General features: G+C 45.6%; 3 protein-coding genes across 4 annotated transcripts in view; all 3 read right to left on the bottom strand.

The window, feature by feature from the left end:
• LOC146340586 (interleukin-36 alpha-like) overlaps nucleotides 1-1809 on the bottom strand; it is a 6919-nt gene extending 5110 nt beyond the window's left edge. The window contains exons 1-2 of the mRNA XM_084808165.1: nucleotides 1649-1809; nucleotides 332-454 (exon numbers count right to left, since the gene is read on the bottom strand). Coding sequence (XP_084664291.1) covers nucleotides 332-454; nucleotides 1649-1724 — 199 coding nt within the window. The 5' untranslated portion in view covers nucleotides 1725-1809. The remainder of the gene's footprint in view (nucleotides 1-331; nucleotides 455-1648) is intronic.
• A 23627-nt stretch (nucleotides 1810-25436) lies between these two features.
• LOC146340585 (uncharacterized) lies at nucleotides 25437-62953 on the bottom strand. The gene is made up of 9 exons (XM_084803887.1): nucleotides 62866-62953; nucleotides 51241-51396; nucleotides 48990-49112; nucleotides 41376-41515; nucleotides 40581-40695; nucleotides 31260-31415; nucleotides 29538-29660; nucleotides 27424-27563; nucleotides 25437-26066 (listed from the first exon to the last, which is right to left on the bottom strand). Exons 2-9 carry the CDS (start codon nucleotides 51389-51391, stop codon nucleotides 25821-25823), a joined length of 1194 nt encoding a protein of 397 aa, XP_084660013.1. The 5' UTR covers nucleotides 51392-51396; nucleotides 62866-62953; the 3' UTR covers nucleotides 25437-25820.
• A 5527-nt stretch (nucleotides 62954-68480) lies between these two features.
• The window catches only part of LOC146340584 (interleukin-36 alpha-like), an 8547-nt gene continuing 5494 nt past the window's right edge, over nucleotides 68481-71533 (bottom strand). Inside the window, exons 3-4 of one of the 2 annotated variants that reach the window (XM_084803888.1) lie at nucleotides 70807-70943; nucleotides 68481-69988 (exon numbers count right to left, since the gene is read on the bottom strand). In XM_084803888.1, the coding sequence (XP_084660014.1) occupies nucleotides 69773-69988; nucleotides 70807-70943 (353 nt within the window). In that variant the 3' untranslated portion in view covers nucleotides 68481-69772. The remainder of the gene's footprint in view (nucleotides 69989-70806; nucleotides 70944-71533) is intronic. The other variant, XM_084803889.1, reaches the window with a different exon arrangement.

The raw sequence follows: 71533 nt of genomic DNA, 5'->3' as shown, positions 1-71533 counted from the left end.
AACAGCCTATAGACAATAGGTCTATCTATTAAGAAACAATGGACGGAAAGGCCGGGTGTACGAGTTTCATAGAGGGCAGGTCTACCCAGCTTGGTAGAGCAGGTACGTCGGCCACTCAGGAACCAGATCAACCAGAACTGCTACACCTGTTACCTGGCATTAGTTATTACCAAACGGTAAAGTAGAGCAGCATTTCCAGTGTCTCCTGAAGAACATGTGGCTGACTCAGGTGCTTCCGAACACCTAGGTATCCACCTCCAGAACTTGCATGTGTTTAGTCAGTGACTGGGAATGAGGGGGAGGGGTGAGACATGAATATAAGAGGTGCTACCTGGTGAGTTGGAATTCCGTGGGGCTGCTACCAGCTCTTTGTTCAGCAGGAAGAGGAACTTCTGGTTAATATCCCAAATTCTGAAGAGGCGGGGAGTTGTTTCACTTAGGGTCTCAACTGTATCTGGAAAAGGCATTGGAGGGGATGGGTAGACAGATATAAATCTATTATAAACACCCACATGAGGGGAAAAGACTTCTATGAAAGAAGGAATGAATAACTTGTTTGGCACTGAACAGCAGCTTATGACTTTATCATTGGTTACGTTCTCCTTTCGTGCTTTGCATGCAGAGTTAGCATGCAGTAGCAAACACCTTGGTTGCCATGGCACACTCCATGCCATGATTTGTGCCTGTCTGAAATAGAAGTGTTTCTGGTGTCTGTCTGAAACAGAAGTGTTGAACCTTAGGGCTGTGGGCCCAATTTCACCCATTCAGGGTTCTCCAGATGGCCACACTCTTCCCTGGCCCACCCCCTTTTTCCTAACTGCCAATCATTTTGTTGTTTCCCAGAATGAAGTGAATTCATTGGGGGAAATAGCGTTTTCTTTCACTTTCTTTAAATAATTCTGCCTTCTTCCTGCTCTAAAAAAACTCTCTGAAAGTGCTGTCTAAAACCAAAGTGAAACTGGAGGGCCACAAGGTCATCTAAAGAACTCATAAACGGCCATGAGTAGGAATGACAAGAACACATTAAAAGCCTCATGTAGAAAAGCTCGAAATCACTCTGTAAAAGACATCATGTTTGGGGCATTACAGAAACTCCCCACAGACAGTGAAAACACCCTGCTAAGGAAAAAACTAGAATGGATTTTAAGGCTGAAAACTTTGACTCCTTATTGAAGAGCTGGATTTTCTTCCCTTCTTCTAAAGTACAGAGTTCTTTAGATACTTTCTAGGAGTGTGGTACACATCCAGAAATGAAAGACCTTGAGTTTAATCAGTGCAATTATGGGAACTTCTGAGATGGGTAAGCAAATGTACATAAACTGCTGCTCGCTAATCATGTCACCAGTCGCAGAATTTAATCTTAGAGACCAAAACATTTCAGAGATCTCTGCACATGATATTTTAAAAAATTAAGTATGCATAGGCGCAATTGCAATATGTATATGAAATTTCATAAGATATTTAAAATGTTGAGTTTATAAATGCAAACCAATGTGCTGTCCACTTTTTGAAGAAGGCCCAGAAATATATGGGCCAGGGCCAAAAGATATTGGGGCTACTCCAACGGGAAAAAACTCTATTTTTTACATCCTAGGACTTTGTCTCTCCTTTTCACCAACAAATAGAAAAGTAAGGAGTTGTTTTTTACCTGGTAATATCTTTGGAAATTCGTGGAATAAATCTTCCATTTCCTGGTCCACAGTCTTCTTGCGCAGTTTCATCATTGCAGCTTCTCCCACAGCCTCCTTTCCCCCCCCCCAAAGCTTTGATTAAAGTTCCAAGTATTGGTTGTTTCTACTGCAGTCACAGCTATTAAAAGAGAGGAACACCTTAGAAACTCTTGAGTGACAAGCATGTGAAGCCATCCAAACACAGACAGTAATGGAGGAGGTCCATGGTCTGTCCTATGCCCTATATTGCAGGCTCAGCACAAGCAACCAAGAGGGTTGGGGTATTACTCTAGGAATACAGAGCAAATGGCCTGATAGAGGCAGACGGAAATGGGGGACAGGGGAGGTTTTTTAAATAGTTGCCCTCACTTGGAGTTGAGCAAAGGCAAGGGTAATACACACACACCCATACACACTCGAGGAATTAAGAAGGTAGAATGAGGGGCAGTGCTAGAGGTGGACTTAGAAGGAGAAGAAGGGGAATTAAAGCTGCAGATTACGCCATCAATATTTTTCTTAGGCCAGGAAAATTGCCCAAGGTCAGCTCTGAATGATCTGACTGTCACTGAAGAACGAGAAAAGGCAATGAAGTCTGACTCCTGTGGTGAAGGAAGTTCTTGCCTGCAAAAACTCCTGTTTTTGTAAATTCATCTGATGACAATCTTTGTCTTCTGTGCCGTAATGGACTAATACAGCTGCTCCCCTGGAGCCTGCCCCAAGCCATACCAACTCCATCCTCATCATCTCTGTCCCTGCATTCCTCATGTCAAGTTCTGTGTCATCAGGTTCATACCTAGACTGGACACAGCTTCTTTCCTGATGGAAACACCTGTGCCTGTCACTTCTCCCAGAAATTCAACAAGCCCAGTTTTCTCCATTTCAGGGGAAAACGATGTCTGCTTGATAGTTTGTTTATTTATTTATTTCATTTCTATACCGCCCAGTAGCCGAAGCTCTCTGATAGTTCTCTGTTACACAGTCATTAAGAGGTATTTGAAATTAAAGGAGCCTTTTCTTCGGTGTCCCTCATCACACTGGAATAAGCAGTAGGCATTCATGGGGGGGGGCAGGTTCCCCAAGAACAAATCACAACATGGAAAAAATCCAGAAAAATCCAACCCAAAACAAAAACCAATACAACTCAAAACAATACATCTTCCATACAGTTACTTTCTCCACTCAATATATAGAAAACTTTGCCAATACAAGAGTGAAAACACACAAATAGATTGATTGTCAGGAGCACCCTAGCGGCCTCTTTCAGTAGACTCCAATAGCCAACTCAAGACACAGACAAAAAGATTCTTTTCAAGGCTTTAATCCTTTTACAACTTAATGACTCTTTCAGATGCTAATCACCAGTGACTAAGCAAGGAACAGCAGAGTAGCCTATGCTCCGAGTAGGCAGTTGATCCCCGTTTGAACGAGCGTCACTTGAAGACCCTGAACTAATGGGCTAGAGAGAGATCCTCCCTCTTTCCCTTGGGTCCACAGGAGGCGGCCGTTGCTTGTGCGCCAAATGGGCGCTACGCCTCCTTTCCGCGCCCTCCATCGCTCGTCACTCCCTGCATCTGCGTCGAGCGTCTAGCAAGCCCCGTTCCCGCACTTTCTAACTGCTAGGATCACTATCTATCTCAGGAATGCGAGCAGGAAGAATCTCTGCCAGCTGCTGTGCCTGTGAGGGATGAGCTGGCTCCTCTCCCATGGATTGCTGATCCTTCTCAGAATCAGAACTGCTCTGGGGTTCTATCGGCTCAGTTTCCACCCTGACATTGATACACCAGTGAAAATACACAATAGATATATTGGTGAACACAAAAGTAAGATTAGGACAAAGACTCATGATGCCTCATTAATATCACTGTTTCTTTGCGGGGGAATACAACCTTTCACCTGAGGATCTGTTTTTGCTATTGAACAGGTGCAATAGCCTGCTCAAAAAAAACACTGGCCGAAAATGATTTTAAAAACAGAAGCGGAACTGGAGGGTGACGCCGTCATCTAAAGAACCAGTAAACAACTGTGAGTGGCAATGACAAGCGCAAAATAAATGCCTCATGCAGAAAAGCTCAAAGACTCAGCATAGTTGAAACTGAACTTTACCAGTACTCCATAGGAACTGGAGTCAAGAGACATGAGTTTGTATTCTGTATTTTCATGTATGTATTGATGTAGTCTGGTAAGTAAATGCACTGTGTATTTTCACTCTTGTTTCAATATATGATTCTATAGATTGATTGGAGAAAGAAAGTCTGTTGTGTATGTATCTTGGGTCTTTGTTCTGGATTTAATTGTTTTTGACAGAAGAAAGCAATTCACTAGATGTAGAGAACCTCTCCTCAGCTTTGGTAGCACATATAGCACCCTTTCTGAAATCTGATAGGATGAATGGTAAAAATGTTGGAAGGTAAAAATGATGGATCGTAAAAAAAAAAAATGGATAGGTGGTTAAAGAAAATATATTTTAAATAAGTATGTGGGGGCTTTTTCATATCAGCGTCAACCCATAAGCCAAAGTTAGAATGGGGTGGAGGACCTAAGAATTGTATTGAGAAGGAATCGCCTAGGGAAAGTCAGCTAAGAAAGCACACTGAAAAAAACTGAATCAAATGCCAAAATAAACCCAGTATTTGGAGAACAGGCTGCAGTGTGCATTCCAAGAGAAGCTGGAGGTGGGGGCGAGGATCAACATGTATACTGATTAGCCGCATAATGAAACGATGTAAAGTAGAATGGCTGGCATTGGATCTCCAAATACTTTTAAAATAAGGCAGCAATGAGATTCTTTTGCAAGAAATTCCCTGTCCCCCAGTTATGTCAGGTAGCAACATTGTGCCTCCAATTTTTTCTTTTCCTGCTGCAGAACAAATACTAGTTTCGCAGAGGTTAGGAAGAACATTTATTAACACAGCAATTTTATGCATAGGGAATTGCACCCTTACACTATCGTTGTTAATAAAAATATCCGGGAAATACGACTGTCTCGGCCTGGCCCCCAAACGGCCATCCTGAAAGATGGAGAAATTGGGCAGGTGCAGGGCTCCTGCCTCACACATCTCCTGCCTCAGGTGGTTTGGCCCTGCAAGCAGGCAATCCAGCTCGAGGAACAAAGGTCAGAGAGGTAAGCGAAGAGACAGTACCTGTTCCGATGTGGGGAAGTCCTGTGCTTTGGGCAGGAGGTTCCTTCTCTGTGCTCTGCTCGGGAAATTACAGAACAATTTATGGCTGCTCAGTGACACGTGGGTGTGATTTACATGCTTGAATTCCAATACGGAACCCATGGGTGAGCTTTGTGGAAGAACGTGGTGCCTAGACACTGTGTGACACTTTAAAGGTTAACTTAAGGCAGCACCAGCTTTTTCAGCCAAGAGCCTCCTCTATCAGTTACACGAGAATCTCACAGCCCTCTTGGAGAATGCCTAGTTGTTGTTTTCCATCTCATATTCAAAAGAAACAGCTCTGAGCAAGGAGGAATTCACGCAACTCAGCTTTATATTTCAGTGGTACAAGAGCTCACTAGGAAGACCCAACGGCTGAGTGTTTTCACTAATTGGGCTTCACCAAGAAGCCTGATCCTTCACCTCACCTAGAAGTCGCTCTTCCCTCATCCCTGTCACTTCTTTGACCACCACCACCACCCAGCCTCTGCTCTTCACTGCGAACAGCCTGGCAACCAAACTGCAAGGCTCTTGTGTCTCATTTAACAGATGGTAATGATTTTGTCATCACAGCTCTTGGGTTCAAATGACTGCATCTTTTACACAAGAAACTCAGCATTAATGCTGGCTGCACCCAAAGCTCTTCTCACAAATGTGAGCCCAAATCCTACTTGGCATGTACGGAAAGACTAAATGGAAACCTCACCCTGAATGTCTTTAAGGCTCCTCCTTTGATTACTTCACTGTTTATTCATTTCCCCAACACCTGAATAATACATTGCGAGCGGAGATGGGGAAATAAAGAAGCTGACACATTTTCTTGGATTCAGATTGGGCCACATTTATTGATAAAATCTTCAAAGGGGAAAAAGGACGGGCAACTAAACTGGGGCAGCCCCTAGCTGCACCTGAAATCGGCAAAAGCGTTCAAAGCCTGTTTGGTGGTGTGTCATCTCACCACCCCACAGGGCTACCCCTTTGGGGGGAGGTAGGCCTTCCCCTGTCACCCCCGCCTGGGCTGCACAACACCAGGTACATGAGGTGAGTTGGCCTTCCAGGTAACCCTTATCCCCCCGATGGGCCGCGAAACCCAGAGTGGGAGGCCTCAGGTGTCACCTGTCACAATAACCATGCCTCTGAATGCACACCATCGCTATTCGCATCCCGAATACGTGTCCTAAGAGCACCAGCATGTGACCGTTGTTGTTGTTGTTGTTCAGTCGTTGAGTTGTGTCCGACTCTTCGTGACCCCATGGACCATAGCACGCCAGGCCTTCCTGTCCTGCGCTCTCTCCCGGAGCGTGCTCAAGTTCATATTCATTGCATCGGTGATGCTATCTAGCCATCTCATCCTCTGCCGTCCCCTTCTCCTTTTGCCTTCAGTCTTTCCCAGCATCAGGGTCTTTTCCAGAGAGTTTTCTCTTCGCATTAGGTGGCCAAAATATTTGAGCTTCAGCTTCAGTATCTGTCCTTCCAATGAGCAGCACTCAGGGTTGATTTCCTTTAGTATAGACTGATTTGACCTCCTTGCAGTCCAGGGGACTCGTAAGAGTCTTCTCCAGCACCACAGTTCGAAAGCATCAATTCTTCGGCGCTCAGCCTTCCTTATAGTCCAGCTCTCACAGCCATACATTACTACTGGGAAAACCATAGCTTTGATTAGACGGACCTTTGTTGGCAAGGTGATGTCTCTGCTTCTTACTATGCTGTCTAGGTTTGCCATAGCTTTCCTCCCAAGGAGCAAGCGTCTTTTAATTTCATGGCTACAGTCACCGTCCGCGGTGATCTTGGAGCCCAAGAAAGTAAAATCTGTCACTGCTTCCATTTCTTCCCCTTCTATATGCCAGGAAGTGATGGGGCCAGACGCCATGATCTTAGTTTTGTTAATGTTGAGTTTCAAACCAGCTTTTGCACTCTCCTCTTTCACCCTCAACAAGAGGCTCTTGAGATCCTCTTCACTTTCTGCCATTAGGGTGGTATCATCTGCAACAGATTAGCCTAAGGACGTACCCACCCTGCGCCACTCCTCCATGCCTCTGCAAAACGCGGCTCCCCCCTGCCCACCCTTATGCAGTGTGGGACTTTTTTGGTCATCCTTTTGGGGGCCATGTAGGAATTTTTGGCTCACAGTCTTATTGGCCTGGGCTGTGTGTCTTTCTGCTGACTTCACACTGTAAACTCAGGACTGCTTCAGGCGAGATATTATGGTATCCATGTACAAAACACATTTATTTATTTATTCATTTATTTGCAAGTTGCATACCTTGCCCTTCCTCCAAGAGGAGCTCAGAGCAGATGACAATATTACCAAAACAAGTATCAGTAAAGCAAACACAAAATTTGACTATTACAATAAAATGATTTAAAATACCACAATAATCATCTAACCCCGAAACACAAAACCAATGTGTGCTCAGGGGGCGCATAACATGCATTTATTTATTTATATTATTTATTTATAATGTATCACAATGAGGGTGCAATCCTATGCATGTTTAGATAGAAAACATAGATAGATTGCTCCATTCCGCCACAGACTCCAGGGGACCGGATTCTAAAGAATCTGGCCTCATTGGATTCCGTGGTGGAATTCTCTATCATCCCTAGTTGTGAGTGGGGCATTTTCGAGTGATTTGCAAACACAAATGAAATAATCATACGTGCCTTGTCCTGAAGACTGATCAGCAATAGAATTTTGATATGCTGCCATCTAGTGATGTTGTAGAAGATATACTAGTCTGAATTCAAACAATTTCGTTGTTTTTAATATATCTATAAAATCTCAATAAAATAAATCTTTTATCAAGAGGGGGTGTTACAAAGTATGAATGTAACATGCATCGGTGACAAGAATTTGGTGTATTTTATGTGAGATTCGTTATAATCCGTGTGTGCTAACAGTACATGCAAACCAATTAATTCTATATGAGCTAGCTTTAAGTGCAAAAATGTGTTCTTGGAACTCAGACAATGGAGCTTGTCGCAAGTGGATTGCTTAGTTCTTGGGAGGAAAAACCTCTTTATCTTAAGTGGGGAGGGACCTTTGTGAGGGCACTTCCGAAGTTAGCTGCAAACCTGGCTGTGTTGGGCAGCAGAACTCCTGAGGTTATGCACAGGCATTATGACTGAGTCTGAAGCTCCTGGTCAAGTCCAGCTGCAGAAAGTTTCCTTTAAAATAAGAAACTAGAGCTAATGTTGAATAGAATTAGGGATGTCAGAGAATTCCGCCACGGATCTCGGTGAGGCCGTATGCCAGTGCATTCAGCCCCCCGAACTCCATGGCGGAACGGCCTGCCACCCCCCCGCCACCCCCCGCGGATCCCCCCTGGGATGAGAATCACCTGGGGCGGATCTTCTGGGCGGCGGCAGCTCCGGCAGCGGCTCCGGCGGAGGCTTCGGCGGCGGTGGCGGCCAGTCTTCCGACCGGTTGCCGCCGCTGCCATTTCCAGGCTTGTGTAAAAAAAAAAAAAAAAGACGTGATAGGCTACATAAAGATTTATGTAGCCTATCATGGCTAGGTTTAAAAAAAAAGAAAAAGAAGACGTGATAGGCTACGTAAATCTTTACGTAGCCTATCATGGTTGGGTGGGTTTAAAAAAAAAAACGCGTACGCAAATGGCAGCAGCTACAGCCGCCACCATTTGCGTTCCTTCTTTTTGGCCGTCTTAATCTACGTAAATATTTACGTAGACTATGACGGCAAAAATAAAGGGGAATACAAATAGCATAGCGGGCGCTATTTGCGTCCCCTTTTGATTTGCCGTTTTAGCCTACGTAAAAATTTACGTAGGCTAAAACGGTGAATGAAAAAGGGACGCAAATAGCGCCCGCTATGCTATTTGCGTTCCCCTTTATTTTTGCCGTCATAGACTATGTAAATATTTACGTAGATTAAGACGGCCAAAAATAAGAAATGCAAATGGCGGCGGCCATGGCCGCCGCCATTTGCGTATGCAGTTTTTTTTCTTTCTTTTTTTTACCCAGAGCCCTCCGCGGCCGGAAATCCGGCTGCGGACGGCTCTGGCCTGGCCGGGCCGGGCCTGGCTGGCTGCTCCGTGGAGCTGCCGTGGAGCACAGCCGGCCGTTCGAGGATTCCGGGGGGAAGAACGGAACGCCTCCCCCCCCCCACCATCAACATAATCCGCGAAAGGTAAGTCACTTTCGTACATCCCTAGGTAGAATCTTATAAATAGTACAATTTTGGCTTGGTTGAGCAGAGAGATCCTGGGAGAACGAGAAGCCTACGAACCATGCCTGCCAACCATGCCTGCCAGACAGGTGAATATAAGATCTCAGTGATAAATTATTAATTTTAATAAGAAATGTGCTAGCCACTATTTCTATTGTGCTTTTAAATATCCTAACTGTATTATATGTGGTGATGTGTTTTGCTTGTTTCATCATTGCAAAGTTTTGTAATTGTCTAATACTATTGGAACTATAAAAAATGCAAAAAAAAATGTTGTTAACACAATAACTTTGTGTTATCTGGTTTGAAAGGTGCTTCAGGGACCTAAACCCATAAATTAATTTGTGGAGCCTAGAACACTAAGCTGGGTTTTATAAATCAGTTGCTGAGTGGGGTCCGTCCATATAGCCACAGTTTTTTATCTTGATCAGGTGAGTCACAGACAAACCTATTCAGGTAATATAAACAAGCTAGCTGGAAAAAGCAGGAATGATTCACCTGTCTCAGATTGAAAGAGGAAAGGTAGAGCAGATGCGGCCATGTGAATCACGGGTGGGGGCACTGTTCTCCATGACAATGGAAGGAGGCAGAAAGAGAAGCCAATTTGGCTTGCCCGGATTTTTCAAGAAGCCAGCTTTGGTCCACGCAGGGCTCCACAAGCAAGTGTATCGCACCAGTTAAAGTCACTTCACAGAACATACTTCGGGGGGGTGGAGTGAATGTCATCTGATGGGCAGGGGCTGCTCAACCAATAAGAGAGGCTCCCCCCCTCCAGGCTCTCTCCTCCTTTCTCCTTTAATAAAATCCTGTGAGGTTTCCTCCCCTGTATCCACAGGAATCACGCTCTTTCTCTTCCCAACCCCCCCCCCCGCACACACACACACCTGCATTAATTACTCCCTCACAGTGACAATCACTATAGGAACACAGTGTTCTCTCTGCTCTGCTGTGATCAATCAAGCTTCAAAGTATTGGCATTAAGACTCTCTAAATGCATTATTTTGAATCATGGAAATCTTAGTAACTTCAGGAGTGTACATTTCAGGAGCAAGCCTCATTGACCACAGTGGGAGTTACTTCTGAGTAGACACTAATTGGCTGGGAAACACAGGGATGGGAAACACACAGGAAACACCCCTTGACCAGGGTCATGGTGAAAGGCACACCCCTGGGCAGGGCTGGCATATCCAAGGCAAATGCAGGGGTTGGGGCATACAACTACACCGCAGAGAACCAGATTTAAGGAAAAGAATCAGACTATAAGCAGTCTCAGGAAATCTGGTTTTTCCCTGATGAGCTCCAGGGTGGCTACTGGATGACCACAACGTCATATATCCCCAATCACACCCAGCTCAGAGTAAATCGCTCATGGAGACACCCCCTGGGTATTGAGAAGAGCAGGACATATCTATGTTTTTCCACCTCTCTCTGTCTGTGTGTGCTTTTTTCCATCTGTACAGGGCTGGCTGTGTTTTATCCTGTGTGCGTGTGTGTGTGTATCCTGAGACAGAGAGAGAAACAGATGGGATAGCTATAAGTTGTCTGCAGACAGAAAGAGAGCAAGCCTGCCTTCTCTGAAATGGCTGCTCTGTTTGAGCAGGAAACTGGGTCCAAATGAGTAGCTTTGTGGTTTGGGGTCTCAGATCCCACCTCTGCTTGGAATAAGGTTCTTGGGCGAGTGACTCAGCTCTCAGCAGGGCCTGGTCAGCTCCTTGGTATACACCTGAGCTGAGGGCAATGACGCAAGAGGGGAGATGGCTAGAATGCAGGTGGAGGAAAACTCATGCTGAGTCTGACCAAACAGAGGTAAGAGCTTACTATCAAGCCTACTCTGTGGCGGTGAGGGTGGCAAAGAGACAGTTCTTTTCCACCAGCATTGCATCTTCTCAGTGTTGTCCAGCAGAGATTTTCTGAGTGGTTCGTGGCCTGTTACATTCTGGGCCAGGGAGAGAGATGCTGGAACCCTCAGTGGCATGCTGTGATGAATTTGCAAGGCACTTTGAAGATAAATTCGCAGATTCATCATGAATTGGACAATACAATTAATGCAGTTCCATTGGTAGAGGTGTTCAGAGCACCATCTGGTCCAGTTTTATTGGATGAGTTTCAGTTATTGAGGCCTGAGGATGCAGCTAAGGTGCTTGGCCAAGTCCGATCGACCACTTGTGTGCTTGACCCTTGCCCTTCATGGCTTATTAAATCAAACAAGGAGGGGTTGTCCAGCTGGGTCCAGGAGGTTGTAAATTCATCCTTGAGAGAGGGAGTGGTGCCGGCCGCTTTAAAAGAGGCGGTAATCAAACCAGTCCTAAAAAAGCCTAACCTGGACCCAGAGGATGTTAACAATTATAGGCCAGTTGCCAACATCCCCTTCCTGGGCAATGTGCTTGAGTGGGTGGTTGCAGGAGAGCTCCAGGCACTGTTGAATGAAACAGATTATCTAGATCCATTTCAATTGGGCTTCAGGCCTGGTTTTGGAAGAGAAACTGCCTTGGTCGCCCTGTGGGATGACCTCTGCCGGGAGAGGGACAGGGGGAGTGTGACCCTGTTGATTCTCCTAGACCTCTCAGCAGCTTTCAGTACCATCAACCATGGTATCCTTCTGGATAGGTTGTCTGGGTTGGGAGTTGGAGGCACTGCACTGCAGTGGTTCCACTCCTATTTGGATGGCCGATTCCAGAAGATGGTGCTGGGGGATTATTGTTCTGTGCCATGGCTATTGTGCCATGGGATTCCACAGGGCTCTATCCCCCATGCTGTTTAACATCTACATGAAACTGCTGGGGGAGGTTATCCGGAGGTGTGGGCTGAGGTGCCATCAATATGCGGATGACACCCAGCTCTACCTCTCTTTCTCATCAAACCCAGGTGAGGCCGTGGCTGTTCTGAATCAGTGCCTCGGCATGGTAATGGACTGGTTGAGGGCCAATAAACTGAAACTCAGTCAAGACAAGATGGAGGTACTGTTAGTGGGTGGTTCGTCTGCCCGGCTAGGTGATATTCAACCTGTTCTGGAGGGGGTTGCACTCCCCCTAAAGGTTCACGTTCATAGTTTGGGGGTGCTCTTGGATCCAGAACTGTCACTTGAGGCACAGGTGAACTCAGTGGCATGGAGCACTTTTTATCAGCTTAGGCTGGTATACCAACTACGTCCTTATCTGGACAGAGATAGCCTAGCTACAGTTATCCATGCTCTGATAACTTCTTGTCTGGATTACTGCAATGCATTATACGTGGGACTGCCTTTGAAAATGGTCAGATCACCCTCAGCGGCCCTTCTCCATGAGCTCCTGCCAAAGGTAGTGAGGCGGGTGGCTACCAGGAGGAGGGCTTTTTCTGCTGTGGCACCCTGGCTGTAGAATGAGCTCCCTAGTGAGGTTCACCTGGCACCTACATTGTATTCCTTTCGGTGCCAGGTGAAGACCTTTTCGGTGCCAGGTGAAGAGAATCACTTCAGCTCCAAGGAATTCAGATAGAGGCATCCCGGTGTAGAAGGGCAGTATACACAGATGATGTCACGATTTCAGTTGAGCAACCAGAAGTATCCATCCTGGCAGTCTCCCAGATTATAAGAAAACACAGTTTGTTTTACCGCTATACAATAAACAGACAGAAATCAGGGTGCATTACCAGCAATGATCCTCTATAATAATAAAAAAATCACATAACATCACTTTTGGCCTACTGCTATCTAACAAACTAGGTATATATTTGGGTGTAATTGTCAAATCTGATATAAAGGATCTCGCTAATGCTAATTATAGCCCTCTTATTCAAAAAATTAAGAAAGATCTAACTAATTCAAAAACACAGTTAGTACGAATATCAGCAGTCAAAATTACTATGCTCCCTAAATTTTATTTATTTATTTACCCCTTCCAGTTGGAACTAAAAGGCTGGCAAAGACTTAAAAGAAATGTTTGTTTATATGATCATTTAAAAAATATTTTAAAGGTTGGTGAAAACCTATTGAGAACATCATTTGGGCAGATTTACATCCAATGTAAAGGCTCAGTATTTATTTTATCTATTACATTTCTATACTACTACATAGCTGGAGCTCAGTATGCAATTGACTTTACAGACCAGAGGTCTAGCAGTCCCAACGCTGTAATTAAAGGGACAAGAATCTCTCCTTTTACCTAAAGCAAGTTGCCAAATAAAAACAGTTTTCAGTTATAAAATCCCATCGCTTATAAAAATTACACCTGTTAAGCTAATAATGTCAAGTATGATTTACATGATCTACTTGATGCGATCTACAAATGTGCCAAATTTCAAAGCAATCTGATAAAAATTGCCACAGGTACATCAAGTTAAATAGTGCTGAAAACACTTTTTACTCCCATTTTCTAACAGGCCTATCATATATGTCTTTCAAACTGAGTATACCATTAACAATCCAGAACAGCGATATGCTGGAAACGATACATCCCTTTGGAAGTGATGCCTTAGATTTCTTAGATTTCTTAGATTTCAAGGCATGATAGAGGGAATCGGAGTAATCTAAATCAATCCCAAATTAAATATTAAAAATATTGGATAAGTACAAATGGAAATTATGTCCTGGGATATCAAGATGAGGGTGCAATCCTATACATGTTTAGATGGAAAAACCCCACAACTCCCAGCATTGCCCACCTAACAATGAGCAAGACATTTAATATGACTGGGAGATCACAACAGATTGGAAATTGGGAAATAAGTAAAATGGACAAAATTCACTCATTGATTTATTGTTCAGTCGTTAAGTCGTGTCCGACTCTTCGTGACCCCATGGACCATTGCACGCCAGGCCTTCCTGTCCTCCGCTCTCTCCCAGAGTGTGCTCAGGTTCATATTCATTGTATCGGTGATGCTATCTAGCCATCTCATCCTCTGCCATCCCCTTCTCCTTTTGCCTTCAATCTTTCCCAGCATCAGGGTCTTTTCCAGTAAGTTTTCTCTCCGCATTAGGTGGCCAAAATATTTGAGCTTCAGCTTCAATATCTGTCCTTCCAATGAACAGTCAGGGTTCATTTCCTTTAGGATGGACTGATTTGACTTCCTTGCAGTCCAAGGGACTCATAAGAGTCTTCTCCAGCACCACAGTTCAAAAGCATCAATCCTTCAGCGCTCAGCCTTCCTTATAGTCCAGCTCTCGCGGCCACACGTTGCTACTGGGAAAACCATAGCTTTGATTATACGAACCTTTGTCAGCAAGGTGATTGCTTCTTACTATGCTGTCTAGGTTTGCCATAGCTTTCCTCCCAAGGAGCAAGCGTCTTTTAGTTTCATGGCTACAGTCACTGTCTGAGGTGATCTTGGAGCCCAAGAAAATAAAATCTGTCACTGCTTCCATTTCTTCCCCTTCTATATGCCAGGAAGTGATGGGGCTAGATGCCATGATCTTAGTTTTTTTAATGTTGAGTTTCAAGCCAGCTTTTGCCCTCTCCACTTTCACCCTCAACAAGAGGCTCTTTAGATCCTCTTTGCTTTCTGAGGTTGTTGATAATTCTCCCAACAATCTTAATTCCGACCTGTGATTCATCCAACCTGGCATTTCTCATGATGTACTCTGCATATAAGTTAAATAAGCAGGGCGACAATATACAGCCTTGTCGTACTCCTTTCCCAATTTTGAACCAATCGGTTGTTCCATGTCCGGTTCTTACTGTTGCTTCTTGACCTTCGTACAGGTTTCTCAGGAGACAGGTAAGGTGGTCTGGTACTCCCATCTCTTTAAGAATTTGCCACAGTTTGTCGTGATCCACACAATCAAAAGCTTTAGTCAATGAAGCAGAAATAGACGTTTTTCTGGAATTCTCTTGCTTTCTCCATGATCCAGCGAATGTTGGCAATTTGATCTCTAGTTCCTCTGCCTCTTCGAAACCCAGCTTGTACTTCCGGTAGTTCTCGGTTCACATACTGCTGAAGCCTAGCTTGTAGGATTTTGAGCATAACCTTGCTGGCATGTGAAATGAGCACAATTGTACGGTAGTTTCAACACTCTTTGGCATTGCCTTTCTTTGGAATTGGAATGTAAACTGACTTTTTCCAGTCTTGCGGCTACTGTTGAGTGTTCCAAATTTGTTGCCATATTGAGTGCAGCACTTTGCGAGTGAACAGGGGAAAAATGACGAGACAACACCAATCAATTTGGGATAAACAGGGCCACATTTATTGATAGATTACAATCTGTGAAGAAAGCATCGGCGGGCACACCACCAACAAACCAACATGACAGGTGTAGAGTGAGGCATTCGTTGTCTGTGACGAGGCATCTGCCCTCGCCCACCAATTGGACATACCCAGTTCTGGGCTGGGAGACCTTCCCCTGTCACCCCCCCTCGAGCCACAGAACCCGAGTGGGTGAGGAGGGTTGGCCTCAGAGGTAAGCCGTATCTCCCAACTGGGGCCACAAAACCCTGAGCCGGAAGCCTCGGGCCTTACCAGTCACCTGAAACGGTGCCTACGAATGCTCACCTGTTCACTCCCCCAGCGGAGAGCCCGCCCGGAGCTGCCACAAGAGGGCGACAAGCCTCTGCTTATTCTCTCTCCCTCCACCTGCACAGTAAACACTCCCAAATGCCCCTTCGCAGATCAGCCAAAAAGACATCATTGCCTAGTTCGGTGAGATGAACACTGTCCGCCCTGTAGAGTATCCCCCGAGCAGGAGAAATGTCGGGGTGGATGATGGTCCGGTTGCCCTGTTTGATCAGGAAGTTCCCGATCTCTCTGTTGACCTTTTTACGGGCCTTTTCCATGGCACGAGGATCCAAGCCATCCCTCCAGGCCACTCTAGGCAACAGGTTGGACCAAATAATGGTGATTCCCGGCCAGCGACGCCGAATCAGCCGCAAGTCCTCCCAAGCTTGAAGAATCAGGGCCTTGCCTTTCAGCAGGCCTAAATCGTTCCCCCCTAAGTGCAACACTAGAATCTGTGGGGGAACCTTCACCAGCCCTTGCTGAAATAACGTGGGCAGGAGGCGCTCCCAACGCATCCCGCGTCTGCCCAACCACTGAATGGTGGCATAGCGGCTGAGCCCTAGCTGGGATCTGCAGCTGGAGGAGGCCCAAAAAACCGGCCCAAAAAACCATACTGTGCCTGCAGATGAGCACCTTCGTTGGATCACTCGCACTCCAGTGATCTAGAAGAACAAGAAAAGTAATGAACGGAAATGTCCACACAAGCTAAGGGCCCGACAGTGGCCTCACGTATGCCCGATATGCCTTGGAGCACCACCGACCGACCGACTTCACCTTATCTGACGTGAACCCCAGAGACGCAGCGGTGGAGGCGGCCCCAATCCGGAAGGAATGTGTGCCGAAACGAAGAGCACCCAAACCCAGCGCCTTTAATGCTCGCTGTGTGACTGCCCAAAATTGATATTTGGTTAAAGGAGAAGAGTCAGTATGGCAAACAAGGGGGCCGGGCAGGTTTCCCCGAACCTTCAGAAAGTCCCTCAATGCCGTGACCGGGCAGAGGTCTGGAAACAGGGACACGCTGACGCCCCTTCCCCCCTGGTCAGTCTTGGAATAGACTGAATATAAGCTGAATATGGGCCCCCTCCTGAGAAAACTGTAAGTCATTAAACTGCAAGGCTCGTCCCGACAGGTCACCCGTAGTGGACACCACCAACTCCGATATCCTGAATGCCCCAAAGAATGCTGTAAGAGCTGCAGCATGAGACAACGAGGCTTCTTGGGGGGATTTGCACAAGGAAGGCCACAGATCCCACAAGCCCAGCAATATGTCTGGTGACAGAGGGCGTCTAGGGTCAGGAGGCACCGGGGACCCCCTGGACCAGCCCTGAAGCATCCGCCGGACCTGCAAGTCCATGGTGTTATCTGCTACACCCTTCATTTTAGACCAGAAGGCAAGTGCAGCAAGCCTACCCCCGATGGTCTGGGCCACTAGGCCCCGCCTGTGGGCATGCACGCAAAACTGCAGTAGGTGATCGACTGGTATTGGCCAGCACTGTGGAAGATGTGCAGCCACCCGGAATGAAAAGAACTCCCTACCTGACCTGGCGTAAGCCGCTCTCGTGCTGGGGGCTAAGAACTGCAGGATGGCCTGTTCCGCCTCTTCCAGCCAACTTCCCACAGAGTGGCTGGCATGGTGTCCGGAATAAACCGCGCCCAAGGGGCCAGTTCTCGGAAACGTTGCACCTGGTTTCGTGACAATGCATCAGCCAAGGCATTATCCATGCCAGGAATGTGTCGTGCACGGAATAAAATATTAAAACGCAGGCACTGCAGAGTGAAAGCCCGAAGCAAGGCCATGACCCTACTGTTGCGCGATGACAAAGAATTCATGACCTGGACAGTGGCTTGGTTGTCGCACCAGAAATGCACGACAGAATTAGCAAGCTGGGCTGCCCACAGGTGCACGGCAACATATATTGCAAAGAGCTCTAAGAAAGTAAGGTCTCTTCTGACGCCTAGGGCTAACCACTCAGCCGGCCAACATGCGTGGCACCATCGATCGCGAAACAAAACCCCAAAGCCTAGGGCCCCAGATGAATCGGAATGTATCTGAAGTTCTGCTTCCAATAGCAACTCCTTCCTCCAGAAGGAAACACCATTGAATGCATTAAGGAAATGCAGCCACACAAAAAGATCATCTTTCACACAAAAAGATCATCTTTCAAAAAGATGCCCAACAACTTCCTGCAATGCCAACAGCGTGACTTTCTTAGAATGGAGCATGTGCTGTATCCTGTCCTTTAGGGCCTGTAATTTGTCAGCCGGGAGCCTACACAACTGATTCATGGAGTCCAGTTCTATGCCAAAAATTTAATAGTGGGGGAAGGGCCCTCGGTTTTTTCCCCCGCCAAAGGTACACCCAGCTTATTTGTGAGGGCAGAAAATTCCTGCATTAGCCGTGCACACTGGGGGGTGCCAGATGGACCCGCAAATAGGAAATCGTCAAGGTAGTGCACGATGCTATGGGACCCGATTTTATCAATCAGAGCCCATTCCAAAAAGGAACTGAACTTCTCGAACAGCACAGGACTAGCACAGGACACGGAACATCCCATGGGTAGGGACCTGTCGACGTAGAACTCACCGGAAAAACTGAAAACTAAAAGGTCGAAATCGTCGGGGAAAATTGGCAAGAGGCGGAATGCGGATTTAATGTCGCATTTTCCCATGAGGGCCCCAGGGCCCAGTGCCTTCACCATAGATACTGCCGCATCAAACGGCATGTAGTGAACAGAGCACAGATGCTCAGGAATGGCATCATTCACAGACTCCCCCCTGGGGAAGAACAAGTTGTGGATCAACCAGTATTCACCTGCAGCCTTTTTAGGCACAATGCCCAAATGGGAGACCCTGAGGTTGGGGGAAGGAGGGGAATCAAATGGACCAATGATCCGCCCCGCGACCACTTCCTTATTTATCTTATCCAAGACTAGGTGTTCGAAACCTGCAATAGATTTCTGATTCCGGCAAATTTGGGCCTGGTGTTGGCCCTGAAATGGAATCCTAAAACCCAGAGAAAATCCCTCTTCCAAGTAGCGGGCGTCCTCCTGAAGCGGGTAGCGCTTCAAAAGACGCCGTAGGGGCTGCAGCTTAATTGGACTGGGTCCCTTTTGGCGGAGGTTGTGTGCTGCCCCCGGGCTTCCTACCACCCTGCCATTCCCGATTTGGGCCCCGCTGACCTTTGGCCTTTGGGCAGCCAATGAAGGCGTGTTGTCCCCCGCAAATGGAGCACGTGTGGTGAAATCTGCATGGGTTTTTAAAGCAGACGCCCTTGGAACCAAACTCCCAACAGAGAGCACGGTGTTGAACCAGCTGTCCCGCCCCAGCCTTAGGGGCTGAGGCGGGCGTCGGCTTAGCTAATATGTGCCCACTATCAGATAGCTCGCCAAAACCCGGCCTGGCAGGGGTCATAAACTGCAGCCAAAGATCCTGATCTTTGGCGTCCCAGCGCAACGTGGGGTCAAATGCCGCCTGCATACAGAAGGATTTGTCATAGGCCAGCCAGGCTCCACCCTCGTATTTGGTGTAGGCCCTATATATAATATCCAAATACTTAGTGAGGACCCAACCACGCTCTGGGTGCTTTTGCTGAATGACACCCATATATATTAAAAAGCCGGGCAGCGAATTTGCCCAAGTGCGTGAAATCTTCTTACGCCTGACCCTCTCCTGATCCCTATCGCCAGATTTCTCCCCTTCCTTTGTTTCAGACTCACGGAATAACAGGGAGAAGATGTCAACAAATTCTCCCCGGAGTATTTTCTCTTTTGTTGCCGGCAATAGGTGATATCCCAGGGGCGTGGATGTACCCCCGGTCAGGATTGCCCTATTCTCTACCTGGGCATAATGGTCATTGCTGCCCGCCCCGAGCTCCTCGGAGCTCTTGCCTATGGGGCCTTGCCACACAGCTGCGCAGGCAGCCATGGTGGATGAGGCATGCTGAGGAGCCACTTTGTCACCGGCCGAAGGAGGCTCAGCAGCCGGAGGGGCCGCGGGTGCTCCCCCCCGCCGTAAACCCCACCTGAGAGGTTTGGAGCAGGGACAGGGGCCCCCTGGGGTTGGGCAGATGCAGGGATGCCCATCGTAATGGCGGCCCCACCCGGTGTGGCATGGCTTAGTGCTGGGGGGGTGTAACCTGGGCTGAAGCAGTGGGGTGGTACACCTGGATGAGGGAACCCTGGGATGCCCCCTACTGGGGTGTGAAAAGGCCAACTCATCCCCGCTGAAAAGGGGAACCACCCGTATGGCGGGAACTAGTTACTGCCAGTCGTTGGCACGGACCCCCCCAGGGACCGAAACCTCACCTGAACCAAGGTTGTTTGCCATGTCAGGGATCTGGCTGCAGTCCAAAACTGCAGGAGCCAGTGAGACAGGTGCCGGCGAGGGGGCTGGTGCAGATGCTGTTTGCCCAGTGACAGTGACGACCTCCTTGGAAGCCTCGATTGCTGCCAGCCTCACTGAAATAGATATTATATTAATAGATCCTTGCGAGCTTGCCCTCTAGTAACCCTTGAAGTCTGGGGAGCCTGCCTGGCAGGGGTGATTAATGCAGGGATCCCTAAGTCCCGCTCAGCAGCCTCCAGTCTGGCCAGAATGCGGGCCATGTCTTGATCTTCATCGTCGGATGAGGAAGAGTCAGCCCTATGGAAGTGGTGCTTAGCTGGGGGGCAGGGGGCTTTAGCTGGGGGGCAAGCGGCTTTGCCCTTGCCTTTTTTTCCCCCCAAACCCTTCTTGGGTGGCATCACTGTGTGTTGGGAGATCTGCCAACCGGCTTTAAAATGGAACCCTGAATGAAATGTGCTTACCTATAGGGATGGCAGAGAATTCCGCCACAGATCACGGTGAGTCCGAATGCCAGCGCATTCGGCCCCCCAAACTCCGTGGAGGAATGGCCTGCCACCCCCCCGCGGATCCCCCCCCCCCGGGATGAGACTCACCTGGGGCAGATCTTCCGGGCGGCTCCGGCAGCGGCTCCGGCAGCGGCGGCAGTGGCTGGTCTTCTGACCGGCTGCCACCGCTGCCATTTCCACTCTTGTAAAAAAAAAAAGATGTGATAGGCCACGTAACGATTTACGTAGCCTATCATGGCTAGGTTTAAAAAAAAAAAAGCACAACGTGATAGGTTACGTAAATCTTTACATAGTCTATCATGGCTGGCTGGGTTTAAAAAGACAAACAAACCGTGTACGCAAATGGTGGCGGCTACGGCCGCCGCCATTTACATTCCTTATTTTTGCCCTCTTAATTTTTGCCCTCTTAATCTACGCTATTTGTGTTCCCCTTTATTTTCGCCGTCATAGCCTACGTAAGTATTTACATGGATTAAGAGGGCAAAAATAAGGAACGCAAATGGCGGCGGCCGTAGCCGCCGCCATTTGCGTACGCGTTTTTGGGGGGGGGTTTTACTCAGAGCCCTCCACGGCTGGAAATCCAGCTGCGGACGGCTCTTTCCTGGCCGGGCCTGGCCAGCTGCTCCGCGGAGCTGCTGCAGAGCACAGCTGGCCGCGGAGGATTCCGGGGGGGAGGCACGGAGTGCCTCTCCCCCACCACCATCAACATAATCCTCAAACAGGTAAGTGACTTTCGTACATCCCTACTTACCTATGGATATATTTGGTATGTTTCCAATTTCTCTTTCTATAAGTCTTATTTATTTATTTATTGGTAATATTATTATACTATTAATTGTGTGTAAATTAATTTGTTTATTTGTTTGCTTTGTCTTTAATTACTGTTATTACTATTTATATTAAATCGCACCCTATATTTTCCAGGCAAAGCCTTGTGCCTTACTTGTGCTCCCCTTAAACAACTACTCCCTTATTTTTATTATTATTATTATTATTATTATTATTATATAATTTATTTTCTCCTCCCTCCCCCTTTCTACCTTTATGAAGCAAAGGGGGTTGAAGGCACAACAGGCCACTAGGGGGCAGCAGAGCGCTAAAGAAAACCCAGGAAAATTAAATCTCAGTACTCTGGGGATGCAAGGAAAGAAGCTGCCGATAGCGCGCTGAAGGCAGCCGCAGATAAATGGCCTACGGAGGTGAAAAGGAGGAGGTAAGCCCAGGCACCAGACCCCTTTCCCTTCCCTCACCTTGATAACAGCTTCCCCAAAGCGCCGGGAAGCCAAACGGAAACCCCCCCAAGCCCACACAAACACGCAACTGGAAGATGTTATGGAGCGCGAAAGGGGCGAAAACAGAAGACTTTCCCCTCCTGAAATCAGCTGGGGGCGAGGCAGAAACGCCATGGAAACCAGAGCAGGGACCACCAAAGAAAGGGGGAGGGAAGGGTGAAAAGCCTCTCGCTTGTGCCAGGGAAGGAGCGCAAACCACGCAGCTCAGTAGCTGCCTTGTCCTGGGAATGCCGCCACCACTGCCGCCGCCGAGCCACTGCGCCGCCAACCAGCCGCCTCGTCCCGGGGGTGCTGCCGCATCGCCGAGCCGCTGCCTCATCCCTGGGGTTGCTGCCGCCGCTGCGCCACCACCTCGTCCCTGGGGTTGCCACCGCCACCGCGCTGCTGCCACCGCTGCCGAGATCGAGGACAGATGGAGGATGCTGCCGATGTGCTGCCGCTTGAAAAGGGCACGAAAATTCCAGCTGGAATAGCCGGAATGAGGAGGCTGCCGGGCAGCGCAGCCTAAATAGTGTCCGGCTTGACCCGCCACTTGGTAACCCCAGGAGCGAAGGCCGATGGCCTTCACCCTTGTCCCGTCCTCCCCTCGCCACCCACAACAGCCCCCCCTGTGGCCAGGCAAGCCGGGCGCGGGGTGAGGGAACTTAACAGCAGCATCTTTTAGGATTTTAAATAGCTCAGCTGTCATCTTCACTAGCTTTATTGTTGGTAATGCTTCCTAAGGCCCACTTGACTGCACTCTCTAGGATGTCCGGCTCAAGTTCAGTGATATCATGGCTATCAGGGACATTAAGATCTTTCCTGTATAGTTCTTCTGTGTATTCTTTCCACCTCTTCTTAATCTCATCTGCTTCTGTTAGGTCTCTGCCTTCTTTGTCCTTTATCATGCCCGTCTTTGCACAAAACGTTCCCTTGAGATCTCCAATTTTCTTGAAAAGATCTCTAGTCTTTCCCATTCTATTGTTTTCCTTGATTTCTTTGCATTGTTCATTTAAGAAGGCCGCCTTGTCTCTCCTTGCTATTCTCAGTAACTCTGCATTCAGTTGGATATATCTTCCCCTTTCTCCTTTGCTTTTCGCTTCCCTTCTTTCCTCAGCTACTTGTAAAGCCTCATCAGACAGCCACTTTGCTTTTTTGCACTTCTTTTTCTTTGGGATTGATTTAGTTGCTGCCTCCTGAACAATGTTACGGACCTCCGTCCAGAGTTCCTCAGGCACTCTGTCGATCAGGTCTAATCCCTTAAATCTATTCGTCACCTCCACTGTATATTCATAAGGGATATGATTTAGGTCATACCAGAATGGTTTAGTGGTTTTCCCTACGTTCTTTAATTTAAGCCAAAATTTTGCAATAAGAAGCTCATGATCTGAGCCACAGTCAGCTCCAGGTCTTGTTTTTACTGACTGTATAGAGCTTCTCCATCTTTGGCTGCAAAGGACATAATCAATCTGATTTCAATATTGACCATCTGGTGATGCCCATGTGTAGAGTTGCCTCTTGTGCTGATGGAAAAGAGTGTTTGCTATGATCAGCGTGTTTTCTTGGCAAAACTCTATTAGCCTTTGTCCTGCTTCATTTTGTACACCAAGGCCATGCTTGCCTGTTATCCTGGTGATTTCTTGACTTCCTACTTTAGCATTCCAATCCCCTATGATGAAAAGGACATCTTTTTTTGGTGTTAGTTCTAGAAGGTGTTGTAGGTCTTCATAGAACCGATCAACCTCAGCTTCTTTGGCCTCAGTGGTTGGAGCATAGACTTGAATTACTGTGATGTTGAATGGTTTGCCTTGGATTCATACTGAGATCATTCTATCGTTTTTGAGATTGTTCCCCAGTACTGCTTTTCCCACCTTTTTATTGACTATGAGTGCTACTCCATTTCTTCTAAGGGATTCTTGCCCACAGTAGTAGATACAATGGTCACCTAAATTAAATTCGCCCATGCTTGTCCATTTTAGTTCGCTGATTCCCAAGATGTCGATGTTCAATCTTGTCATTTCATGTTTGTCCACCTCCAGCTTACCTTGATTCATTGATCTTACATTCCAGGTTCCTAAACAATATTGTTCTTTACAGCATTGGATTTTCTTTTCACCACCAGACACATCCATAGCTGAGTGTCCTTTTGGCTTTGGCCCAGCTACTTCACTCTTTCTGGCGCTACTTGGAAATTACCTCTGCTCTTCCCCAGTAGTATATTGGACACCTTCCGACCTGAGGGGCTCATCTTCCGGCGTCATATCTTTTAGCCTTGTGATACGTTCCATGGGGTTTTCTTGGCAAGAATACTGGAGTGGGTTGCCATTTCCTTCTCCAGTGGACCCCATTTTGTCAGAACTCTCCACCATGATTTGTCTGTCTTGGGTGGCCCTGCACGGCGTAGCTTATGGCTTCACTGAGTTATGCAAGCCCCTTCGCCACAACAAGGCAGTGATCCATGAAGGGGGGCTCACTGATTACAGATGGACAAATATTGTCTAGCTATGATATCAGCTAAAATCCAGCTGGCTGGTGTTAGGGATGGCGGAGAATTTCTCCCCGAAACTTCGGGGGGCCAAGCACCAATGTGTTCGGCCCCCCGAACAAGTTTCGGGGAGAAATTCTCCGCGCCCCCCGCCCCCCCCCCCCCCGGGACGGGACTTACCTTTGCCGAATGTCCCTCCCGGCAGCGGGTCCGGCCGGCGGTTCGGCAGGTGTTCGTCCGGGGCGGGAGCAGCAGCCGGTCTTTCGACCAGCTGCCACCCCCGCCACTCCAATAAAAGGAAAAAAAACCGCCCCCATGATAGGCTACGTGACGATTAACGTAGCCTATCACGGCTAGATCTGCAAAGTCAGCCATGATAGGCTACGTTAATCGTCACGTAGCCTATCACGGGTGACTTTAAAAAAAAAACGCGTACGGATAATGGCGGCCCCCATAGGGAGCCGCCATTCCCGTTCCTTATTTGGTCGCTGTAGTCTACGTAAAGATTTACATAGACTACGGCGAAAATAAGGGCAACGCTATTTGCGTTGCCCTTATTTTCGCCATAGTCTACGTAAATCTTTACGTAGACTACAGTGACCAAATAAGGAACGCGAATGGCGGCTCCCTATGGGGGCCGCCATTATCCGTACGCGCTTTTTTTTTTTTTTTAAGTCACCCGTGATAGGCTACGTGACGATTTACGTAGCCTATCATGGCTGACTTTGCAGATCTAGCCGTGATAGGCTACGTTAATCGTCACGTAGCCTATCACGGGGGCGTTTTTGTTTTTTTTTTAAACTTTGGTGTTCGCGGCCGGGCGAGGCGAGGCGCCCCCCCCCCGGCCTGAACTTCGCGGGGGGAGCAGCGAAGCACCTCCCCCCCACCGCGAACAAGCTTCGAGGACAGGTAAGTGACTTTCGTCCACCCCTAGCTGGTATCCTCCCTTGGTTTACATATTTAAAAATAAGGAGTTTTTGAATGTATTTACTGGGGCCCAACTATCCTTTTCAAAAGCTGACAAATCTGGAAACAATAATGACCAGTAATGAATCTAAAGGGTGACTGGCAAAGATTTATAATTTACTGCATAATCAAATCTAAGGATATTGGAAAACCGATGTTAGGATACCCATTACAAAACAGGGATGGTTTCATATATCCATTAAGTATAAATCTGTAAGCTTTTCAGTCCATGAAATACAACATAAATTGTTGGACTGGATATGCCTTCAGTCTCATCCAGCATGTCTCGTCACATGTTCTTTGCATGTGGTAGGACTTCCCAAAGGTACAGGCATCAAATAATTAATATCCCAGTGCAAATCACAGGCCATACAACTAGAGTAGATCCTTTATTGGCTTTATTCGTTGCAATAGAGCTTAGTTCACCAAGAATATTAAAGTTACTAATTTTGAAACTGTTAATTGCTGCTACAATAGGAAGACATTGGAGAACAAAACTCAATCTCCTACAACCATGGAATGGCTGCCAAAAGATAATGGAGGAAGGAGAGAGTTTATCAGCCAGATACCGTAGCAGATAAATGGATATATATTGTAATATTTTGGTATGTGTTTTGTGGCCATATCAGACTGGATTTTTTGTGTTAAAATATTTCTATTTAGACTCCTGTATACTATACCTCTGGGTCTATGTACCATCTTGTATCAGATTTTAAAAAAAAAAAATGATTGGAATTTGCATTCTCTCCCCTCCCCACCCCCCATTTCATTTCTTCTTAAAAACAAAAGTTCTGGTTGATTGCTTTTTTTCAAAATAAAACAGAGTTATCTCAGTGCCTCCTTCACGACTCAAACCAATCGATTTATATGGCTCTGACGAAGTGCTTAGGAACCAACCCGGGAAAGAAGCAGATTCAAAGCAGCATGTCTCTTTGCTGCCTTTAGACTGATGGAAGAAAGTGAAGCTCTTCAATTCCTCAGTTTTTCTGTACAAACGCATAATACTCTGCTCCTAAGGAAGATACATACACAAAGGTTTTGGTAGAAAGAACTGTGTCGTATTGTTAGTGGATACTCAAGTGTTGCAAGAGAGGGAGCCCTGGCTATTGCCTATAAGCATATATCAATTCACATAAAGATAAACATAAACACATTTAAAGTTTCCTGGGAGTTCCAAGTTTAAATTATGTGTGTGCTATTTACAAAGTAGTTACACAGATTCTGTCCCCTGCCAGGAAAGTGGCGTTTAATTACTGCTTACCTTTCTTGGCTATTTGTTTAAAGTCCCTGTCAAAATAGTACCATTTCACTATTAAAGAAAGAAAAAAGAAATGCAGTAACTAAGCTCTCCCTGTGCCCGCACCTCAGGGAACAGAGGCTGAATAATTAAGAAGGAACTGAGGCCGTGTCCACTGGTTGCACTGAACAGGAAGGAAGAAAAGAGCCTGAACCTGCAAAAAGGACGCTTTTTAATTCAATTGATTGTCAGATTGATTTAGGCTGCAATCTACCTCCACTGAGAGGCAGGCTGAGTGACCATAGGAACCTACACAAGTGCTGCTCTACAGCAGAGAAAAATGGCTAGTGTGGACGTGAGCCACGTCTCAGCATTCCTCTTATCCCAGGAGAGAGTGTGAATCTCTTTGGTACGGACTACTGATGCATGCAAGCCTGTGTCTGTGTTTAGTAGAGGTGTGCACTGACCACAATATTTGACTTGGACCCCATTTCGGTGCTTCGGAAAATGGCCTGATTCTGCTTGGACCAATTCAGAGGTCATCCACGTCAGATGTGTATCAGATTCAACCAAAGCCCACGCCAAATCTCAAGCTGTTACCTGAGTCGAGATTCAGCTCAACCATCATCCAAGTTCGATACACATCCATATAGGTTAGCATAGAATCTAAAGTATCGGGGAGAGCAATCCTATGCCCCTGGACAGCATCTGCGGGGGCCGTAGGATTTTTAAAATTCCTGAATCTGAGGCTGGAGACAGCACTCTGACCTTGGACACAGGAGTCCAAGCTCCCTACGCCCTCCACTTCACAGCTGGTGCGGAGAGAACTGTGCCAGCTACCTCCACGAGCTCTAGAACATGTGCTCGGAGAGGAGGGAAAGAGGGGCACACTGGTGGGCAGAGAGAAGCGGACTGGGGAAGTGGGGCATGAGCTCTCCCCAGCCTTCCCTGGCCTCTGTCTCCCCCCTCCCTGACTCCTCAGCTTCACAGGCAAAAATTCCAGTCAAGCCTTCTGCCTCCTGCTCTGCATTGGATAATCGTAAGCCTCCGACCTCAGAGATCCAATACGATTGTGTCCTTAACCAATTTCTGAGGGAATCAAAAGTGACACTGCACCAAAAATAAAACTCACCACTATCTTTAGCTGAGGCTGGCCACCAGTTTCCTCACAGGTCAGAACATTTCTCCCATCTGCAAGGCCCATAAAGATGGGATATGTATGCTTCTCTTTTTGTTCAATGCCTCTGTTGGGGATCACCGCCATTAATTCCTCTGGAGGCAAACAACAGGCAACAAACAGGGTCAGTGGTACAAGAGAGAGAGAGAAGTATCTTTGGGACAGGAGTCTTGGATGAGAAGCCAAATCGAATTCAAGACAACCAATACGATTAAAAGCGACTGAAATGTCCCATCAGAGTAAATGCAAGTCTACATATAGGAGCTCAGTGACTACGCTTGAACTATGTCCAAGTTTCATATCATTTCTTCCTAGCACTAGGAGCTAGGTAATTCTAATTACCCCAGGTAATTCTGTGTGTTGCTGTAATAATCTCTTTATGGATTCGTTTTATTGTTACCTCACTGAATCAGTGCCAGACTGGGTGATAGAGTACATGCTTCTGTGCACAGGTGCTCTACCACTGAGCTACAGCCCATTCACCAGCATCTGTGGGCAGCATCATGCCCCTGCAGGAAGACCCCTCGGAGGAGGAAGAGCTGGAGGACAAGGAACCACCCACCATCAGCAATACCCAGGATCTACCAGGAGACTGAGAGAAGCTCAGGCTCTACTGTGAGGGCATCACATGTGGAGGACAAGGACTCCGCCTCAGAGATGCAAGCAGAGAAACCCCAAAGCTCTTGGCAGACACACTGCCTGAACAGCCAGGAACTCAGAAGTAGTGCTAGACTGAGGCAGAGGCCTTCTTGTGAGGACAGGTCTACTCACATGTAGGAGGTTGGGTCCTGGCATACGTACTTCTGGACTGAACTCTGACCCTCCTCCTGCCTGCTCCCTGTCTGCTGTGTTGGCTTGGGACCTTGTTGCCTGTGACCTGGATTGCTGAGACCTTGCCTTTTGCCTGGTCCCTGATTGTGTTCACCACCTTGGAACTCTTGGACCCTTGAACGTGCAACTGGTAGGTTCAGACTCAGAAAATGTGAGGGGGGGGCATCAAGAGGACAGTGTTGTCCCCCACCCCTGTAATAATCCCTGCATTCCCAGTTTTTGTTTTAAAAATGACTCTCGCCTTCTTGCAGGTATCATGCTGCCCAGTCATTTTGTGAGAAATTAGCTTGCTCCCACCTTTCACTGTTTTTAGCCAATCATGAAGTCATAGCAATGATTAACATTTAGAAAAGCAGAGCTAGCCAATCAGCCAAAAAGAAGGCTGTAGGGACGTGCCCATTTTGGGGAGAAGAAACGTGTGGTTCGTTTTTAACCCATTTTTTGGCCTTCCCTGGTGGAGAAGTGATTGCTGCCACATAGAAACCAATTCAGAAATCCAGGATTTCAGTCTAGCTGTGATGTAGCTGTTCTGTGATTTAGCTCTACCCAAAAACAAAAGGTAGCCACAAAGACAAGAGTTCATGATATTGCTAACTGAAGTCTTATTTTGTCCCCCTGCCAAAAAGTTATTTTTAATGTAAACATTGCTCTGTAATTATACCCATGTTGTAGGAGTCAGGGCTGTGGCTCAGGAATTGTGGCTTACACCAACCTGGCAAAGTAGCCCAGTATTGTTACAACCATTTTGCTGGGCAGAGGGAGGGGTTAGAGTAATTTATGACAATCCTGTAGTATCAGCCGGTGTTAATATCCAGTCTATTGGCATTTCTAAGTGAAATTAACTGAAGCTGCACTGCACTGAATTCAGGATCATAGAGGATGCAGAGAGCCAGGGAAGGAATTGCAGGTTTCAGCTGCAGTGGAAATGGCCCCTAAACAACAGATCTATCTGCTGAGAACCAATGGCGGGAAAGGCTGGGTGTACAAGTTCACAGAGGCCAGGTCTACCCAGCTTGGTAGACCAGGTACGTGGGCCACTCAGGCATCAGATCTAACAGAGCCGCTACACCTGTTATGTGATGCTAGTTACATATGCATATGCATGTCCTTTGGGCACTTTCTGAAGAACATGTGGCTGAATCAGAAGCTTCCTAACACCAAGTTATCCAGTTCGAGAATTTACATAAATTTGATCAGTAAGGGGGGGGGGGGCTGAGAGTGAATGTAAGACGTGTTACCTGGTGTGTTGGAATTCCGTGGGGCTGCTATCAGTGTCTTGTTCAGCCAGAAGAAGAACTTCTGGTTAATATCCCAAATTCTGAAGAGCCGGGGACGCGTTTCAGCAAAGGGCACAGGTGCACCTGGAAAAGGCATTGGGGGTGGGGATGGATGGATAAAAAGATATAAATCTATTACAAAGACACCCAAGAGAAACAGACTTTTATAAAAGAAGGTTGGAGTGACTTGTTTGGCACTGAACAGCATCTTATGGATTTATCATTTGTTGCATTTAACTTTCATGTTATGGTTGCAAACCCCAAAGAGTTTGCATGCAGTAGCAAACACCCTTTTTGGATGGCACATTTCATGGCATGATGTGCGCAGTTTCTGTCGTCTGCCTAAAAGACGGGTGTTGAACCTGAGGGCTATTGGCCAAATTCCCCTCCCCCCTATAGGTCTCAATTCAGCCATCCAGGGCTCCCCAGATGGGCAAGCCCCCTTCTCCAGGCTCATCCCACTTTTCCCAGACCATCAATCATTTTGTGATTTACCAGCTTTCCCATGGTTTGTCTCCCATTTCAAAGGGTTGAAACACCTCTCCAAAGGCTTTGTTACTGGTATTTTGGCCCTACCGCTTATGACTTTGTTCCACCTACCACTGTGTCATCCGATGCTCCTGTAATAAATTCTGTCTGGGAAAAACATCTTGGTCTCTCAAAATACATACAGGGGAACATCTTTGTGATATTAAGAATAAAAAGCAAGGCACCCTTTGGTAAGTCACTTATTAGAACCAAAGCCTTTTCTACCCAGGGCTGTTAATCCACTATATCTAATTTTGGTTTCATTGCAGAATTGAGACCCAACCATTACACAAACAGCGTTTCCTTGCCTGCTTTACCACCACATAACCTCTAGGTGGCACTGTGGTATAGCGGAATTACACATGTGGAAAATCATTTTCTTTCACTTTCACAAGTAATACCACATTTTCCCTGTTCTAAAAACATTCACTGTAAGTGCTGTTTAAAAGAGAAGTGAAACTGGAGGGTCACAACATCATCTAAAGAACCCATAAACAACTGTGAGTAGGAAATGATGAGCACACATTAAAAGCCTCATATAGAAAAGCTCAAAACCACTCTGTAAAATGACATCAAGTTTTGGAAACTCCTCACAAACAATGAAAAAACTCTGCTAAGGAAGGAACTAGAATGGATTTTAAGGCTGGAAACTTAGACTCCCTAAAGAACTGGATTTTCTTCATTTCTTCTAAAGTACAGGGTTCTTAAGGCACTCACTATGAATGTGGTGCATGTCCAGAAATGAAAGGCCTTGAGTTTAATCACTGCAATTATGAGAATATCTGAGATGAGTTAAGAGAAAGTACATAAAGTGCTGCTTGCTAATCATGTCACCTGTTGCAGATTTTAAACTTGGAGGGCGGAAATTAGCTCTCTGCAGGCTACATATAAACATTGTAAGTAAATATACATAAGCACACTTGCAATATGTATATGAAATGTAATGGGTTATTTTAAAATGTTTTGTTTCTAAATTTAAACTAGTATGTTGTATTGTTCACTTTTTATACAGGTCCTGAAGAAGGCCCAGAAATATATGATACAGGGCTGAAATGTATTGAGGCTACTCCAACAGAATAAGCATTTCTTTTTACATCCTGGGACTCCGTCTCTCCTTTTCACCAACAAAGAGATAAGTAAGGACCTGCTTTTTACCTCGTGGTATTTTTGGAAATTCGTGAAATAAATCTTCCATTTCCTGGTCCACAGTCTGTTTGGGTGATTTCATCACAGCAGCTCCTCCCTTAGCCTCCATTTCTGTTGAAGTCTTGATTGAGGCTCCGGTTATTCGTTGCTTCTTCTGCATCACAGCTATTAAAAGAGAGGAACACCTTAGAAACTCTTGAGTGACAAGCATGTGAAGCCATCCAAACACAGACAGTAATGGAGGAGGTCCATGGTCTGTCCCATGTCGTATATTGCAGGCTCAGCACAAGCAACCAAGAGGGTTGGGGTATTAGTGGAGGAATACAGAGCAAATGGCCTGATAGAGGCAGACAGAAACAGGGGACAGGGGAGATTTTTTAAAGAGTTGTCCTCACAACAACCTCACTTAGAGTTGAGCAAAGGCAAGAGTACCCACCCAAAGAGGTAGGAAGAAGACAGAATGAGGGGCAGTGCTAGAGGTGGACTTAGGAGGAGGAGAAGGGGAATTCAAGCTGCAGATCACACCATCAACATTTTTCTTAGGCCAGGAAAAATGCCCCAGGTCAGCTCTGAATCAGCTGACTGTCACTGAAGAACGAGAAAAGGCAATGAAGTCAGACTCTTGTGGTGAAGGAAGTTCATGCCTGCAAAAACTCCTATTTTTGTAAATTCATCTGATGACAGTCTTTGTCTTCTGTGCTGTAATGGACTAATACAGCTGCTCCCCTGGAGTGTGCCCCAAGCCATACCAACTCCATCCTCATCACATCTGTCCCTACGTGCCTCATGCCAAGCTCTGTGCTATCATGTTCATATGTAGACTGGACACAGCTTCTTTCCTGATGGACACACCTGTGCCTGTCACTTCTCCCAGAAATTCAACAAGCCCAGTTTTCTCCATTTTTGCACCCCCATATCAGGGGAAAACGATGTCTGCTTGATTGTTCTCTGTTACACAGCCATTAAGAGGTATTTGTCAGGAAAGGAGCTGGTCACCATCTTTGGTGTCCCTCATCTCACTGGAATGAGCAGTAGCCATTAGTTGAGGGGGTTTTGATCCAAGACCAAAACACAACATTGGTCTTCTCAGAAAAAAAATCCAATCCAAAACAAATACCAATACAACTCAGAACAATACATACCCAATACGTTTACTGTCGCCACTCAACACTTGTCAATCCAAAAGTGAAAACACACAATGCATTTACTACATCAGAATTCATCAATACACAGGTGAAAATATGCAATACATGTATCACTGAACACAAAAGCAACATTAGGACAAAGAAGAGATGCCCCATTAACATCCCTTTTTTTTGGAATGCAATCATTCACCTGAGGAGCTGAGGTGTTTTTGTTCTGTAGTTTGCTAATGAATGGGTGAAATAGCCTGCTCTAAAAAAACTCACCAAAAGTGATGTTTAAAAACAGAAGCAAAACTGGAGGGTCACAGCATTGTCTAAAAAACCTGTAAACAACTGTGAGTAGGGAATGACAAGCACAAAATAAATGCCTCACATAGAAAAGCTCGAAGACTCGGCAAAATTTTACTGATATTCCATAGTAACTGGAGTGGGAGACATGAGTTTCTATTGTGTTTTTTCATGTATGGATGGATGTATTCCGATAAGTAAATGCACTGTGTATTTTCACTCTTGTATCGACATATGTTCCTATAGTGGAGAAAGAAAGCGTTTTGTGTATGTATCTTGGCTCTTTCTTTTGGGTTGAATTGATTTTGACCCAAGAAAACAATTCACTAGACGTAGAGAATCTCTCCTCACCTTTGGTAGCACATGTAGCTCCCTTTGTGAAATGTGATACAATGGATGGTAAAAAAAGTGGGAAGGTAAAAATGATAATGGTAAAAGAGAGAGAGAGAGAGAGAGTAAAGAACATAATTAAAATATTTTAAATAAATATGGGTTTTTTTTTCATATCAAGATGTCAGAAATCCACTGTACCTCTACATATTTTTTCCTGCCGCAGAACAAATGGCAGTTTTGCAGAGGTTAGAAAGAAGGATTTATTAGGGCATTTATGTCTGGTCTTTCAAATTAAAATGCACAAGGTAGCTTACAACAATAAATTCATAAAAGCAACAATACCACAATAAAACCAAAATAGAACAAGAATAAATGAGTGTTCAGTGAAGGATGTTTAAAAACCAGCAAATCAGAAACAGATATTTCAGGCGCAGTCCTATGCATGTTTAGACAGAAAAATGTCCTGTAACTCCCAGCATGTCCCAGCCAGCATGCTTGGCTGGGGAAAATGCATAGGGAATTGCACCCTTACGCTATCGTTGTTAATAAAAATCTCCAGGAAATGTGACTGTCTCGGCCTGGCCCCCAAATGGCCATCCTGAAAGATGGAGAAATTGGGAGGTGCAGGGCTCCTGCCTCACACATCTCCTGCCTCAGGTGGTTTGGCCCCGCAAGCAGGCAATCCAGCTCGAGGAACAAAGGTCAGAGAGGTAAGCAAGGAGACAGTACCTGTTCTGATGTGGGGAAGTCCTGTGCTTTGGGCAGGAGGTTCCTTCTCTGTGCTCTGCTCTGGAAGTTACAGAACAATTTTTGGCTATTCAGTGACACGTGGGTGTGATTTACATGCTTGAAGTTAATTCCAATATGGAACACATGGGTGAGCCTTGTGGCAGAATGTGGTGTCTAGAAAGTGTGTGACACTTTAAAGGCTAACTAGAGGCAGCACCAGCTTTTTCAGCCAAAAGCCTCCTCTATCAGCTACACGAGAATCTCACAGGCCTCTTGGAGAATGCCTAGTTGTTGTTTTCTATCTCATATTAAAAAGGTGTTCAGGGATAGAAGCAGCTCTGAACAAGGAGGAATTCACACAACCATTTGGCTTTCAAATGGTGTAGACTCTTGGTTGGGGAGGGGCAAATGTTCCTGCATGGGCTGGTTGGTTGCAGACCGGATGTGCAACTCTCCTTCACACTTCAGTGGTGCAAGAGCTCAGTAGGAAGACCCAACGACTGAGTGTTTTCATTAATTGGGTTTCACCAAGAAGCCTGATCCTTCACCTCACCTAGAAGTCGCTCTTCCCTTATCCCTGTCGCTTCTTTGACCACCACCACCACCACTCCCCAGCCTCTGCTATTCACTGCAAACAGCCACTGCTAACCTTTCATGAGAGAAACTATTCAAGCTCTTGCAAACATTTTCAGAGACCACGTGCTCCCTTTAATGTGTGTGTTTGGGGTTGTGCGTGGGGCATTTTCGAGCAATTTGTGAACACAAATGAAATTCTCGTATGTGCCTTGTTCTGAAGACTGATCAGCAATAGAATTTTGAAATAGCTGCCATCTAGTGATATTGTAGAAGATATACTAGACTGAATTCATACTATTTTGTTGTTTTTAATATACCTATAAAATCTCAATAAAATAAATCAAGAGGGGGTGTTACAAAGTATGAATGTAACATGATTGGTGACAAGAATTTGGTGTATTTTGTATGAGATTCATTATAATCCATGTGTGCCAACAGTACATGCAAACCAATTAATTCTATATATACTATGAGATAGCCTTAAGTGCAAAAATGTATTCTTGGAACTCAGACAATGGAGCTTGTCGCAAGTGGATTGCTTAGTTCTTGGGAGTAAAAACCTCTTTATCTTAAGTGGGGAGGGACCTTCGTGAGGGCACTTCTGAAGTTAGCTTAAACGTGGCCGTATTAGGTAGCAGACCTCCTGCGGTTATGCACAGGAGTTATGACTGAGTCCGAAGCTCCTGGTTAAGTCCAGCTGCAGAAAGATTCCTTTAAAATAAGAAACTAGAGCTAATGTTGGGTAGAATCTTATAAATAGTATGATTTTGGCTTGGTTGAGCAGAGAGATCCTGGGAGAACGAGACGCCTACGAACCATGCCTGCCAACCATGCCTGCCAGACAGTTGAATATAAGATCTCAGTGATAACTATTTTGTTGGTTAAGGGGAATAGAACTTTAATTTTAATAAGAAATGTGCTAGCCACTATTTCTATTGTGCTTTTAATTATCCTAATTGTATTATATGTGGTGACGTGTTTTGCTTGTTTCATCATTGCAAAGTTTTGTTATTGTCTAATACTGTTGGAGCGGGAAAAAAAAAAGAAAAAATGTTGTGGAACCACTTTGTGTTAGCTGGTTTGAAAGGTGGTTCGGGGACCAAAACCCATAAATTAATTTGTGGAGCCTAGAACACTAAGCCAGGATTTATAAATCAGTTGCTGTGTGGGGTCTGTCCATACAGCCGCAGTTTTCTATCTTGATCAGGTGAGTTGCAGACAAACCTGTTCAGGTAATAGAAACAAGCTAGGTGGATAAAGCAGGAATGATTCTCCTGTCTCAGATTGAAAAAGGAAAGGTAGAGCAGATGAGGCCATGTGAATCACGGGCAGGGGCGCTGTTCTCCATGACAATGGAAGGAGGCCCGGAATTTTCCAGAAGCCAGCTTTGGTCCACGCAGGGCTCCACAAGTAAGTGTATCGCACCAGTTAAAGTCACTTCACAGACCATACCTCGGGGTAAGGGGAGTGAATGTCATCTGATGGGCAGGGGCTGCTCAACCAATAAGAGAGGCTCCCCCCCCCCTTCCAGGCTCTCTCCTCCTTTCTCCTTTAATAAAATCCTGTGAGGTTTCCTCCCCTGTATCCACAGGAATCACGCTCTTTCTCTTCCCAACCCCCCCCCCACACACACCTGCATTAATTACTCCCTCACAGTGACAATCACTATAGGAACACAGCGTTCTCTCTGCTCTGCTGTGATCAATCAAGCTTCAAAGCATTGGCATTAAGACTCTCTAAATGCATTATTTTGATTCATGGAAATCTCAGTAACTTCAGGAGTGCACATTTCAGGAACAAGCCTCATTGACCACAGTGGGAGTTACTTCTGGGTAGACACTAATTGGTTTGTGCTGGGAAACACAGGGATGGGAAACACACAGGAAACACCCCTTGACCAAGGTCATGGTGAAAGGCACACCCCTGGGCAGGGCTGGCATATCCAAGGCAAATGCAGGGGTTGGGGCATACAACTACACCGCAGAGAACCAGATTTAAGGAAAAGAATCAGACTATAAGCAGTGTCAGGAAATCCGTTTTTTCTCTGATGAGCTCCAGGGTGGCAGCTGGATGACCACAACGTCATATATCTCTATCGACCCCCAAATGCAGCCAGCTCGGAGTAAATCGCTCATGGAGACACCCCCTGGGTATTGAGAAGAGCAGGACATATCTACATTTTTCCATCTCTCTGTGTCTGTGTCTGCTTTTCTCCATCTGTACAGGGCTGGCTCTGTTTTATCCTGTGTGTGTGTGTGTATCCTGGGACAGAGAGAGAAACAGATGGGACAGCTATAAGTTGCCTGCAGATAGAAAGAGAGCAAGCCTGCCTTCTCTGAAATGGCTGCTCTGTTTGAGCAGGAAACTGGGTCCAAATGAGTAGTTTTGTGGTTTGGGGTCTCAGATCCCACCTCTGCTTGGAATAAGGTTCTTGGGCGAGTGACTCAGCTCTCAGCCTCACCAGGTTACCATCTGATAAATGTTGTCATCTCTTCTGGGACTGGCCATGTCCACTATCACAGCCATTTTGTGGATGGGCACACCTTGTCCGGCCCAGCTGCCTTGAAACACCACCAACCAAATGCATGTGAAGAAACAGTGAACTCCTTTATTGCAGCAAGACACCAACACAAGCGCCCCACCAGAGTCCGTGGATCAGAGTCCTCAAAGCGCTCAAGTTCCAGGAAACTCTGACCATCCGAACAGGAGCCAGAAACAACGTCTTAAAGTCCAGCTGTATATTCCAATACAGGGTCCAAAGGCGTTGGATTGATGACATGCAATAGTTCAGGGTCAAGCGTAGTCCAAGCAAAGGAGTGTCTGATACCAGTGATGTTGTACCCACGAACCCCTTTTGTCTCTGAACCAGCATTTATGCAGGGATGGGGCAGCCAGAGTTCCTTGCTTGTCAATCCACCCTACAGGAAATCTTAGCCTGGAGCTGAGAACTCCATTCAATTGCGTGCCTTTCCCCTTGGCTCTTTACGTCCTATCATGGTCTAGACATGTTGGCCTATGTATGTACTGAGGGAAACTTTCCAGGCTGCTACACAGCTCAGACAATTATTTCACAGGTGAGATCAAAAGTGAAGTGATGAAAATTAACAAGCTCTTTCTTTCATCTTTTTTAAGCATATTCAGCAAGCAAATATGGGACCGGCCCTACCATTAGGCAGAGTGGGGCAAATGCCAAGGCAGCAGATGCAAGGAGACTGGTGGAGCCAACCATTACAGCCCCCTATCCATTCCCCTCTGTTGGAGGACAATGCTGTTTCTTCCCTGCATGCCCTAAGCTAAACTGCTGCCCTCCAGTGTGGTGGGGAATGCTGCCCCATCACCGGTGGTGAAGACAAATTCGGCTGCCAGTCTGGTTGGCTTCTGTATATGGAATGGTGGCCCAGACACCAACTTGTCCTTTGCCTCAGGCAGCACAAAGTCTTGGGCCGGTCCTACCTGCACTCCTGGACTGGAGACTCCAGCGTTTTCGAGAATCACTTCAGCTCCAAGGAATTCAGACAGAGGCATCCCAGTGTAGAAGGGCAGTATACACAGATGACGTCATGATTTCAGTTGAGCAACCAGAAGTATCCTTCCTGGCAGTCTCCCAGATTATAGGAAAACACAGTTTATTTTACCACTATACAATAAACAGACAGAAATCAGGGTGCATTACCAGCAATGGTCCTCTATAATAATAATAAAAAAATCACATAACATCACTTTTGGCCTACTGCTATCTAACAAACTAGGTATATATTTGGGTGTAAATGTCAAATCTGATATAAAGGCTCTCGCTAATGCTAATTATAGCCCTCTTATTCATAGAATCATAGAATCATAGAATAGTAGGGTTGGAAGGGGCCTACAAGGCCATCGAGTCCAACCCCCTGCTCAATGCAGGAATCCAAGTCAGAGCATCCCTGACAAATGGCTGTCCAGCCTCGTCTTAAAGGCCTCCAGTGTGGGAGAGCCCACCACCTCCCCAGGTAATTGGTTCCATTGCCGTATTGCTCTGACACTCAGGAAGTTTTTCCTGATGTTCAGCCGGAATCTGGCTTCCTGTAACTTGAGCCCATTATTCCGTGTCCTGCACTCTGGGATGATCAAGAAGAGATCCTGGCCTTCTTCTCTGTGACAACCTTTCAAGTACTTGAAGAGTGCTATCATATCTCCCCTCAGTCTTCTCTTCTCAAGGCTAAACATGATAAACATATTCAAAAAATTAAGAAAGATCTAACTAATTTGAAAACACTGTTAGTACGAATATCAGCAGTCAAAATTACTATGCTCCCTAAAATTTCTTTATTTATTTACCCCTTCCAGTTGGAACTAAAAGGCTGGCAAAGACTTAAGAGAAATGTTTGTTTATATGATCATTTTAAAAAATATTTTAAAGGTTGGTGAAAGCCTATTGAGAACATCGTTTGGGCAGATTTACATCCAAACATAAAGGCTCAGTATTTATTTTATTTTATTCATTACATTTCTATACCACTACATAGCTGGAGCTCAGTATGCAACTGACTTTACAGACCAGAGGTCTAGCAGTCCCAACGCTGTAATTAAAGGGACAAGAGCATCTCCTTTTACCTAAAGCAAGTTGCCAAATAAAAACAGTTTTCAGTTATAAAATCCCACTGCTTGTAAAAATGACACCTGTTGAGCTAATAATGTCAAGTACGGCTTACATAATCTACTTGATACGATCTACAAATGTGCCAAATTTCAAAGCAATCTGATAAAAATTGCCACAAGTACATCAAGTTAAATAGTGCTGAAAATACTTTTTACTCCCATTTTCTAACAGGCCTATCATATTTGTCTTTCAAATTGAGTATACCATTAACAATCCAGCATAACAATATGCTGGAAGCGATACATCCCTTTGGAAGTGATGCCTAGATTTCAAAGCATGATAGAGGGAATCGGAGTAATCTAAATCAATCCCAAATTAAATATTAAAAATATTGGATAAGTACAAATGGAAATTACGTCCTGGGATATCAAGATGAGGGTGCAATCCTATACATGTTTAGATGGAAAAACCAACAACTCCCAACATTGCCCACCTAACAACGAGCAAGATATTTAATATGATTGGGAGATCACAACAGATTAGAAATTGGGAAATAAGTAAAATTGACAAAATTGGCTCATTGATTACAGATGGACAAATATTGTCTAGCTATGATATCAGCTAAAATCCAGCTGGCTGGTATCCTCCCTTGGTTTACATATTTACAAATAAGGAGTTTTTGAATGTATTTACTGGGGCCTAACTATCCTTTTCAAAAGCTGACAAATCTGGAAACAATAACAACCAGTGATGAATCTAAAGGGTGATTGGCAAAGATTTATACTTTCTTCAATGATCAAATGAAAGGCCCATGGGAAAGGGATGTTAGGATACCCATTACAAAACAGGGATGGTTTCGTATATCCATTAAGTATAAATCCGTAAGCTTTTCAGTCCATGAAATACAATATAAATTGTTGGACTGGATATGCCTTCAGTCTGATTCAGCATGGCTCTTCATGTGTTCTTTGCATGTGGTAGGACCTCCCAAAGGTTGTTGTTCAGTTGTTACGTCGTGTCCGACTCTTCGTGACCCCATGGACCATAGCACGCCAGGCCTTCCTGTCCTCCGCTCTCTCCCGGAGTGTGCTCAAGTTCATATTAATTGCCAAAGGTACAGGCATCAAATAATTAATATTCCAGTGCAAATCACAGGCCATACAACTAGAGTAGATCCTTTATTGGCTTTATGCAATAGAGCTTAGTTCACCAAGAATATTGAACTTACTAATTTTGAAACTGTTAATTGCTGCTACAATAGGAAGACAGTGGAGAACAAAACTCAGCCTCCTACAACCATGGAATGGCTGCCAAAAGATAATGGAGGAAGGAGAGAGTTTATCAACCAGATACTGTAGCAGATGAATCGATATATATTGTAATGTTTTGGTATGTGTTTTGTGGCCAAATCAGACTGGATTTTTTGTGTTAAAATATTTCTATTTATGCTTCTGTATACTATACCTCTGGGTCTATGTACTGTCTTGTATCGGATTTTTAAAAAATTGATTGGAATACTCATTCTCATTCTCTCCCCCACCTCCACCCCATTTCATTTCTTCTTAAAAACAAAAGTTCTGGTTGATTACTTTTTTTCAAAATAAAACAGAGTTATCTCAGTGCCTCCTTCGCAACTCAAACCAATCGATTTATGTGGCTCAGACGAAGTGCTTAGGAACCAACCTAGGAAAGAAGCAGATTCAAAGCAGCATGTCTCTTTGCTGCCTTTAGACTGACGGAAGAAAGTGAAGCTCCTCAATTCCTCAGTTTTTTCGTGCAGACCCATAATACTCTGCTCCTAAGAAAGACACATACACAAAGGTTTTGGCAGGAAGAAATGTTGTGTCATATTGTTAGTGCATACCCAAGTGTTGCAAGAGAGGGAACCCTGACTATTGCTTATAAGCATATATTAATTCACATAAAGATAAACATAACACATTTAAAGTTTTCTGGGAGTTCCAAGTTTAAATTATGTGTGTGCTATTTACAAAGTAGTTACACAGATTCTGTCCCCTGCCAGGAAAGTGGCATTTAATTACTGCTTACCTTTCTTGGCTATTTGTTTCAAGTCTCTATCAAAATAGAGTCTCTATCATTTCAGTATTAAAAGGAAAAAAGAAGAAATCCAATAACTAAGCTCTCCCTGTGCCCACACCTCAGGGAACAGAGGCTGAATAATTAAGAAGCAATTGAGGCCGTGTCCACTGGTTGCACTAAACAGGAAGGAAGAAAAGAGCCTGAACCTGCAAACAGGAAGCTTTTTAATTCAATTGATTTTCAAATTGATTTAGGCTCCAATCTTCATCCGCTGAGAGGCAGGCTGAGTGACCATAGGAACCTACACAAGTGCTGCTTTACAGCAGAGAAAAATGGCTAGTGTGGACGCGAGCCACGTCTCAATCCTCCAAAAGGATTGTGTCCTTAACCAATTTCTGAGGGAATCAAAAGTGACACTGCACCAAAAATAAAACTCACCGCTATCTTTAGCTGAGGTTGGCCACCAGTTTCCTCACAGGTCAGAACATTTCTCCCATCTGCAAGGCCCATAAAGATGGGATATGTATGCTTCTCTTTTTGTTCAATGCCTCTGTTGGGGATCACCGCCATTAACTCCTCTGGAGGCAAACAACAGGCAACAAACAGGGTCAGTGGTACAAGAGAGAGAGAGAAGTATCTTTGGGACAGGAGTCTTGGATGAGAAGCCAAATCGAATTCAAGACAACCAATACGATTAAAAGCGACTGAAATGTCCCATCAGAGTAAATGCAAGTCTACATATAGGAGCTCAGTGACTACGCTTGAACTATGTCCAAGTTTCATATCATTTCTTCCTAGCACTAGGAGCTAGGTAATTCTAATTACCCCAGGTAATTCTGTGTGTTGCTGTAATAATCTCTTTATGGATTCGTTTTATTGTTACCTCACTGAATCAGTGCCAGACTGGGTGATAGAGTACATGCTTCTGTGCACAGGTGCTCTACCACTGAGCTACAGCCCATTCACCAGCATCTGTGGGCAGCATCATGCCTCTGCAGGAAGACCCCTCGGAGGAGGAAGAGCTGGAGGACAAGGAACCACCCACCATCAGCAATACCCAGGATCTACCAGGAGACTGAGAGAAGCTCAGGCTCTACTGTGAGGGCATCACATGTGGAGGACAAGGACTCCGCCTCAGAGATGCAAGCAGAGAAACCCCAAAGCTCTTGGCAGACACACTGCCTGAACAGCCAGGAACTCAGAAGTAGTGCTAGACTGAGGCAGAGGCCTTCCTGTGAGGACAGGTCTACTCACATGTAGGAGGTTGGGTCCTGGCATACGTACTTCTGGACTGAACTCTGACCCTCCTCCTGCCTGCTCCCTGTCTGCTGTGTTGGCTTGGGACCTTGTTGCCTGTGACCTGGATTGCTGAGACCTTGCCTTTTGCCTGGTCCCTGTTTGTGTTCACCACCTTGGAACGCTTGGACCCTTGAACGTGCAACTGGTAGGTTCAGACTCGGAAAATGTGATGGGGGGGGCATCAAGAGGACAGTGTTGTCCCCCACCCCTGTAATAATCCCTGCATTCCCAGTTTTTGTTTTAAAAATGACTCTCGCCTTCTTGCAGGTATCATGCTGCCCAGTCATTTTGTGAGAAATTAGCTTGCTCCCACCTTTCACTGTTTTTAGCCAATCATGAAGTCATAGCAATGATTAACATTTAGAAAAGCAGAGCTAGCCAATCAGCCAAAAAGAAGGCTGTAGGGACGTGCCCATTTTGGGGAGAAGAAACGTGTGGTTCGTTTTTAACCCATTTTTTGGCCTTCCCTGGTGGAGAAGTGATTGCTGCCACATAGAAACCAATTCAGAAATCCAGGATTTCAGTCTAGCTGTGATGTAGCTGTTCTGTGATTTAGCTCTACCCAAAAACAAAAGGTAGCCACAAAGACAAGAGTTCATGATATTGCTAACTGAAGTCTTATTTTGTCCCCCTGCCAAAAAGTTATTTTTAATGTAAACATTGCTCTGTAATTATACCCATGTTGTAGGAGTCAGGGCTGTGGCTCAGGAATTGTGGCTTACACCAACCTGGCAAAGTAGCCCAGTATTGTTACAACCATTTTGCTGGGCAGAGGGAGGGGTTAGAGTAATTTATGACAATCCTGTAGTATCAGCCGGTGTTATTATCCAGTGGCATTTATCTATTGGCATTTCTAAGTGAAATTAACTGAAGCTGCACTGCACTGAATTCAGGATCAGAGAGGATGCAGAGAGCCAGGGAAGGAATTGCGGGTTTCAGCTGCAGTGGAAATGGCCCCTAAACAACAGATCTATCTGCTGAGAAACAATGACAGGAAAGGCTGGGTGTACAAGTTCACAGAGGCCAGGTCTACCCAGCTTGGTGGACCAGGTACGGGGCCACTCAGGCATCAGATCTACCAGAGCCGCTACATGTCAGGGTGGAAACTGAGCCCAGAGAGCCCCAGTGCAGTTCTGATTCTGAGGAGGAACAGCAATCCGTGGGAGTAGAGCCAGCTCATCCCTCACAGGCTCAGCACCTGGCAGAGATTCCTCCTGCCAGCATTCCAGAGATAGTTAGTGACCCTGGTAGTGAGGGAGTGTTGGAGGGGGGCTTCTTAGATGCTCGACGCAGATGCAAAGAGCAACGAGCGATGGAGGGCACGGAAAGGAAGCGTAGCGCCCGTTTGGCACTCAAGCAATGGCCGCCTCCCATGGACCCAAGGGAAAGAGGGAGGATCTCTCCCTAGCCCATAGGTTCTGGGTCTTCAAGTGACTCTTTCAAATGGGGATCAACTGCCTGCCTGAAGCTTAGGACATGCTGCTGTTCTTTGCTTTAGCCACTGGTGATTAGCATCTGAAAGAGTCATTAAGCTTTGAAAAGAATTCCCTTTCGTCTGTGTCTTGAGTTGGCTATTGGAATCTACTGAGAGAGGCCACCAAGGCGCTCCTGACAGCTTGATCCCCGTTCCTCTTTTTTTTCCTCTCTTTCTCTTTTTTTTCTCCTCCTGCCGAATGGAGGGTGCCAGGGACCCAGCAGTGCAAGCTCTGGCGCAAGAGAACCAGATCCTCCGTGATCAAGTGGCTCAACTGACGACTGCCGTACAGAATCTGCAAGCTTCGGTTCAACCCCCGCCACCTCCGATTCCCCCCCGTCGCAAGTGCCCGGTGGCTTTGCCAGAGACGTTTTCTGGGGAGAAAGGACTTTTTCAGATTTTCTGGGCCCAATCGGAGCTGTACATGCACCTTTGACCTGAGGATTTCGTGACGGAACAGGTTCATGTGGGCGTCATCATTAACCTACTTTCAGGCGTGGCAGCTAAATGGGCTTCGGGACTTCTTCTTGCTAATGACCCCCTGCTCGGGAACTATCGAGGTTTCATGACAGTGATGGCCAGATTTTTCAGTGACCCCCTGCGCACGCAGACGGCTTCTCGGGAGATTCGCCGCCTCAGGCAGGGCAAGGACTCAGTTTCCAGCTATGCGACAACTTTTCGCTTGCTGATGCAGGATTTACAGTGGAATGATGCCACGCTGGTGGCTCAGTTTTTGGACGGTTTGAACGACGAGATCTTGGACGAGTTGGCACGCACGCCTAGCCCGCCTACTTTGGAGGACCTCAGTCAGACCTGCCTCCAGATAGATAGTCGGCTGGAGGGCCGCCGGCAGACCCGGAGGGCGCCGGGGGCCGAGATTTCCCTCCTCCCATTCCCCCCCATTTCCTGCCCCCTCCCCCACCCCCCGCCCCTGCGGTGGGGACAGAGGAGACCCCGATGCAGCTGGGAGCTACCCAAGCCCCACTGCCGCCGGAGGAACTACAGCGGCGGCACGCTGAGCGCTGATGCTTTCGGTGTGGAAAACTGGGACATTTCACCAAAACCTGCTGCGCTAGACCCGCAGGTCCTCTGCCTCCCCCTCCTCTCCTTCCTCCTCCTCCTCCTCCTCGCCCCCAGGCCTGACTAGGCTGCCCCCCAAGCCTGTTGGGGGTCTCCAGTGTGGGGGTGGGTTCCACACCCGGTGGGTGCCTTCCACAACCCCCCCACCCTCCCCTCTCCTATTGCATGTTCACCTCCGCTCCTCCCAGTGGGGTGGGGTGGAGGCCCTGGCTTTAGTGGACCCGGGGGCTATGACCAGTTTCATGGATGAAACCTTCGCCCTCTTCCACAAAATTCCTACCCTGCCTCTTCCTGCCCCCTTGGCAGTGGAGATCATCGATGGGCGTCCTCTTTCTTCAGGCGCAGTGACCCGGATTACAGCTCCACTCACTCTGCACACCCAGTCCCACGTTGAGCAGATTCAGTTTCACTTGGCCAAGGTTCCCCAATACCCAATCATGCTGGGTGTTTCCTGGCTCTCTAAGCATAATCCTCAGATTTCTTGGGAGCTTCAGCAAGTGGAGTTTGCGTCTCCCTACTTCCGGGAGCATTGCCTCCCGACCGAGGCGCCAGTCCCAGCCCAGGCCTTAACTAGGGATATACGAAAGTTCCGCCACGGATCTCGGGGAGGCCGAATGCCAGCGCATTCAGCCCCCCGAAATCGGTGGTGGAACGGCCTGCCACCCCCCCCGGGACGAGACTTACCTTGGGCGGATCTTCCTGGCGGCGGTGGCTCCGGCGGCAGGGCAGGGGCGGCGGGGCAGCGGTGGCGGCAGCCAGTCTTCCGACCGGCTGCCGCCACCGCCATTTCCAGTTTTTAAAAAAAAAAAAAAAAAAACGTGATAGGCTACGTAAAGATTTACGTAGCCTATCATGGCTAGGTTTAAAAAAAAAACCGTGATAGGCTACGTAAATGTTTACGTAGCCTATCACGGCTGACTTTAAAAAAAAAACAAACGCGTGTACGCAAATGGCGGCGGCCACAGCCACCGCCATTTGCGTTCCTTATTTTGGCACGTCTTAGTCTACGTAAACATTTACGTAGACAAAGACAGCAAAAATAAGGGGAACGCAAATAGCGTAGCGTCTACGCTATTTGCATTCCCCTTATTTTCACCGTCTTAGTCTACTAAATGTTTACATAGACTAAGACGTGCCAGAATAAGGAATGTAAATGGCGGCTGCCATGGCCGCCACCATTTGCATACGCGCGGGGGGGGGTTGTTTTTTTAAGTCAGCCGTGATAGGTTACATAAACATTTATGTAGCCTATCACGGCTGACTGCAGGGACGCAAATGGCGGCGGCTATGGCCGCCGCCATTTGCGTCCCTGCTAGCCAGCAGCCAGATGTCCGGCTGCTGGCGGAGCCGGCCGGCGGCTCCGCAGAATCGCTGCGGAGCACAGCCAGCCAGCCAGGATTCTGGGGGGGGGAGGAACGGCGTGCCTCCCCCCCGGCGAGGATTCTGGGGGGAGGGACGGAACGCCTCCCCCCCAACCATAAACATAATTCGCGAAAGGTAAGTACCTTTCGTACATCCTTAGCCTTAACCCTTTCCTCCCCCTCCTCGTCTGCTTCTGGCAGTTCTTCAGCTACCGTGATCCTCCCAGAGAAGTATGCGTCTTTTCGGGATGTTTTCAACAAGAAGGAGGCCGACCAGCTCTCCCCCCCCACCGCCCATTTGACTGTGCCATTAACCTCATTCTGGGGGCAACCATCCCTGCTGGATGGCTGTATTCGATGTCGGAGCCGGAACTTGGAGCTCTGCTAGAGTTTTTGGACAACAACCTCAAACGTGGCTTCATTTGCCCTTCCTCCTCCCCCGCCTGTGCCCCTACCATCTTTGTGGCCAAGAAATCTGGAGAACTCTGCACGGTGCACGATTACAGATCTTTGAATTCGGTCTCAGCCCCTGACAAGTACCCCCTCCCCCTCATACTGGATGCTGGAGCGCCTGGGGCGAGCCAAGATTTTCACAAAGTTGGACCTGCGTGACGCCTACAGTCTGATTCGCATCCGGGAGGGGGATGAGTGGAAGACCTGTTTCGGCACCCGGTACGGAGCGTATGAATACCTAGTGATACCGTTTGGGCTCGCCTGCACCCCCCCACACACACTCTACCCCCTTCTCTTTGCGAGGTGGCCTGCTTTACCATTCTGGCCAGGTCTATGTGCCCTCTAGACCCCTCTGCGAGAAGGTCATCCATCAGTGCCACGATTCCCCCACTGCTGGGCATTTTGGCTTCGCCAAGACTCTGCACGGAGTGACGCGGGATTTTTGGTGGCCTCGTGTGTGTCAGGACGTCAAGACCTATGTCGCCTCCTGCCCAACCTGCCAGCGGACGAAGGCTCCCTCAGGCAAGCCCACAGACTTGCTTCACCCCCTGCCTACCCCCTCAGGACCTTGGAAACTGCTCTGCCTTGATTTCATCACTGACGTACCTCCCTCACACGGTAAGACCACCATTCTGGTGGTGGTGGATTTGTTTTCTAAGATGGCCCATTTCATCCCCTGCTCTGGGTTGCCCACAGCCAGGGAGACAGCAGAGCTGTTTTTGGTGCGTATTTTCCGGCTCCACAGATGGCCCGAGGGTCTCATTTCAGATAGGGGGGCCCAATTCACTGCCCATTTCTGGAGGGAGCTACTTGGGCTTCTCCATGTGATGCTCCGTCTTTCCTCCGCCCACCATCCACAGTCGAACAGTCAGACCGCACACACCAATGCGACTCTGCAGTGGTATTTGCGCTGTTATGTCAATTACCAGCAGGATGACTGGTTTTCCTTGCTGCCTCTCTCAGAATTTGCATATAACAATGCCTGACATGCTTCCACCCGCCAAACTCCATTTTTTGCCAATTTTGGTTACCACCCCAAGGCTTTCCCGTCCACCTTAGCTCCCTCTGCAGTGCCAGTGGCCCATGACTTTTTGGAGGAGTTGCCAGCGGTACACCACCTCTTACGGGACTCCCTCGAGCAAGCCAAGACAGCCTATAAGGCCTCTGCAGACCGGCGGCACCAGCTGGGTCCATCTCTGCAACTCAGGGACTGGGTTTGGCTATCCACCCAACACCTCCCCTCTCACTCGCCCGCAAGGAAGCTCGCGCCTCGCCACATGGGGCCTTTCCAGATTACGGCCCAGATTAACCCTGTTGCTTTTCGCCTGGCTCTTCCCCCGTCCATGAAGATCCATCCTGTTTTTCATTGGTCCTTGCTGTCCCCACTGGTTTCTGGCGACCCTCATCGCTCAGTTGGCTCCCCCCTGCCACCAGTGCTAGTGGAGGGGGAGGAGGAGTTTGAGGTCACGGAGGTTCTGGACTCCCGCCTTTCTCGCAGCCGCCTGCAATATCTAGTGGACTGGAAGGGGTACGGGCCTGGTGAGCGATCCTGGGAACCCGTGGAAAATGTGCATGCTCCGTTGCTGCTGAGGCACTTCCACCAGCTGTACCCCCACAAACCCGGGGCCCCAGGGGAGGAGCACAAGGGGGGGCCTCATGGGAGCAGGGATGATGTCAGGGTGGAAACTGAGCCCAGAGATCCCCAGAGCAGTTCTGATTCTGAGGAGGAACAGCAATCCGTGGGAGTGGAGCCAGCTCATCCCTCACAGGCTCAGCACCTGGCAGAGATTCCTCCTGCCGGCATTCCAGAGATAGTTAGTGACCCTAGTAGTGAGGGAGTGCGGGAGGGGGGCTTCTTAGATGCTCGACGCAGACGCAAAGAGCAACGAGCGATGGAGGGTGCGGAAAGGAGGCGTAGCGCCTGTTTGGTGCGCAAGCAACGGCTGCCTCCCATGGACCCAAGGGAAAGAGGGAGGATCTCTCCCTAGCCCATAAGTTCTGGATCTTCAAGTGACTCTCTTTCAAACGGGGATCAACTGCCTGCCTGAAGCTTAGGCCACGCTGCTGTTCCTTGCTTTAGCCTCTGGTGATTAGCATCTGAAAGAGTCATTAAGTTGTAATGGGATTAAAGCTTTGAAAAGAATTCCTTTCATCTGTGTCTTGAGTTGGCTATTGGAATCTACTGAGAGAGGCCGCCAAGGCACTCCTGACACTACACCTGTTATGTGATGCTAGTTACATATGCATATGCATGTCCTTTGGGCACTTTCTGAAGAACATGTGGCTGAATCAGAAGCTTCCTAACACCCAGTTATCCAGTTCGAGAATTTACATAAATTTAATCAGTAAAGGGTGGGGGCTGAGAGTGAATGTAAGACGTGTTACCTGGTGTGTTGGAATTCCGTGGGGCTGCTATCAGTGTCTTGTTCAGCCAGAAGAAGAACTTCTGGTTAATATCCCAAATTCTGAAGAGCTGGGGACGTGTTTCAGCAAAGTACACTGGTGTACCTGGAAAAGGCATTGGGGGTGGGGGTGGACGGATAAAAAGATATAAATCTATTACAAAGACACCCAAGAGAAACAGACTTTTATAAAAGAAGGATGGAGTGACTTGTTTGGCACTGAACAGCATCTTATGGATTTATCATTTGTTGCATTTAACTTTCATGTTATGGTTGCAAACCCCAAAGAGTTTGCATGCAGTAGCAAACACCCTGTTTGGATGGCACATTTCATGGCATGATGTGCGCAGTTTCTGTCGTCTGTCTAAAAGACGGGTGTTGAACCTGAGGGCTATTGGCCAAATCCCCCCCCCATAGGTCTCAATTCAGCCATCCAGGGCTCCCCAGATGGGCAAGCCCCCTTCTCCAGGCTCATCCCACTTTTCCCAGACCATCAATCATTTTGTGATTTACCAGCTTTCCCATGGTTTGTCTCCCATTTCAAAGGGTTGAAATACCTCTCCAAAGGCTTTGTTACTGGTATTTTGGCCCTACTGCTTATGACTTTGTTCCACCTACCACTGTGTCATCCGATGCTCCTGTAATAAATTCTGTCTGGGGAAAACATCTTGGTCTCTCAAAATACATACAGGGGAACATCTTTGTGATATTAAGAATAAAAAGCAGATGTCAGGGTGGACACTGAGCCCATAGAATCCCAGAGTAGTTCTGATCCTGAGGAAGAGCAGTCGCTCCTGGGAGAGGAGCGCGCTCTTCTTTCCCGGGGCCCACAACTGACGGAGATTCCTCCCACCAGCATTCCTACCTTAGATAGCAGTCCTGGGAGTGACAGAGCATGGATAGCAGACTTGGTGGACGCGCGACGCCGACGCAGAGAGCAGCGCCAAATGGAGGGTGCAGAAAGGAGGCTTAGTGCCCGGTTGGCACGCAAACAACGGCTGCGCCCAGAGGATCCAAGGGAAAAGGGGAGGGACTCTCCCTAGTCCTTACGTTCAGGGGTCTGCCAGTAATTCCCTTTCAAACAGGGACCAACTGTTCCAACTTAGGGCATAGGTACTCTGCTGCTCAGATCTAGTTACAAACGGTAGAGTTGTTAAGTTGTAAAAGAAGAATAAAGCTTTGAAAGGAATCCCTTTGTCTGTGTCTGGACTTGGCTACTGGATTAGACTGAGAGAGGCCTCCAAGGAGCCCTTGACAGCAGGGCACCCCTTGGTAAGTCACTTTTTAGAACCAAGGCCTTTTCTACCCAGGGCTGTTAATCCACTATATCTAATTTTGGTTTCATTGCAGAATTGAGACCCAACCATTACACAAACAGCGTTTCCTTGCCTGCTTTACTGCCACATAACCTCTGTGGTATAACGGAATAGCGGAATTACACATATGGAAAATCATTTTCTTTCACTTTCACAAGTAATCCCACATTTTCCCTGCTCTAAAAACATTCACTGTAAGTGCTGTTTAAAAGAGAAGTGAAACTGGAGGGTCACAACATCATCTAAAGAACCCATAAACAACTGTGAGTAGGAAATGATGAGCACACATTAAAAGCCTCATATAGAAAAGCTCAAAACCACTCTGTAAAATGACATCAAGTTTTGGAAACTCCTCACAAACAATGAAAAAACTCTGCTAAGGAAGGAACTAGAATGGATTTTAAGGCTGGAAACTTAGACTCCCTAAAGAACTGGATTTTCTTCATTTCTTCTAAAGTACAGGGTTTTTAAGGCACTCACTATGAGTGTGGTGCATGTCCAGAAATGAAAGGCCTTGAGTTTAATCACTGCAATTATGAGAATATCTGAGATGAGTTAAGAGAAAGTACATAAAGTGCTGCTTGCTAATCATGTCACCTGTTGCAGATTTTAAACTTGGAGGGCGGAAATTAGATCTCTGCAGGCTACATATAAACATTGTAAGTAAATATACATAAGCACACTTGCAATATGTATATGAAATGTAATGGGTTATTTTAAAATGTTTTGTTTCTAAATTTAAACTAGTATGTTGTATTGTTCACTTTTTATACAGGTCCTGAAGAAGGCCCAGAAATATATGATACAGGGCTGAAATGTATTGAGGCTACTCCAACAGAATAAACATTTCTTTTTACATCCTAGGACTCTGTCTCTCCTTTTCACCAACAAAGAGATAAGTAAGGACCTGCCTTTTACCTCGTGGTATTTTTGGAAATTTGTGGAATAAATCTTCCATTTCCTGGTCCACAGTCTGCTTGGGTGATTTCATCACAGCAGCTCCTCCCTTAGCCTCCATTTCTGTTGAAGTCTTGATTGAGGCTCCGGTTATTCGTTGCTTCTTCTGCATCACAGCTATTAAAAGAGAGGAACACCTTAGAAACTCTTGAGTGACAAGCATGTGAAGCCATCCAAACACAGACAGTAATGGAGGAGGTCCATGGTCTGTCCCATGTCGTATATTGCAGGCTCAGCACAAGCAACCAAGAGGGTTGGGGTATTAGTGGAGGAATACAGAGCAAATGACCTGATAGAGGCAGACAGAAACAGGGGACAGGGGAGATTTTTTAAAGAGTTGTCCTCACAACAACCTCACTTAGAGTTGAGCAAAGGCAAGAGTACCCACCCAAAGAGGTAGGAAGAAGACAGAATGAGGGGCAGTGCTAGAGGTGGACTTAGGAGGAGGAGAAGGGGAATTCAAGCTGCAGATCACACCATCAACATTTTTCTTAGGCCAGGAAAAATGCCCCAGGTCAGCTCTGAATCAGCTGACTGTCACTGAAGAACGAGAAAAGGCAATGAAGTCAGACTCTTGTGGTGAAGGAAGTTCATGCCTGCAAAAACTCCTATTTTTGTAAATTCATCTGATGACAGTCTTTGTCTTCTGTGCTGTAATGGACTAATACAGCTGCTCCCCTGGAGTGTGCCCCATGCCATACCAACTCCATCCTCATCACATCTGTCCCTATATACCTCATGCCAAGCTCTGTGCTATCATGTTCATATGTAGACTGGACACAGCTTCTTTCCTGATGGACACACCTGTGCCTGTCACTTCTCCCAGAAATTCAACAAGCCCAGTTTTCTCCATTTTTGCACCCCCATTTCAGAGAAAAACTATGTCTGCTTGTTCTCTGTTACACAGCCATTAAGAGGTATTTGTCAGGAAAGGAGCTGGTCACCATCTTTGGTGTCCCTCATCTCACTGGAATGAGCAGTAGCCATTCGTTGAGGGGGTTTGATCCAAGACCTAAACACAACATTGGTCTTCTCAGGAAAAAAAATCCAATCCAAAACAAAGACCAATACAACTCAGAGCAATACATACCCAATACATTTACTGTCGCCACTCAACACTTGTCAATCCAAAAGTGAAAACACACAATGCATTTACTACATCAGAATTCATCAATACACAAGTGCAAATACACAACACATGTATCACTGAACACAAAAGCAACATTAGGACAAAGAAGAGATGCCCCATCACTTTTTTTGGAATGCAGTCATTCACCTGAGGAGTGTTTTTGTTCTGTAGTTTGCTAATGAATAGGTGAAATAGCCTGCTCTAAATAAACTCGCCAAAAGTGATGTTTAAAAACAGAAGCGAAACTGGAGGGTCACAGCATTGTCTAAAAAACCTGTAAACAACTGTGAGTAGGGAATGACAAACACAAAATAAATGCCTCACATAGAAAAGCTTGAAGACTCAGCAAAATTTTACTGATATTCCATAGTAACTGGAGTGGGAGACATGAGTTTCTATTGTGTTTTTTCATGTATGGATGGATGTATTCCGATAAGTAAATGCACTGTGTATTTTCACTCTTGTATCGACATATGTTCCTATAGTGGAGAAAGAAAGCGTTTTGTGTATGTATCTTGGCTCTTTCTTTTGGGTTGAATTGATTTTGACCCAAGAAAACAATTCACTAGACGTAGAGAATCTCTCCTCACCTTTGGTGGCACATGTAGCTCCCTTTGTGAAATGTGATACGATGGATGGTAAAAAAAGTGGGAAGGTAAAAATGAGAATGGTAAAACAGAGAGAGAGAGAGATGGTAAAAAACATCTATATCTGTTATAAACATCTGTTGTTTAACATCTATATGAAGCCGCTGGGACTGGTCATTAGGGGATTTGGAGCTAAATGCCATCAGTATGCTGATGACACGCAGCTCTATCTCCCTGTGACATCTGAATCAGGAGAGGCTGTGCAAGTCCTGAATCAGTGCCTAGACTCAGTAAGGGTCTGGATGAGGGCCAATAAACTCAAGCTGAATCCTGGCAAGACAGAAGCCCTGTGGGTGAGTGGTTCCCGGGTCCGGGAGATAGGCTCACTGCCTGTTCTGGGTGGGGTTGCACTCCCTCTGAAAGATCAGGTCCGTAGTCTGGGGGTACTCCTAGATCCATCATTGTCGCTGGAGGCCCTAGTGGTCACGGCAGCTCAGAGTGCCTTTTACCAGCTTTGGCTGGTTCGCCAGCTATGGCCTCTCCTGGATAGGGATAGCTTGACCACGAAGGTACAGGCATTAGTAACCTCAAGACTGGATTACTGCAATGTGGGGCTGCTCTTAAGGCTGGTCCGGAAGTTGGAGCTAGTGCAGAATGCAGCAGCTCGGCTATCGTCGGGAGCTGCCCCTTTTCAGCGTGTAACTCCTTTGCTGAGGGAACTGCACTGGCTGCCTATTCGCTACCGGGCCAGGTTTAAGGTATTAGTACTAGTGTACAAAGCCCTAAACAACTTGGGACCAGGATACCTGAGAGAGCACCTCCTTCCCTACCAACCTGCCCGGTCACTGAGGTCATCAGAGGGCATGTTCCTGGTGGTTCTACATGGACCTATGGCCCGGTTGGAGTCCACCAGGAGAAGAGCCTTTAGTGTGGTGGCCCCCTTCCTATGGAATTCCCTGCCTTCAGAGGTCAGGCAGGCGCCAACATTGTGTTCTTTCCGGCACCTCCTGAAGACGTTGTTCTTTCAAGAGGCCTTCCTTGCATGCCCAGCCATGGGTTGTTGAATTCCACTTTGTTGGGATTTGTCTTTTTAAAAAATGTTTTAACTTTTTTAACTCTTTTAACCATTGTTTTATTCTTATGTTGTTCACCACTCCGAAATCTTCTGATGAGGAGCGGTATATAAATATTGTAAATAAATTAATAATAATAATAATAATAATAATAAATAAAAAACATAATTAAAATCTTTTAAAAAAATTTATATCAAGATCAACCCATCCAAAGATCAACCCATGTCAGAACTCCACTGTACCTCTACATTTTTTTTTTCCTGCCACAGTACAAATGGCAGTTTTGCAGAGGTTAGGAAGAAGGATTTATTAGGACATTTAAGTCTTGCCTTTCTAATTAAAATGCACAAGGTGGCTTACAACAATAAATTCATAAAAGCGACAATACCACAATAAAACCAAAATAGAACAAGAATAAGTAAGTGCTCAGTGAAGGATGTTTAATAACCAGCACACCAGAAACAGACATTTCGGGTGCAGTCCTATGCATGTTTAGACAGAAAATGTCCTAAACTCCCAGCATGTCCCAGCCAGCATGCTTGGCAGGGGCATGCTGGGAGTTGTATGACTTTTTTTCCCTATCTAACCATGTAGGAGATTGCATGCTTAAGCTATTGTTGTTAACTAAAATCTCCAGGAAATATGACCATCTCAGCCTGGCCCCCAAATGGCCATCCTGTGAAAGATGGAGAAATTGGGCAGGTGCAGGGCTCCTGCCTCACATCTCTTGCCTCAGGTGGTTTGGCCCTGCAAGCAGGCAATCCAGCATGACGAACAAAGGTCAGAGAGGTAAGTGAGGAGACAGTACCTGTTCCGATGTGGGAAAGTCCTGTCCTTAGGGCAGGAAGTTCCTTCTCTGTGCTCTGCTCTGGGAATTACAGAACAGTTTAATGCTACTCAGTGACATGTGGCTGTGATTTAGATGCTTGAAGTTAATTCCAATATGAAACCCATAGGTGAGCCTTGTGGCAGGATGCATTGTCTAGAAGCTGTGTGACCTGTGATACTTTAAAGGTTAATTTGAGGCAGCACCAGCTTTTTCAGCCAAGAGCCTCCTCTATCAGATACATGAGAATCTCACAGGCCTCTTGGAGAATGCCTAGTTGTTGTTTTCCATCTCATATTGAAAAGGTGTTCAGGGTTAGAAGCAGCTCTGAGCAAGGAGGAATTCACACAACCATTTGGCTTTCAAACCATGTAGACTCTTGGTTGGGGAGGGGACAAATGTTCCTGCATGGGCTGGTTGGTTGCAGACCAGATGTGCAACTCTCCTTCACACTTCAGTGGTGCAAGAGCTCACTACGAAGACCCAACGACTGAGTGTTTTCATTAATTGGGTTTGACCAAGAAGCCTGATCCTTCACCTCACCTAGAGGTCACTCTTCCCTCATCCCTGTTGCTTTTTCGACCACCACCACTCCCCAGCCTCTGCTATTCATTGCGAACAGCCTGTCAACCAAACTGCAAGGATCTTGTGTCCCATTTTACAGACATTAATGATTTCAGCATCATGGCTCTTGTGCTCAAATGGCTGCATCTTGCACACTTGAAACTCACATTAATGCTGACTGCATCCAAAGTTCTTTTTGCCAACGTGAACCCAATGTAATGGGTTGGAATGTAAAGAAAGGTTAATCAGAAACCTCACCCTGAATATCTTTAAGGCTCCTCCTTTGATTACTTCACCGTTCATTCATCTCCCCAAGACCTGAATAATACTTCCTGATATAGCACAGAATACTGCCAAGTTGAGGCTGATTTAATACGTATTTGGCCAGCATCATGACTTGACTTTTTAAAAAAGCACAGAATTGATGCATGTGCCCCAGCACATTTCAGATTTTTGAGGTTTGAATTGGAATACAATTACTTCCCGGACAGAAAATTTGCCCTTAACCTCTGGGCTCCTTCAGGTGAGATATTATTATAAGTCTGAAGCAAGGAGGAGGGGCGCCCTCAATAAGAACCACCAAATGAATCAACAGACCCACAATTCTAGCAAAAAGCAGATGAAACCCTGGATAAGAACATGTTTTATATACTAAAAATGTAGGTTCCGGTATACTAAACTAAATTTGCTCCGGCAAGTGAAAGCACAAGGTCTCAAGCTGACATAGCACCATTCATGCCTTGAAAGTACAACCAGGTGTGTTAACATCCAGTACAATTAAATGCAAGAAACTCTATGTAACAAGGATAGATAGAACATAGACACAGCAATGCTGAGAATACAGAGTCTCAAATGATAAGCAATTAGCTATCTTCAGGAATGTGAAATGGTGTAACATCTACCATACAGAAATGAGTACAGTTCAAAAATGTGTCATGTTAACAAATAATAATAATGATAGTAAACATAAGTCATTTACGTCTACCTCACAAGTATAATTACAATTCAAAAATGTCTGTTGATAATGGTTTGTTGTTGTTGTTCAGTCGTTAAGTCGTGTCCGACTCTTCGTGACCCCATGGACTATAGCACGCCAGGCCTTCCTGTCCTCCACTCTCTCCTGGAGTGTGCTCAAGTTCATATATGTTAACCATTATTGTTAACAACAATGGTTAACAATAAATAAATACACTCATACAAGAATGGATTCAGTTCATAAATATCACTTTTGAACAAATGATAATAGTGAGCAATAGCAAGTTATCTGACAACAACTCTGGAATTTAATACCATTTCTATGCTTCATCAAAAGAATGAAACTATTTTTATGTGTAATCAATATATAGCCAGGCTGTATTCCTCTGAAACAACATGCCCAATTCTGAAGAAACAAGACAGGGAGGCAAAGATAACTCTCACAAGAGCCTAAGCCATTATTATTATTAAATTTACTTCTCCTTAGATTGTTACGTATGAACTTGGAAAGGATTTTTTGAGACAATTGATTGGAATGCTTCAGTGACCATTTGTCAGACTCTGAGGGCTTCACCACACCAGGCCTTTTATCCTGCAGCTTACCGGGGCTTCTGCTTCTGGATTCTTTGTGGGATTAAGCTCAGCTCCTTACACAGGCTGACACCTGCTGTTTGTCTTTCTTGGCAAGTTCTCAGCAAGTTCTATATGTTTCATTTTACAGCCCCTAGATGGCACTGCTGTTATAGCACCATTACAGAAGTACACGGCAAGTAAAGCGCTTTGTAAGTACTTCTTAGAGAAAAAACGGACTTTCCCCGCACTTTACAATGGCAGGATAAAGGTAATAAACTGCAAGAGGGGCCCTGGAGGTTGACAATGTCATGTAAACTTCTGTGAGTAAACAATCTTGATTGCACGATATAAGCCCTGTGTTGAGCAGCCCTGTGAAAACGCCACAGAAACAAATACTTATGTTGTGTTAAGATAGCAAAGTAACAAGGCAAATATTTAGAATACATGACTGATTACAGTCACTTGGGGCTTGCTAAATGTTAGCATCCAGAAGTTTTAATTTTACCAAATATATTCCTGGTCAAATCTTGCTCCTAATAGAAGAAAATAAATCTAAGTGTGTGGGAGGTTATATATGGCTTGCACAAGAGGGAAGATCACCAGGTGAATTTATATGTTAAAAATCAAAGTCAGCTGTAGTGATACTAGTATAATAGTTAAGGAGACAAGGTAGCTATTTAGAGTTAAGACCTTGATGGTATATATAAATTAGAGTCAATTGATATGAGGGACACATGTTGATATCATGGGTGGAAAGAATGTGAAGAATTCAATTAAAGAAAAACAGACAGATCTAACTTGTCATTTAAGCCCACCAGAGCCATGGATTTTAGTTTATGTATCCAGAAGGCTTCCCTCTTGGCCAATGCCTCAGTCAACACAATGCACATAAAAGGGATCTGACAAATATGTTCGAAAGCAAAACATTTAAATGAATCAGGTAGATGATGTTGTTGCTTGAAATGCATAGTCACTGAACCTTCCACACTCTGTGTGTGTATCTTGCTTTTGTGCTCTGTGATTCTTAGCCTGTGTGGTCTGGAGGTTTGTCCCACATATAACTTAGGACAAGGACACCTGAGAACATAAATGACATGATCCAAACTGCAGTTAGTAAATTATCTTTAGAGTATATTTCCACAGCATTAAAAAGGACTCCTTGATCTGTAGGGATTGCAGACAGCACATACAGCGTCCACACTTGTAATGGCCAATGACGTTATGCGCACAGGGAGTGCTGTGTGACAGATCTGTATGAACCAATGTGTCACAAAAATTGAAGGTCTTGCAATATCACACATGTGGAAAGCTCCTGCAGCCTGGTACATTCTGGACCAAATGCCAGTGTTTGTAGATGATGTGTTAGATTCTCTGAGAAAGAAGGTTAAATTATAGAGACTAAAAGAACCTGTTGGTCCTTGCTCTAGCATGGGGCTCAAACAGAGACTATCTGCTAATTTTGTTCACTCTAGATCTGGACAAATGTGATGACACATCTCGGAAAACCCCTGTCTATGAGTTCCCCTGAATGTTGTATAAATGATTGAACGCACTGTTCTTTTCAAATGTAAAAATTGACCATAAGGAAGATTGGTTTTCAAATACCTAGAATGGTTGCTAGAAAAATGTAAAATAGAATTTTTATCCGTGGGTTTCACAAACCCTCTTATGCAGGTATTATCATTATTGACATAAACCATAACATCCAGAAAAGGAATTTATAGACAATTCAAACAGCAAGTGAATTTGATATTCACATCAATGCAATTACTCCAACGGGGAAAAAATTGTTAACATCAGCAATTTGCATGAACACAACAAAAATGTCATCAATTTTAAACTTAATGTACTTCTTGTACATATTGATGGATGCCTTCAGAATAATGGCATTTTCTAATGCTGACATAAAAAGATTAGCAATAACAGGGGCAGCTGGGCTACCCATGGCCACCCCTTGATCTGTAGAAAAAAAAACTGAGTATCAAATAAAAAAAAAAAATCCAAAATGACATCAAGTAAATCCATAAGAAAATGGGAGGGAGGATTGTCTGCAGGGTGGGAACTCAGTACATCTTGTGGTGCAGTTAGCAGGGTAGTGAGACATTTTTCATTGGGGGTGCAGAGACAAACATTGGGGGAAGCAGGAGGGTTCGTCACCACAAAGGAGGTTTCTGGAAAACCTTTTTGATAAATAATGATGTCACAAATAAACCGCAATGCATATGTTTTAATTAGGAATTATGACTTGTGGAGTTTTCAGGAAAGAAAATCCATTTAAAATACAATCTATTCCATATACAAAATAGTTGTATAAACAAAATGTCAGTGACTCTTGGCTTATGATTGTTGTTGTTGTTGTTGTTTGTTATTATTATTTATATCACACTTCCCATGTGAAAGCTGCTTTACATCTCCCCCACCCATAGTATTGGTAACATGAACTCGAACTGCAAAACTGACACACCCTGATAAGGAGAAAGTTCCACAGCCAGAGCAACCAGTTATTATCTGCAGAAACAACCTGTAGTTTCTATCTTCTTCCATTAAGGGTGCAATCCTATACAGGTTTACACAGAAAAAAATGTCCTACAGCTCCCAGCATGCCACTGGAAGTTGTAGGCCTTTTTTCTGTCTAAACATTGCACCCTGATTCTGTTTTACTCCATCTAGTCCTGTTTTCTGTTGCCACCCATGCAAATGGGTGCACACGCAGCACTCTGCCTCTGTACATGGATTCTACGAGGTGGAATTTGTGAGCACTACACCAGCTGACTGCATTTGCTACTACTAACCCTCGACTGTCTCATAACTGTGAGTCCTCCTCAGTCAACTGCTTCTTGGAACCAAAGAACTGCCCTGGTGCACGCTTTGCCATGCCAGGAAAGCATTTAAGGGTGCAATCCTATGCAAGTTTAGACAGAAAAAAGGCCTACAACTCCCAGCATGCCCCAGCCAGCATACCTGGCTGGGGCATGCTGGGAGTTGTAGGCCCTTTTTCTGTCTAATCTTGCATAGGATTGTATCCTGAAGAGGTTTCACTGTAAAAATCCAGCAGCCTTCCCAGCAGGCTGTGTTGAGAGAGATGAGAGGAAGAGCAAGGCCATTCCACAAGGTGTGCTGAAAGAATTATTTTTTCCCTACCCCCCGCCCCTTGTGTGGCGTGTCTTTTTTAGATTGTAAACCTGTGGTCAGGGACTACCTTGTTTAATTGTAAGCCATCCGGGAGGCTTTTTTGGCCAGCGAGCAGTATGTTTCAAATAAATAAATACTAGCTAAATAGCAGCTGTAAACATCACTTTATACTAGCAAATGCTTGACAGCATGTCACATAGGAACTGTATATCTTTCTGAACTTCCTAGAATTAATTGCACAAGCACGCACTCCCTGTTCTACAGATCCAGCCAATGCTGTTCCTGACTGACTCCATCAGCAAATGTTATGTCACACACTCCATTTTGGTAGCACTTCTGCAGTGGAGGCTGGTGGCTCTGATTTTGGTGGGGCTGTGATTCCATTCTGGCTTTCAGTAGGAACCAGCCAGAACTCTAAAGGAGCTATGCAAGGTTCTGAACCCATTTTGGGGGAAAGATCCAGCACCTTGGATAGCTCCTTTAAAGTTCTGGCTGGTTCTGACTAAAACCCAGAATGGAGCCACCAGCCTCCACTGCACATATGTTTGCATAAGAAAAGATAAATGAGGTGAATTATTTATAATGATAGTTAGCACAATGAGTTGGAGGCCTAAAACTGTTGCGATGGGTCCTCTAGCCATACTACACTATTCGAAACTGTTTTGGAATTGAACCATCTTGAAAGGCTTCTAAAAATTGTAGTTCTGTGAGACTAGGAATGTTCAGCACTAAATCAGCAAGTTCCTGGAATTCTTTCAAACTGGTTCAACTTCAAAACTGTTTCTGAAGAGTGTTGTGTGTCTGGTGGCTAGAGCCTATGGGTGTCTCTACATTAAGCAAAAACCTGCATCCCTACCGGGGCTTTCTGCTTTCTGTTTCTTTGCGGGATTAGGATGGGCTCCTTTACATGGCATGGTTTGATTGAGGGAATGTCTCCCTCCCTCCCTGGCTGTGTGCAAAGGAGCGGGGGAGGGCGTCTTGTTTTCTTCCCTTAACTTGTGCTGCACTGTTTCCTTGCAGCCCCCAGGAAAGCTACAACTTACTTCTGAGTAGATGTAAGATTGTGCTGCAAGCCTGCACTCCTAGGCACACTTACATGGGAGTAAGCCCCACTGAACTCAATGGGATGCTCTGAATCAACAGAGGATTCTGAGCTCAATGAGCTGGGGCAGCGGTCCCAAACCTTTTTGGGACCAGGGACCGGTCCGTGGAAGACAATTTTTCCACGGACTGGGGAGGGGAATAGGACCGGGCCGCAGTAGGGGTGTGGGAACCCCCCTTACCTTGGGTCTGCGGGGGGGGCGATCCGTCCCTCCCCCCCCCCCCCAGGAATCCTTGTCGGCACTGGACTCGCCGCAGAGCTGCCGGCCAGCTCCAACTGGGGGAGGACTTCCAGCCGCTGGGACACAAATTTACATCCCTGTTCTTTGCAGTAATAGGCTATTACTGCAAAGAACAGGGCCGGAGCTGGCTGGCAGTTTTGTGGACTTGCCGCGGAGCGGAGCCAGCCAGGGCCAGCGAGGATTCCGGGGCAGGGGGGAAGGCGGATCACCTCCCCCCCCCGTAGACCCAAGGTAAGGGCAGGTTCCCACACACCTACTGCAGCCCAGTCCCTAACAAGCCACGGTCCAGTACTGGTCTGTGGCCCAGGGGCTGGGGACCCCTGGGCTGGGGGATCAGTTCTGTCTCCCTTTGTTGCAGGGAAGCGTTTTGCTCAAGCATTTACATGGCAGATACATGGTTTGAATCGAGGAAAGTCCTTCCTCGGCAAGTTCATTGCACAAAACCGGCATTACACACTGCCAATATGGCACCATTAACTTCTATTACTAGCTTATCTCCGATCTTTTTGAAAGCAGGATAAAGGGGGAGATGTGCAGGAGACGTCCTGGAGGTTGACAACTTTGTGTAAAGGGCATGCAAACCTCCGCGAATTACCAATCATGAGTGTGCAATAAACCACTCGTGTAGACACACCCTATGTGTCAGCAATAAGTAGCAAAAGAGGAGAACCCCTAGCTGATAAAACCCACAATAAAAAGCCCACTAAAATAATAGCATCACCTCCAAACAAAGGTGATGGGCAGGCAATTACCCAGCCACCTATCAAAATAAGGACTCAATCCTATGCAAGTTTAGACAGAAAAAAAAACCCTACAATTCCCAGTATGCTCCAGCCAGTAGCTGGAGGGTTGCTAAGAGTTCTAGGATATTTTTTTTCTGTCTAAACAGAAAAAAAGGGAAAGGGAAAGAACCAATCCCACAATTAGTGTCAGATGCAGTTAACAGCATCTGGAATTCAGAGGCAACATAGAAAATATCAGCAGACAACAGCCAGGAGCACTGCTTCCAGGAGCTAAACCACAACATCCTATCGAAAGGGGTGGTAATGCAAACTGTAAGAAATTTTAAGGTTATTTAGCTAAAGTCGAGAATGTATCGCAAACGCTGCTATAACAATGCATCCTTTCTATAATTTATTCAAAGTAGATACTTTTAGCAACAAAAAAACCCCAATATATAGAACACACAAATCTCCTGCAGGTACAAGTAACAGAACTAAAGTTCAGCTAAAAGCTTAGGTTCCAGAAAACTAGGAAATGCATTATTGTGAAATATAGCCTTGCATTGTTGTGGGTATACCACTGCTGCTTTCAATGAAACGGTCAAATGTCAATTCAATTTGAATCACCCATTCCTACTACATCAGAATTAAAGTAGACTTACCCAGAAATGTGGTTACAGCAGTATAATACGTCTTTATTAAATTCAAGGCTTGAGTTGCAGGACAGATGATTAAAATATACACTGTGCACCCAGCACTAGCTGTAGTGACCAAAAAGCAGCCATCCCCTTATAAGGACAACATCTTTAAAGAGCTTACAGAGTAAACCTCAAGTGACTTATCTTCATGATCCAACACTCAAAGTTGCAAAACCTGCTGCACCCATAATGCCACTTAGCAATACAGAATAATACTCTCAAAGTGAAGGGTTTGAAACCTCAGAACTTATCACTATAGGATCTGTTTGGGTTTATTCCTCCAGCCTTGCAACCCTGTGTTGCTACAGAATCCCCCTCAAATTAAAACAATTCAAAATACTTACAACCACTTTCATGGCAGAAAAGCACCAGAAAATGGAGAATTATTCTAAAACAGCTATTCTTGTGATTTTTGCAAGTTTACTAAATCACGATGCTGATATTTTTACTCCAAAAAAGGCAGTAAGTGTCTTGCTTTGGCACTGAAAGTTTTGACAGGAATGCAAAACATTTTCAGATTAAAATCCACATTTTTCCTGGGCTTATTGGGTTGTACCTAGCCTAATTTTGGTGTCAGTTAAAGCACAAATTTATAATCTTATTCCCCTTTCTTCTTTTTCTTCACACAAAATAAAGTCACATTTTTTAAACCCATTATCTCTTACCATTATCCCAATAACTGATGGTATTCTTTATGCCACCCCTGTTCTTATACAATTACCTGTTATATCTTTTGGCAGAACAGCGAGAACCTGACAAGGGCTGAGCTGTGTGAAATCCTAGCTGAAGGAGCACACTTTACACTAAATCATACTGGAGACTCTGGGTCAAAGGAATAAGAAAGCTTGCATTTATTGCAGGAAATACATGTTGTATAGGAGAGTCCCCAACTCAAGATGGAGGGAGACCCAAAGAGAAGTTTCCTCTCTAAGACGCAAGAGCAAGAAGAAGAAGAAAGTAGGAAGTGAGGCCAGCAACCCTAAGAGTATCAGTCTAGCGTTAGAAGGAAGGTCAGCACAGATCAGAAGACAGTCTAGGAAGCTTGGAAGTCCTCTATCTATTCCCTTACCATGTTGACACATCATCCTTTCTCCTTTCTTTCTGAAGACAGCTGAGTTGCACCCACACTTCCAATGGTATCTACTATAATATTCAAACCCTTCTTCCTTCTTCACGTTTCCATTCATGTGGCCCCGCAATAAAACTTTTTGTTAAGTGCTTGCATAATTTATTTCAACAGGCTGAAGTGGATTTGACTGGAAGAACAAGCAAGGAGGTTTAGTGAGCTCCCCCAGTTGTGCTACGCACAGTGTGCTGAATGCACAAAGACCTGTGTAGTCTGACATAGTGAGCAAAGTTTAGCTGGCTTTAGCTAACTAAAGTAGGCCTTATTCCCTAGATGGGCCCCTCACTTACTTTTAATTGGTATTTAACAAGATGCTTAATTACCTCACCAGTCTGAGATACGGAGTAGTATCTCATCTCACTCCTATGCTGAGAAGTCCTCCCTTTCTGTCCTTGGAATGTTTAGGTCTCTTCTCATTTCTCTGGGAAGCCAATGAAGTTCTCAAGCAGAGATGTTTTGGGAGAGGTAAGCCCCCTCCTCCTGAGTAGCTGTTGGGAGGGGGGAAAGGTGATTCTTGCCAACTCCTTAGAGAGAGAAGCCTATAAGATCAGGCCCCCAGGCTCTCTATCTTTAGTCTCGCTCTGCGGGGGAATTGTGCTGCCTGCCTGGAGAATTTCTGTTGGTCCTAGGGAGCGTCTTGTATATTTTGAGGACTCAAATATACATACCAGCTTGTGACAAGGGTGCCAGCTTTGTCAACTGGATGGACGTGAGCTTTCTTTGTATATTCTTTCTGCCTCCATATATCAACTTCGTGTACTTAATAAACTGTTAAACTGATCCATTTGTGATTTGCCTCAACTTCAACACCCACGAATCTGATTTGATTGGGACCTAAGTTGTTAGGATCCCATAAATCCAAAACACAGGCTCAAAGAAGAGCTAGCAATGTACTGTAGCCCTCTGAGCAATTTTCTTCAATATATTCGCTTGACCGTTGCTGTTATACACATTACGGCCATTTTCACATGGTGAATGCAAATCCTGTCCTTGATCTTCCCTTGTTATAATGGCAATATTTTTTGATAACAGGGATGATTTTTTTTAATCCTCTTTATGTTTCACACGGATAAAGATTTTTTCTGAATTTGAATCATTTCAAATTATGTAATAGCATTTCAACTTACGCTGCCATCAGCTCCTTAGCTTAATACTAATACTAATAATATAGGATCCAGTATTTCCCTTACCTGTCCACATCTTTACTCCTCTGATTAGTGGTGTGCTGTTGTCCAACAAGGATCCTACCCCCCGACCCTTTGCAGCTGGCATGGAAAAAACAAGCCACCTCGATAGGATTACAACCTAAGAGTCACTTCAAAATTATACACTCCCAAACACATGGCACCCAGGGAATGTGCTGACTTGAAAGGTCGATTAATAATGCAATCATATATATGTCTGCTCAAAAGTAAGTCCCATTGAGTTCAGATGAGTGAGTATAGAATTGCAGCCTCAATGTCAGTAATAAAAAATATTTTGTTTATAGCATGAATTAAAAATCCTGAAGGGCCTACCACAGCACCAAATAGAATTGCTTATTCTGTAGAAACCAATGTCGAAAGTGGGTTTGCCAGAGAAATTCATTTGTGACAGAGCTAGATTGCCTTAAACATGTCTGGGATATCTAGAAAACATATAGACATATATGATTATGTCTATCCCTATCCATCATCCCAGAATGCAGGACACGGAATAGTGGGCTCAAGTTACCAGGAAGCCAGATTCCACTGAACATCAGAAAAAACTTCCTGACTGTTAGAGCAATACAACAGTGAAACCCATTACCTAGGGAGGTAGTGGGCTCTCCCACACTGGAGGCATTCAAGATGAAGCTGGACAGCCACTTGTCAGGGATGCATTGACTTGGATTCCTGCACTAAGCAGGGGGTTGGGCTCAATGGTCTTACACACATACAGGCCCCTTCCAACCCTACTATTCTATGATTCTATGATTGAATTGAGCAATTTAAAACAAAAATGAGAAACAGAGGGAAATTACTAGGGCTACAAGGAATTTCCAGATATGCTGGTCAGAAAGCTGCTGCATACATGACAAAAGAAACTAACAAATACACTGGTAGCTGCAGATAAGAATGTTAGGTGTTAAAGAAGACTGGTTTTACAGTGGTCTCTTCCTTCAAAATTATACAACCAGATCTGTCCCCTATAAATACCACTATATCTGACTGTCTTGCAATTTAAACCTCTCATGAGAGAAGCTATTCGAGAATTTGCAAACATTTTCCGAGACCATGCACGTTTTGGTGTGTGCATGTACACACACACACACACACACACACACTACATCTTTTATCAATAGCAGGTGTTACAAAGTATGGATGTAGCACTTATTGTTAAGAATTTAGTGTATTTTATGTGAGTGTCGTTCCGTGTGTGCTAACAATATGTGCAAAGTAATTAGTTCTATATATGCTATGAGCTAGCTTTAAGTGAAAAAATGTGTTCTTGGACTTGGGACAATGGAGCTTGTCGCTGGTGGGTTGGTTAGTCCTTGGAAGTAAAAAGTTCTTTACTGCATGAGGGGATGGCTATTCTTGAAGGTACTTCTGAAGTTAGCTGTAAACCTGGCTGTGTTAGGAGTTGCCATCCTGAGGTTATGAGCAGGAGCTATTACTGTGTCTGAAGCTCCTGTTTAAGTCCAGCTGCATAAATATTTCTTTAAGATAAGAAATGAGATTCTAATGTTATAAATAGTTTTAAATACTAAGACTTCAGCTCTGTTGAGCAGAGAGATCATGGGAGGATGAAAAGCTGTCCAAATGGCTTAAGAATATATATATATATATATATAGAGAGAGAGAGAGAGAGACATAGTAGAACCACTTTGTGTTATCTGGCTTGAAAGGTGGTTCAGAGACCAATACCCATAAATTAATTTGTGACACCTAGAATACTCAGCTGGGATTTATAAATCTGTTGCTGAGTGGAGTCTGTCCATACAGCCACAGTTTTCTGTCTTGGTCAGGTGAGTCAGAGCCACACCAGCTCAGTTAAGAGAAAAAACCTAGTCAGATGGAGTGGGAATGGGTCACCTATCTCAGTTTGAAAGCAGAAAGGTAGAGCAGATGAGGCCATGTGGATTGCTGGGTAATGAGAGGAAGAGCAGGACATATCTACGTTTTTCCATCTCTCTGTATGTGTGTGCTTTTCTCCGTCTGTAGTGGGGCTGAGTATGTTTTATCGTGTGTGTGTGTGTGTGTGTGTGTATCCTAGGACAGAGAGAGAAGGAGATGGTACAGCAATAAGTTGGCTGCAGAAAGAGAGCAATTTTACCATTTCTGAAATGGCTGCTCTGTTTGAGCAGGAAACTGGGTTCAAATGAGTAGTTTTGTGGTTTGGGGTCTCAGATCCCACCTTTGCTTGGAATAAGGTTCTTGGGCAAGTGACTCAGCTCTCAGCCTCACCTGGTTGCCATCTGATAAATGTTGTCATCTCTTCTGGGACTGGCCATGTCCACTATCACAGCCATTTTGTGGATGGGCACACCTTGTCCGGCCCAGCTGCCTTGAAACACCACCAACCAAATGCATGTGAAGAAACAGTGAACTCCTTTATTGCAGCAAGACACCAACACAAGTGCCCCACCAGAGTCCATGGAACAGAGTCCTCAAAGTGCCCAAGTTCCAGAAAACTCTGACTGTCCAAACAGGAGCCAAAAACAGGGTCTTAAAGTCCAGCTGTATATTCCATGACAGGGTCCAAAGGTGTAGGATTCACGACATACAATAGTTCAGAGTCACACGTAGTCCAAGCAAAGGAGTGTCTGATACCAGTGATGTTGTACCCACAAACCTCTTTTGTCTCTGAACCAGCATTTATGCAGGGATGGGGCAGCCAGAGTTCCTTGCTTGTCAATCCACCCTGCAGGAAATCTTAGCCTGGAGCTGAGAACTCCATTCAATTGGGTGCCTTTCCCCTTGGCTCTTCAGCTGCTATCATGGTCTAGAAGACAGCCTTGGGCATGCCTTTTCCTCAGCCTAGTTGGCTTCTTGGCCTCTTATCAAAGAAAGTTCCTCAGGCTGCAGCAAATTGGGCGCTTTTTCCAAGGCTAGCTCTGGCTGTAGGTGGGAAGAACTAGCTGCCTCTCCCCGACTGCAATCTTCTGAGGCATCAAGGGAAGGCACGACCCCCTTTGTAGCTGCAGTTCAGTACCATCAAGAAGGTGAATCCAGCTTCTAGGTAAATTTCTGCTTGGCTACTTAGACCACAGTTAAGAGATGAAGCTTCCAATTGGGGAAGGAGAGCAAAAATGGCTTGGGAGTCAAAGACACATGTCATGGAGCAGGATATGTTGGCACGTGCACATACTGAGAGAAACTTTCTAGGCTGCTACACAGCTTGGTCAATTATTTCACAGTTGAGATCAAAAGTGATGAAAATTAACATCTTTCTTTTCTCTTTTTCTTTTTCTTTTCCCTTTTTCTTTTTTAAACAGGAAACAATTCAATTTTAAATTCAGGAAACAAATACAGGACCGGCCCTACCATTAGGCAGAGTGAGGTTAATGTCTGTACTGCTGATGCCAGGAGACTGGTGGGGGAAGCCATTGCAGCCCCCTGTCCATTCCCCTCTGTTGGAGGACAATTCTATTTCTGCCCTGCATGCCCTAACCTAACCTGCTGCCCTCCAATGTGGTGGGGAACTCTACACCATCACCAGTGGTGAAAAAAGATTCAGCTGCCAGTCTGGTCAGCTTCTTTATATGGAATGGTGGCCCAGATGCCACCTTGTCCTTTGCCTCAGGAAGCAAAAAGTCTTGGGCCAGTCCTGCCTGCCCTCCCAGACTGGAGATTGCAGAGTTTTTGAGAATCACTTTAAATCAAAGGCACTCTTCTGAGCATGGAGCACGGGGCCATCCACACTGCCTACAAGGTGGTGTGGGAGGGGGTGGAGGTCGGTTATCCAGGTTGGTTAGTATCCTCCCTAGCTGGTTGGTATCCTCCCTGGTTTCAGTATTTATAAATAAGGAGTTATTGAATTAATGTACTGGGGTCCAGCTATCCACTTAGAAAGGTGACATATCTGGAAATAGTAACTACCAGTGATGACTCTAAAGGGCAATTGCCAATGATTTATAATTTGCTGCATAATCAAATGTAAATGGCTATGGGGAAGGGATCTTGGGATACTCATTACAGAACAAGGATGTAACACTTAACAGGTTGTTCTCCATAATTTCTTTCCAATGTTGAAAATGTATGGCAAAGAGAACATATATTTATCATATGTGGTAGGACTGCCCATATGTACAGACATATTGGCAGCAAATAATAAATATTGTAATGCAAATCACAGGCCATACATAGAATTGGATTAAATCTTTTACTGATTTTATTCAGTGTGATAGATTCCAGTCTGCCAAGAATAATGACTATGTTTCAATCTGTGAATTGCTGCTAAAATTGTTTGGGAAAGAAATGGGAAGACCTCCTACAACCATGGAATGGCTGCCAAAATCTTTAGCTTTGGGTGAAATGGGCCAGTTAACGGAGGCAGGAAGGACTTACCAAACAGAAACCATAGCAGATAAATGGATATATTTATGTTATATATGGGAATGAGTTTTGTGGCCATATCAGACTGGATCGTTTTGTTTATTTAAACTAATATTTCTATTTGTACTAGTGTCTTGTATCTGACTTTAAAAGACTGAAATAACAAACAGATTGGATTTATCACCTTCCCCCTATTTCATTTCTCTGTTAAAATAACAGTTCTCATTCATTCCTGTTTTTCAAAATAAAATGTAACGATTTCAGCCCCTCCTTTGTGGCTCAAAGTAACAGGCTGGTTTGGTTCAGATGAAGTGCTTATGAACCAACCAGGGAAAGCTGTGGATTCAAAGCCGCATGTCTTTTTGTTGCCTTCAGTCAAATTGAGGAAAGTGAAGTTCTTGAATTCTTCACCTTTTTGGTAGAGACCCATAATACCTTTCTCCTAGAAAACACACACACACATATACACAAAGGCTGGTTAAAAATTGGTTAAAATTGGAAGATTTTATTAGATGTTCCCACCATTGTAAAGAGTGAACAAACGACAGCATTTCCAGAGAAAATGCCTAGTGCAGAAGTGAGCCAGATCTCTGTATTCCACTTATCTTGGGAGAGAATGTGAGTCTCTTTGGTACAGACTGTGTGTGTGTGTGTGTGTGTGTGTGTACTTACCATAGAATACAGACCAAGGGTGAGCAACGAAAATCAGGTGTGGGGCCAGATGACCCCCAACTACCCAGCTCTCCATGGGCATCAATGGCATCAAAGTGGTGGGGCCAAGCCCCCTGCTGTCATGCTGGTGGGGCCATGCTTCTTGGTGTCAGAGGCATGGGGCCATGCCCTGTGGTGTCATTTGGCCTCCAGTGGACATGCTGAGTGGATGATCCTTCCAGTGCGTCCGCCAGGAACTGGCTTCACTGTGTGCAGGACTTCTTAGAGAAGCCCCATGTGCACTGAAGCTGCTTTGCCTGCTGTGTGCTTTCTCCCATTGGGGAGCGGATGTGGGGCAGATGAAGCAAGGGGAAGGCAAAGCACAAGTGAAGCCCACTCGTCTGGCACTTCCAGGAGCTCCTGCAGGTGCTGGATGAGTGTGCAGCCACCGCCACTCCCGCAGAGCAATTCATTTGTGATTTCCTCTCCCTTCCTTCTCCCCAAGCCCCCAGGACACCCCAGGCCAGAAGTTGCTCAGCCATGATACAAACCATCTCTATCCATTTCTTAGAGAATCAAAAGGCATGTTGAACCACAAATGGAACTCACCACTATCTGTAGCTGAGGTTGACCACCTGATTCCACACAGGACAGGACGTGTTCTCCATCTCTGAGGCCTATAATGATGGGGTATATATTTTCTTTTGGTTCAATGGCTGTGTTGGGGACCACAGCCATTAACTCCTCTGGAGGTGAACAACAGGACAGAAACCAGGTCAGTGGTACAAGAGACAGAGACAGAAAAAAGCATCTTTGTTTGGGAGAGGGGTCTTGGATCAGAAGACAAAATTGAAGGAAGTTTGCCAATATAATTTGAAGCGACTGACATATACCATCAGAGTAAATACAAGTCTCTCCATCCAGGAGCTTAATTACTGCACTAGATGTTCCATTTTCATATCATTAATTCTATTACATAGCACTAGTAGCCTGCACAACCCACAGGTGATTCTGTGTCCAACTGCATCTTGCACTCCCTTTATGGATTCTTTTTAAACAGAAATTGTTACTTCATTACGTCAGTACCAAACTCAATGATAGAGCACATCTTTCGGTATACATATGCTGTGCTCTACCACTGAGCTACAGCCAAGTCAGTGCCGGGGGCGGGGGGGGGGGAGCAAGGGCGTAGTTCCCTCCCTAATGACCCATAATCCCTGGTTTCCCTTTTTTTAAAACACACACAAACAGAATTCGAACATTTTTGCAGGAACTATTCTGCCCAGCCATTTTGTGAGAAACTCGCTTGCTCCCACCTTTCACTCTTTTTAGCCAA

This window comes from Heloderma suspectum, chromosome 6 (assembly GCF_057233095.1).
Source record: "Heloderma suspectum isolate Gila_16-S chromosome 6, 16-S_ref, whole genome shotgun sequence".
Taxonomy (NCBI): domain Eukaryota; kingdom Metazoa; phylum Chordata; class Lepidosauria; order Squamata; family Helodermatidae; genus Heloderma; species Heloderma suspectum.
The sequence above is the reverse complement of the archived record's forward strand: the minus strand, read 5'-3'. Positions and strand labels throughout refer to the sequence as shown.

Coding starts and splice junctions, on each gene's coding strand:
- LOC146340585 (XM_084803887.1), bottom strand. CDS start 51,391: ATGCAGAAGAAGCAACGAATAACCGGAGCCTCAATCAAGACTTCAACA. Junction 49,113..51,240: donor ATTTCCAAAAATACCACGAG/GTAAAAGGCAGG, acceptor TGCCTTTTCCAG/GTACACCAGTGTACTTTGCT. Junction 40,696..41,375: donor AACCTCAGCTAAAGATAGCG/GTGAGTTTTATT, acceptor TGTCTTTCTTAG/GAGCAGAGTATTATGGGTCT.